This window comes from Chelonia mydas, chromosome 20 (genome assembly GCF_015237465.2).
Source record: "Chelonia mydas isolate rCheMyd1 chromosome 20, rCheMyd1.pri.v2, whole genome shotgun sequence".
Lineage (NCBI taxonomy): Eukaryota > Metazoa > Chordata > Testudines > Cheloniidae > Chelonia > Chelonia mydas.
In genome coordinates, this window is record NC_051260.2 from 2,958,289 (window position 1) to 3,021,665 (window position 63,377).

The 63,377-nt window shown below is 62.6% G+C and overlaps 2 protein-coding genes across 5 annotated transcripts; both read right to left on the reverse strand.

Annotated features, from left to right (window-relative positions):
- Positions 1-9,540: 9,540 nt before the first annotated feature.
- Positions 9,541-34,142, reverse strand: MYO1A (myosin IA). Of its 2 annotated transcripts, XM_037883686.2 has the most exons (29): positions 33,988-34,142; positions 30,177-30,328; positions 29,721-29,836; positions 28,197-28,291; positions 27,896-28,000; positions 27,266-27,312; positions 26,823-26,886; positions 26,155-26,253; positions 25,827-25,930; positions 24,869-25,016; positions 24,518-24,636; positions 23,938-24,024; positions 22,644-22,709; positions 21,469-21,573; positions 20,439-20,501; positions 18,545-18,745; positions 18,006-18,232; positions 16,848-17,048; positions 16,330-16,423; positions 15,708-15,857; positions 15,069-15,137; positions 14,426-14,512; positions 13,796-13,870; positions 12,910-13,044; positions 12,092-12,198; positions 11,779-11,911; positions 10,971-11,123; positions 10,472-10,599; positions 9,541-9,978 (listed from the first exon to the last, which is right to left on the reverse strand). In XM_037883686.2, the coding sequence occupies exons 2-29, from the start codon at positions 30,297-30,299 to the stop codon at positions 9,855-9,857; spliced, it is 3,225 nt and encodes a 1,074-aa protein (XP_037739614.1). In that variant the 5' UTR covers positions 30,300-30,328; positions 33,988-34,142; the 3' UTR covers positions 9,541-9,854. The 2 variants fall into 2 exon arrangements, with proteins under 2 accessions (XP_037739614.1, XP_043388557.1); XM_043532622.1 differs by lacking the exon at positions 14,426-14,512 and having other exon boundaries at positions 9,550-9,978; positions 33,988-34,116.
- Positions 34,143-36,198: 2,056 nt separating this feature from the next.
- NEMP1 (nuclear envelope integral membrane protein 1) lies at positions 36,199-54,001 on the reverse strand. 3 transcript variants are annotated; one of them, XR_006286658.1, is made up of 10 exons: positions 53,817-53,946; positions 47,584-47,705; positions 44,940-45,159; positions 43,907-43,979; positions 43,273-43,366; positions 42,441-42,555; positions 41,599-41,824; positions 40,610-40,783; positions 37,365-40,013; positions 36,199-37,163 (listed from the first exon to the last, which is right to left on the reverse strand). XR_006286658.1 is itself a non-coding variant. In XM_037883703.2 (9 exons), the coding sequence occupies exons 1-9, from the start codon at positions 53,938-53,940 to the stop codon at positions 39,827-39,829; spliced, it is 1,335 nt and encodes a 444-aa protein (XP_037739631.2). In that variant the 5' UTR covers positions 53,941-54,001; the 3' UTR covers positions 36,199-39,826. The 3 variants fall into 3 exon arrangements, 2 of the variants coding, with proteins under 2 accessions (XP_037739631.2, XP_043388558.1); XM_037883703.2 differs by having other exon boundaries at positions 36,199-40,013; positions 53,817-54,001; XM_043532623.1 differs by having other exon boundaries at positions 36,199-40,013; positions 42,441-42,550; positions 53,817-53,985.
- Between the last annotated feature and the right edge of the window lie 9,376 nt (positions 54,002-63,377).

Sequence of the window (63,377 nt, forward strand, 5' to 3'; positions counted from 1 at the left end):
AACTGAGTCACTGAGGCAAATGGACTTGACCAAGGGCACGCAGCGAATCTGTGGCAGAAGCAGAAATGAAACCCACCTCCTGCAATGCTCAGCTCTGTCTCCGTGGCCCGTTTGCTGCCTCAGCCAAGGCAGGAAGCCCAGTTAGCACCGGACTGAGACCCAGCGGGCTCATTCTGTGAAGGATACAACTAACAGCTTTGGACAGCACTCCAATTCAGCCCATGGCCCAAAGGCTCCGTTTCCCAGGGCCCCCCCAGACCCCCCCCTTTCCCACTTCTCCAAGTCCTGTGCTGCAAGGGGCGCGCTCCCAGCCAGCGTCTGGGCTGCACTGTGGCCCCGTTTTCAGCCATGTGCAGCGCCCTCCCCCGGAGCCGCCTCTCTGGCACTGGGGGAAGGTGGATTTAATGTGTTACTAAAATAAGCACCAGGTTTGCAAATATAGCTCCCTTTCCAGAGTGTTTACAGACTGTCTGCTGCTGCAGCACCCCACACGCTGTCTTGGAGATTAATCAGAGAATATCAGGGTTGGAAGGGCCCTCAGGAGGTCATCTAGTCCAACCCCCTGCTCAAAGCAGGACCAATCCCCAGTTTTTGACCCAGATCCCTAAATGGCCCCCTCAAGGATTGAACTCACAACCCTGGGTTTAGCAGGGCAATGCTCAAACCACTGAGCTACCCCTCCCACAGATTAGTGCTCTGAGGTGGGGGGGAAGCAGGAGGGTGGGGACAAGGAAACTCCAGCATTGGCAGAAGGAAGCCAGCTACCCTGAGCTCTTGGCAGATGCTTTTCGCCATCACGATCCCTGGCGAGAGGTCATCCTACAGGAGTGTTCTATGGACTTTACGCCCATCACCACAGCATCTGGGCAGCTCCCGATCAGCGATTTATACTGCAGGGGCACCTAGGAGCCCTACCCATGAACACAGTGCAGGGCAGAGCACGCCCCAGAGAGCTTCCAGTGAATCCATCAACCCCCCCATGAGGCAGGGAAGGAGTGCGATCGCTGGGGCTATGCTGCTTTAGATGGGGAAACTGAGGCACAGAGCGATTCTGGGGGCAGATTTCCCCCCTCAAGCATGCCACTCCCATTTACGTACCAAGATTAAACAAATATAATCCCACCTCTTGAGGTCTGGTGGATAAAGCATTGGATAAGGGGATTCACGAGACCTGGGTTCAGTTCCTGGCTCCGTCACTGGCCTGATGGGCAAATCACCTCCCCATGCCTCAGTTTCCCCATCTATAGACTGGGGAGAACTCTACCGACCTCCCTTGCCAAGTACTCTGAGATCTGCTGATGACAAGAACGAAGACGATTGGCTTGCTGCTGACCCCAGGGGGTTCAGAGTCATGAGTCTGGCCTCCAAAAATGGAAGTTTTCTCTAAAAAGAAGTTCGAGGTTCTATTTAGGGGCCTTCTACCAGCAGAGCATTCGGGGCTTGCATTTGAGCTTTTCCCCACAGCCACAGGAGCAGGAAAAGGATAACGAAAGCAGAGCGTCTCGAGTAATAACAGGAGTCCAGGAGCTGGGTCTTTATTGCGAGAAAACCAGGAGAGAGGGTCTCGCTGAAGAGGGGCTCTTAGCCCAGCCAGCTGGGAGGTGGCATGATGCACAATAGCTGGGGGGGTCTTGACCAGATGGCAAGGGGGGGAGCCCGGATTTGCCAACCAGGCACTAGCCCCCGGGAAACGAGAGACACTGGAGTGGCTGGGGCGACATAGACAGGGTTGTTATAGCCACAGTGTTCATAGGGGGACACCTGAAAGGGATGGGAGGAATCGAGATAGCAGCCCCCACCCGCTGAGTGTCAGGCCTCCAGAATCAGCCCCACTCTGGGGGATGCTGGTCTCTCGCCTAGCGCAGCAGGGTCCTGGTCTGATGTGACCCACCAGGCCCCTTGGTCGATGCTCTCAGCTAAAGTCAGGTCCCCACCTCCCCGTGCCTCAGTTTCTCCATCTGTAGCCTGGGGAGAACGCTACCGACCTCCCTTGCCAAGTGCTCTGAGATATGTTTGCTGCCCTGCTCCCCACCCCAGTGAGGCTGGGCAGGGCCCCCTCTTCACACCCTCCCTTCGCCCAGGATGCATCTATATCTTTACCCCCTCGCTCCCCTTCCAGCGGCCCGTGAAACCAATTGGGTGGGGCTCAGCCGAGCCGCCCCCTCTGCAGCTGTCGATGGCAGATCTCAGCTCTCCCCCGAGGGGCTCGGCTCGAAAGGGGAGACCCTCACCCCAGGGGTGGGCCTGCTGGCTCCGGGGCAGAGGGACAATGTGGGGGGAGGGGGGGAGGAAGCAGGGGTGTGCCCCCCGAAAATTCTGTGCCCTTGCAAAGCCCCTAAGAGACACTTGACTTAGCACCAGGGGAGGACCAAGCTGCCCCCATGCCAGCATGGGCGCGGATCTGGCTGTTCTTTGGTCCACACCGGGAGCCGGAGAATGGAGACGCCTGGTCTCTCCCCACCGTGCTGGGCAGGGGGTTTCTTGCTGTCAGGGGCAGGGTGGGGGCCGTTTGAGAAGCCGGAGCTGGGGTGGAAGCGCTCCGTAACCGAGCCTCGCCGGCAGCTGGCTGCAATCTCCCAGAAATTGCTTTGGCAAAAGACCCGGCACTTCACTGGGAAAGGGCCAGTGTTTCGGGGCCCTTCTCAGCAGCGTGGAGATGAGATTTCTGCCAACAATCAGGCTGCGGGAAATGAGAAAGAGAAGGGAGAGGCGAGGTCCTGGCCTCGCATGACACAGACCGTGGGGACGGCAGCAACTCGGGGAGCCGGCTGCAGGACGGTTTCACCCTGCCGGGCATAGCGGTGGGGGGCGGGGGTAAGGTGGGCAACAGTACCTGTCGCTAACCAGCTGTCGATCATCTTCCACCAGCTACTGTTTGGAGGCTCCAGGGCCCAGGCCGGCACACAGAGCGACGGGCTGGGGAGAGAGGCGGGCTAGCCGTGTGGCTAAGGCACCAGACAGAGGACGGCTGGGTTCTAATCCTGACTCTGCCACGGGCACCCTGGCCAACATCACTTTCCGTGTCCTGCTCCGCTTTAGCCCTCAGGGTTAGCCTGTGGAACTCATTGCCACAAGATCAATGAACTCAGAATCCCAAAGCTGGGGCTCCTGCTGGCATGACCTTGGCTGTGGGGCTGGAACAGTGCAGGGGCGGGGGGAAATGTTTTCAGACTCAGACTGGGAGAACGCATCTGGAGGGGGATTATGGGAAGAAAGGCCCAAACCCCTTCCCCACTCCCCAGATCCCAGCGGTGCCATCCCATAATCCTCTGGGGTGGTTGATGGCAGAAGCCGCTCGCCACATCCGGCCGAGGACGGCGCCCGACGGCGGGAGCTGGGTGCGTGGGGACGGGGGCGACCTTGACGCATCCCCAGCCCAGGGCCTCCGCCACTAAGATCCGCAGCGTTACCCGGAGGGGCCAGCAAAGAATTAATTAGCTCTCCCGAGCCGTTAGCAGCTCCTCATTAGCGTCTCCGGCCTTCGCAACACCTCCTGGGGGTGCGGTGGTGGCGCCGGAGTGGGTCAATCTGACCAGCCGGCCACGTTTTCCTGTCACGGCTCCCCCCCGGCACCGGCTGGGGAGCGGAAGACGTGTCCCCCACCCATCTTTTCGCACCAGTGCGAGTGGCGGCTCTTGAGGAGTTCGCACGTTCGCACCTTCCCGGCCTGGTGACATTTCCCCACACAAAGAGCCGCCCGCGGAAAAACACCGAGACAGATGATGATTCCCCGCCCTGCTGCTCACCCAGTCATTTGCTCTCCAGAGCGATGAGCGTTCCCCTCCCGCCAGGCCACGGCAAGGGAATGACTCACCAGCCCCCTCCACCGGGGTCTGCCATCGCTCGCTGCGTGTCCATTGGAGCCGCACGGCATCCCACGGCCGGCGCTCCTCGACCGGCGCAGCCGAGCTCCGTCCAGCGAGCGCAGGGACTCGCCCCCGCGGCTGGGTCTCGCTCATCCGCTCCCCAGCCGGATCAAGAGGGATTCGAACCCACGCCCGCTCGCGGACAAAGCATGGCTCCGGATTTCTCAGGGCCTGGCAGATCAATGTCCCCCTTGGGAGCAGGAACGGGTGGCCCGGCCCCAGGGATTGTGTCAGCGCGGTTTATTTCCTGACGAGCCGTCCAAACGCCCCGCTTCCTCGAACGGGGACGGCCACCGATTTCACACCAAGACTGGCCTCGGATCAGAGACCCTGTCCCCAGAAGCCGCTGCCTGGCCTCAGTCTCTCTCCGGAGCCCGGCACACAAACTGACCGCGTCACGCTGGGCCGAGGGACCCCTTCCCCGCAGAGCCGTGCGTCTATTTCGTGCAGACGCTTCGCAATTCACCCACCAGTGACCTTCTCGTTGCAAGCCACTAGCTCCTCTGGGCATAACTCCTTCCCCCCACACACCACCATTGTATGGAGGGGGAAACTGAGGCAGGGGGATTTTGGGGTGAGATTTCCCCTCCTCCAGGTGACCAGCTGAATTCAAGGGGGACAGCACAGTTAGAGAAGGAGCCCCGCTACAGGGGGACTTGCCCAAGGTCAGCGATGGAGCTAGGGCTAGAATCCAGGTCTCCCGACACCCTCGCCGTGCCCAGGGATTTTTAGAGCCCCCACATACCAGCTCATCCAGATACCCACAGCCCTGGCAGTGCCAGGCTGGCAGGGAACGGGGCCTGGGACACGAGCAGTAACAGCTTTCTGCCCTGCAGTAGCGACCGCCAGTGGGCCTAGAAGAGCGGGGAAAAGCCAAGCGGGACCCGGGCAGCGCAGGAGGGGTTAACATGGGTCTTTGCAGCCCCCCAGCCCCGGGAGGACAGGAAAGGCAGATCTGGGGAACGCTGTCCTTTGAGCAATCATGCGACTGGCTATTACCAGACACACGCCCCCACACGCCAACCACAATAGACACCCACCCCCCCTCCCCACCGAGGCCCTGCTGGATAAGGCTGCTCTGGGGTGGAAGTGAACTGCCCCCCCCCCCCGGTGCACCAGCCCCACTCCCAGCATGGCGGCCCAGGGGCCATAGGAAGCTGAGAGGGAGCCCAAAGGTGGGGAGAGGATAAACGGGGCTCCAAGCTGGGACGGGAGAACGGACAAATCACCCCAAACGGCTTTTCCTTGCAGCCCCCGAGGGGGGGTTCGTGACATTAACAGCCTGTTACAAAGCTCGTCGTCCCAGAGCACCCCCCCCCGGCAGCATGACCCGGTGTTACAGTGCCCTGCCTCAGTTTCCCCACCACATTCTTCAGCCTTTGCCTGCCATCGCAGTGGGCGGGGCCTCCCCCCACGCCACGTTAAAGCCTTCAGCCGAGGCCCTTCACCCCAGTCCCACGACGCCCAAACAAACATGCCAGAGGCCCTACTGGGCTCCGCCTTCAGCCCCCTTCCTTGGACCCTGGCTCCCGGCCGAGCCAGCAGGCCAGGCCACTGACCAGCCAGGCCAGGCCAGGGCTTCAGCCACCTGGCTGAGGGCCAGCCCCCAGGAACAGTCTGTCCGCTCCCCTCTGCAGCCGCTTCCCAGCTGTCCCCCCCGCCCCCAGCCTTAAATCCTGCACCTTGCACAGGTGTAGCGAATTGGCCCTCAAAGGGCCAGGCTGGGGGGAAAATGCCACCGGCTCACCGCCCAGCCTCGTTGCAGCGCCCAGGCTCTCGCTGGCTCGTTGCACAGAGGGAAGCCGGTGCCGCTCGAGGTCATTTTCTTCGGGGGCCAGGCCCAGGGATTGCCAAGGCGCCAGCCTGCCCGTGGGTGGCTGATCGCGCCAGGACGTCGGCGCGGCAAAATCCAGCGGCGCCGGAGGGGATTGTGCCCCCCCGGCATTTCCATCCCGTGAGGAATTTCGACGTCTCCTTTCGACGGGGAACGAAACCACATCGTGACGCGTGGGGGGGGTTGCAGAAGGGACGTTCCCTGCACGGCCCCGCCCCGGCACCCCACAAGGGGGGGGCACTGTCACTTTTCCCTCTTGAGATGGGGAGGGACAGATTAGCCCTATTGGCTCCCTGTTCCTCTCCCAAACGTGCCGGGCAGGCAGAGGACACGAAGGCAACATACAAGGGGCCACCCCATCATCAGTTCCGCAGGGGACACCCCCACATATCCCGCTCCCCCCGAGCCTCAGCTGCTCTGCAGTCCAGAGAGACACCCCTCCCCCCCATACAGCTCCAGCCTGATTGGGTGCCAGGGGCATGGCCAAGCCGGCTCCCCGGCCCTGCGTTTCAGGCGGAAGCTGGCTCCAGGCAGGGCACAACTCGGGGGGAGCCTGGTGCTGTTCATGGGGGGGGAGGGGGGGCTGGGACCCTCGCTGGCAAGCGAGGCCGGCCCCAGCAGATAGCTGCGCCCCGCTGCCCAGCTCCCCCATTGGTTGGCCGTGCCGCAGCGGGCAGGTGCCAGCGCCAGGGCTCCAGCTGCTGGCCTGTAATTACAGAGCCTAATTACACTGGCATTTGCGTCTGCACGGGGCTTTGGCTCGGGGGGCGAGGGGCGGGGAGGGGGCGCAGCTGTGCCAGAGCCCCGGGCAGAACTCCAGGTCCTGGCTTGGAAGCCGGGCGCCGGAGCCGCCTGCGAGCGCCCCGGGGCCCGTCACCCAGGCTGCAGCAGCCCCTGCTGGTCAGAGAGGGCGTGCAGGGCGCTCTGGCAACAACCTCGCACCGCGGCTGGGACACGAGAGGTGGGCCCGGATGGCACGGGAGAGACCAGGTGCCTTTGTTAAGAGACCCTGGAGACCCTGACCACCTAGGGGAACAGCCTCTACCCCCAAGATCCCCCACTTGTGGGAGACGGCACCGCCCAATGCCCCCTCCTCCTTCCCAGGGCCGGGCAACGCAGCCCCCCAGCCTGGCCCCAGGACCCAGGCGGCGTGGGGAGGTTGCAGCCAGAGCCACCCGCGGCTGTGGTTTGGACCAGGGCTTTTCAGTCCAAGGTCTCGGGGCTGGAAGGTCTGGCACATGCCACCTGCAATGCCCCTTACCAGGCTGGCACCCAGCCCACCCCTGCACCCGGCGGGGCAGCCACCTGGAGAGGGCTGAAGTCTGGCTGTCGGCGCCGGGTGCTGCGGTGACAGAGGGATCCCCGAGGGAGGGAACCGCCCGGTGAGAGGGGAGCCTGGTGCTGTGGCCCCCGCATTCCCATGGCCGGGGGGTCTCCTGGCAGAACTGATGCTGGCACAGGGGTGGCAGAGACAGGGCCTGTAACGAAGTGGGACTGTTCTTAATGTTTCCTCTGAATAGTGTGGGGGTGCCTCAGTTTCCCCTAGTCAGTTCTTCAGTATCTAGGGGGTGGGATAAGGGTGCATGATCATTGCAGAGCCCTGGAGGGCAGGTGTGTGCAGGGGTCTGGACACAGAGAATGGCCGACACCCTGTTTCCTGGCGACTGATGGCCTGGGCCCTTCCCCCCTGCAGGGTGAGAGCTGAAGGGTTGGAGAACAAAGGAATCCGGTGACCTCCTGGCCGGGGAAAGGGGCAAAGCCCAGAGGAGGGGGGCTGGAGAGGGTTTCAGTTTGGGGCTGGCTGGAGACATGGAGTGAAGGGCACATGTGGTTGTCTGGCTCACTGCCCCCCAAAATGGACCCAGCTGAGGGGTCCTGTTCTCTGCACCTACAAGCTCTGTGTTAGACCATGTTCCTGTCGTCTAATAAACCTTCTGTTTTACTGACTGGCTGAGAGTCCCGTCTGACTGCGGAGTTGGGGGGCAGGACCCTCTGGCCCCCCCCCCCGGACCCCGCCTGGGCGGACTCGCTGTGGGAAGCGCAGGGAGGGGCAGAGGAGGCTGAATGCTCCGAGGTCAGACCCAGGAAGGTGGAGCCGGGGGAGCTGTGTGTCCTGCAGACAGGCTGCTCCCAGAGAGGAGACTCCCCAGAGTCCGGCCTGGCTTCGTAGGGAGCCGTCCCAGAGCATCGCCCGGGGACCCCGTGACAGGGCCGTTCACCACCCAGGAGAGGCAGGCAGAGAACCAAGGGAAGAGGAAGGACTGAGGGAGAGGCTGAGCGGGCGCAAAAGCTGCTGCCCCCCCTCCCGCCTAGCCCCACGGCACTCAGCCCTGCACTTGCCCATAGGCTGGCGCTCGACGCGCCGGGGACTCAGCCCTGCCACGCTGGAGCCGGGACCCTCCCCGCGCCCACCCTGAGAAACCCGCCCTCGAATTATCTCCGCGGGTGGCTGCAGCGTCCCCCGCCCCAGCCCTCACAACCCATCCACGCGTTGTCACCTAACTCGGCCTGACAGCCCAGCGGCCCCCGGCACCCCCCAGCCCCGGCTCGCGAACCACGCGACCAACCACGGGCCTGGTTCTCTGGGACTCCGGGCCTGAGGCCGGGCAGGGATATGGGGCAGGGGGAGGCTTGTATAGGATATGGGGGGACACCAGACATCTGGCTTCAAGTCCCAGCTGCACTACTGCCCTGTGGCGAGACGGTGGCCACTTCCTGCCCCACGCCATGCCTCAGTTTCCCCTCCCAGCCCTTCCCTATGAAGCTCCTATGTGCTTTGAGACTAGGCCCTGTACAGCACCTGGCGCAGCATGACCCAGGTCTCCTGAACGCTACTGTAATTATCAGAGCTAGAAAACGCCTCGAATGCAGCCTTCCCCGCAGAGACGCCCCGCGCTCAACCTCCCCGGCTGGATGGGGCCAGCTACAGCTGGGTAAACCAAGCCCCTCAGTAGTTGTGATAGGGACACACTGGCCATCACGGGATGATCACTCACCCTTTGGGGTCTTCTCTGCTGGTTGCAACACCCAGGGGTGCCTGTGCCCCCCAGACCCCACACGTCAAAATCTCACAGCACCGTGCAAAGTTTCATTCCCTCCCCCACGTGGTAGGATTATCATCCCTGGTATGCAGAGGGGGAAACTGAGGCAGAGAGTGGATGAGGTTTGATCAAAGAGTCTCCGTTCCCAAGTCTCCCCCCTCAGAACCACTAACCCCGCCTCCCCTCACTCCTCTCCTAGAGCTGGGAATAGAACCCAGGAGTTCTGGCACCCAGCCCCATCCCTGCACTAACCCACTAGACCCCTGCACCCAGAGCCAGGAATGAAACCCGAGCTCCCGGCCTGACGAGCCCCCAGCTCCTAAGTGGGGTGTCTACGCCCCATGGCACAGCTGGAGATGGGCTGTGCCAACTGCTCCACCTGCTGGCTTGGAAAAAGAAAGCCAGGGTGGCAGAGAAGAGCCAGCAGCTGGGATGGTGCCGGGGCCCCTCAGCTTGCCCAAGGTACCCGAAGCAGCAGCAAAAATGCCACTATTCTCGGAGCTGGTCCGGCCCCACCGCTGGCCTCTCTGCTCCTCAGCCAAGGCCGGTGGCATCTGTGCCCTGTCACCCTGGCGTCTGATTAATGGCACCTGACTCAGGATGCCAGGGTTCAATCCCCCGCTTTGCCACGAGCTTCCCAAGTGACCTAGCCTAGGGCAAGTCCCGTGGGCTGCAAAATGGGGATATTTCCAGGATCCCCTCAGGGCCAGGGTGGCTCTCCCTGGGGGTCTGAGCAGCGCCTGGCACAGCGGGGCCCGTGGTGCGACCATAACACACATAACGGTGGCAGAACCCGTCCGACTTGCTCCGATATTTAATGTTATTTGCGCCGATCCCCACCAGAGAGCAGGGAGCCGGCCTCGAGTGAAGATGATTCCCCCGCAGCCCCACTCCGCGGCCTGGACAGGGAAGGGCTCTCACCAGCCGGGTATGACCCTGGCCTCGGGCTGCCTGGGTTTGCCGAGAGACTGGCAGAGATCAGAGCGGAAGGAGAAGGGTCCGTGTCCCCAGCTGGGCGGGATCTCGCCCTGTCATGGGTCCTCGAGCATCAGGTTCTCATCTGCTGGCATCGCAGCTTCCCAGCCGTCCCTGCCCCGTAGGCCTCCTGGCGCTTCAGTGGACCAGGACCTCCATCTTGTGGCTGCCTTTCTTTTTGCAGACGGGCGCCGCCCCGTTCTTCTCGGCCGTCTCCACGATCCGGATGGCGATGCTGCCCTTGCTGAACTGCGTGGAGAACCTGCACGGACCCCCGGGCGCTCTGAGATCAGCGGCGGGATCCTGCCCCGGTCCCTGGCGTGGTCCCACCCCTCCCTTCCCCCCAGCACACCGCCCAACACACCGCCCCCTGCTGGGGAAAAAGCCAGAGCTGCAAGCAGTGCCGGGCTGCCACATCTGCGGCTCAGAGCCCAGCCTGCCCAGGCCATCGCAGATCTGGGCTGAGGCCCTGGCCGTGACCCTCTGGGGCTGACAGCAGGATTTGAATCCACGCCCAGATCGCGCTAGAAGCACGAGCCTCCAAACCACTGGAGCTAGAGGATTGGGTCCCTCAGCCAGCAGCGGTAATAGACTCTTATCCCCTTCCAGGCAAGCCACCAGAGGGCGACAGAGACCATCACGCGCCTAGGGTAGGTGACAGTCATGCCCATCAGCCCAATCAGAAGCCTCCTTTTCCCCTGCCCGCCCCGCTCAGGCTCCACCCCCCCACTGTTCTGGCCAATCCCTGCCCGTACTCATCAGCCACTTGGAGGTTGAGCGTCTTGGCGGTGGTCTCCAGCAGCGTCTGGTGGAGCTTGGTGACGAGCTCGATCAGGTGGTCGCTGACGAGGAGGAAGTCCCCCTTGGTTCCCACTGTGGAGGTCTAAGGGGGGGGAGCAAACAGAGGGACGGCCCCCCCCACATTTTAGCTCGCTGGTACGGGGAGGCGGGGGTCTCCGGCCACCTCCCACCCGAGCCGCAATGCCTTCTGGGAATGCATCACAGAGTTTTCCAGCACTGCTCCACACAACCTTGGGGGCACCCAGGGGGACTGGTGGGAAAGGGGGGGTCACGCACAGCCCCGCCCCGGAAAATCCTCTCCCAAGATCCCCTGGGGGAAGCTGGTTACACTTTCCCAGCATGCCCCAGCTGGGAGCATGTGTGGATTTGAAAGGGTCCCGGGCAGCCGCGAGCGCTGGCCCTTCACCCACAGGGCCCCTTGTGCCCCGTCTGCCCCCGGCCCCGGGGCCGTACCTCATTGAGGTGCAAGACGAAGAAGCCGTCGGAGAAGCGGGTGACTGAGACGCTCCGGATGTCGCTCAGGCTGACCACGGTTTTGGGCTGAGCGGCCTTGGGGTCGGCCAGGATGATGTGATTCTTGGTGAGCAGGAAAAGCCGGGGAACTGTCTGCAAAGGAGCCGGCAGGAGGGTGAGGGCAAGTAGGGGCTGCCAGACACTTGGGGGGGAGGGCCGTCACCCCCCCAATCTGCACCTCGGTAAACCCCAAAGGGGCCAGGACACCAAGTCCCGGGAGGCCTCAACACAGGGCGAGCTCCTGGCGCTCGGCTCGGGTGCACTGCACGGCCCGTCGGGGCCCGATCCCAAGCAGCGTGGCCTAGAGAGGAGCGCCCAGGATGGGCACACAGGTGACCTGGGCTCTGTTCCCAGCTCTGGCCGGGGTAACCTCGAGCAAGTCACTGCCCCGCTCAGTGCCTCAGTGTCCCCCCTATAAAAGAGGGACGACTATACTGACCTCCTTTGGGGCACGTTTGGAGATCTCTGGATGAAAAGCGCTAGCTAAGAGCGAGGATTTATTATCCCCTGCCCAGAGAAGGGGATGGGGACCAGCCGGGCCTGGGGACACCGGGACAACCCACAGAACAGGTTGGGGGGCAGCAGAGAGCCGTGCCGGGGAGACCTCGCTGCAGCTGGCCGGCGGAGGAGACAGCAGGAAGCCAGGGGCTTGGGGCAAGCTCCTAGCAGAGACCAGGGGGAGGCTGGTTCCCCCAAGGAGGCTCTGTGCATGGGCCCTTCGGCCCAGGGCGGGGAGGGGCCGCCCTACCTTGCCGTTGGCCCGGTTGACTTTTCGCACGGTGTCGGCCAGAACCAGTTTGCCCTCGGCCGCGGTGTGGAGCGCCCGGTACTTGGGGTTCTTCCGGAGACCCAGGTACTCGCCCTGGAATGACTGCTGGACGCTGGAAGAGACCAAGCGGGACCCATGAGCCGCCCGGCTGCCCCCCCCACCCCAACCCCTCGCTTTAAATCACGAGCTGGGGTCCTGCTGCCCCACCCCGACTCTGGGATTGGGAGCCCCGCACTGGAGGACCGAACCCCCCCCCCCCCGGAGGACTGACCCCCCCCCGCCCCATGCTAACCTCTTGGCATACAGGGTCTTCTTGTCTTTGAAGAGCTCGCTGGCACACAGCTTGTCCTGCAGGAGAGCTTTCCTCTGCGGAGTCAGCTGGTCCCGGTACTTCTTGCCCTGCCGAGGGGAGGAGGAAGCCGGGTCAGGACCGGAACCCGGATCCCGCCTGCAGAGAGGGCAAAGCGTGGGGGCGCCCACCAGGACTCTAGGGGAGGTGAATAACGAGCATGACGCAGGCAGGGAGACAGCTGCGGGGAATCACAGCGGGCAGCTCCCCGGCCAGGAGCAGCGAGGGGCTGACGGGCCGTTGTTATTTATGACGCACTGGGCAGGTGCACCAAGAAAACCCAGAGGGAGGCAGGGCGGAGAGTGGAACTACAGAGGTCGCTTCGCCTGCCACCAAAATGCAGCCACCTCTGGAATTGGGACATGGCAGCTGAGGGACAGGCATGCAGCCAGCTCTGGAGCGGGAGGGGGAACTTTGCTGAACGGGGACTGGTCATCCAGCACTGCAATGCAGCCATCTCTAGGATGGGACACGCTAGCTATTGGTACCAGCTACTGCACAGGATTCACTTCCCCAGCACTGAGATGCAGCCACCTCTGGGGTGGACATGGCAGCTGATGAACAGCTGCCTAATGGTTAGGAGGGGACGGTCAGAAAAGTGCCTCCCGCTGAAGTGCAAGGAGGGAATTGAGGGAGGCAGGACATAGCTCTGCTGGGGAATCAGGGGGTCAGACCCTCTCCCCATGGTGACAGCCATGGGATAAGCAGCCGGGACCAGGGTTTGGCCTCTCCTCTGACAGGAGCCGTGCGTAGCCTCAGACCTTCCAGAGGTAGAATATTTTCTTTAGTTCCTCGTTGGTGTTTGCCAGGAACTTGTAGGGGGCGGCGGGCCAGCTGCGATCCGTCACGACCATGGGGGGAAGGTTGGTCCGCAGCCCCAGGAAAAACTTTTGCACCTTTGGGCGACGGGGAGCAGAAAACACAGGGGGTGAAAATGCAGAACCGTCTAGACGGAAACCGACGAGGTCCTAGAGCGGGGCTGCTTTCAAATGGGTTAGATTCAAACCTGGGAGCTGGATCGCCTCAGAGGGCCTGCTCTAGAGGTTTGAAAATGGTTCTGGAGGCTTTGATTTTAGACAATTCGACATTTTAAAAACCCAACTGGGAAAGTCCCCGGGTCCCATTCCCGCCCCCACCCCCCGGAGCGATCCAGTCCCCGTCCTAGGGCCAGATAGGAGCTGACGCCCCCTAGAGGGGACAGACCCCGTGCCCCATTTCCCACCCCCTGGAACCATCCAGTCCCCTGCCCTCGGGCCGGATTGGAGCTGGCACCCCCTAGAGGGGACAGACCCCGTGCCCCATTCCCCGCCCCCTGGAGCCATCCAGTGCCCTGCTCTGGGGCCAGATCGGAGCCGGCCCCTAGAGGGGAAAGGGCCCATGTCCCAGTCCCCACCCCCCGGAGCCATCCAGTCCCCTGCCCTGGGGCCAGATCGGAGCTGGCGCCCCCTAGAGGGGACAGACCCCGTGCCCCATTCCCCGCCCCCCGGAGCCATCCAGTTCCCTGCCCTGGGGCCGGATTGGAGCCGGCGCCCCCTAGAGGGGAAAGGGCCCATGTCCCAGTCCCAATCCCTTAAGCGGTTCAGCGCCCCCTTTGAAGATTTGCAGCCCGTTGTCCATTCCCTCAGCCCTGGACAAGCCCCGACTCACCAGTCTCCTGTAGATGAAATTGGCCAGGGTGGTGGACGCCCCAGAGCGGAAATATTTCTTGTATTCCTTCCGTGTCTGCAAAGGGAGACGCCGCCGTGAGCAGCCCCGTGGTGGGCCGGGGCGTGAGACGGGCCAGGCGACGGAGGGAACCCGCCTCTCTCCTGGCTAACCCCACTTGCTTTTCTCCTGGACTAGCCCGCTGGGCAACCATCCCACCGCGCTCCCTCCCTGGCTGCCCCAGACCCCGGGCTGGGCCGGCCATCGCCGGAGAGCCCCGTTCCCAGCCGTGACCGGGCTCTGGAGCGGGGCAGGAGCAGAGAAGACGAGCTGCCCCCAACCCGACAGAGGGCCAGGGCGGAAAGACAGGACAGTCCCGGGACAGCGCGAGAGAGGCAGGTGCAGGAGGACCAGCCGGCAGGGAAAGTGGCTGGCATTCGGCCCTGGATCAAATCACGGGCCAAGCACGCGTTAGACTGGGCACTGGGTGCCCAACGGCTCCCCGGCCACCGGCAGCACCCCCGAGCGGGCAGCTGGGGCACGGCAGCGGGGTGGACGTGGGCAAAGGCTGACCGGAAGCCATGGCGCAGAGGCCCCACGGGGGCGCCGGGCCGGCACCTGGGCTGCGGTTACCTTGTACCCTTTCCAGTAGGCGGAAATGGTGGCCGAGGCCTGACTGCAGCGTTTCTGGTGCTTCAGCTCCCGCAGGAGCCTGCGAGACTGCAGAGAGGAAAGGGCGAGAGATCACAGCCCCGCCGGAGCCCTGAGGAGGAGGAGGAGGAGGAAGGACAGACGGACACGGAGAGACAGACCAAGAGACTCCAATGCACCAGAGCCCGGCCCCGGGAGGAACGACTCGGGCGGGGCACAGGCCAGGGTCCTGTAGGGGGCGATGTGCTCCAGCGAGGCGGTGCCCCCCGGAATCACAGCTCCCCTGGAGTCCAGCCGGCCTCTTACCGGGACTCTGGGACCAATCTGCCGCCCCCCTCCCTCGGGCCTGCACCCCCCACCCTAGGCTCCCCAGCAGCGCCAAGCACCCCGTCCCACTCGGCCCGCCTAGCCGTCCTGCAAAGATCTCCGGCGAAGGTTTCCACCACGCTGGGCCAAATATCGGTGCCTCCCTCGCGCCGGCCAGATGCCCGCTGCCCGCTGGGCTCATCCCGACGGCTCATCCCCCATGTGCGTCTGCAGGCCCGGTGCGGGCTGCCGGCCCGGAGAGATGCTGGCTGGGGGGGGGGGGGGGGGGGGGCCTCTCCAAGCGGCACTGCCCCCTCACCTTCCATCCCCGGACGTAGGCCTGGATCAGCAGCGCCGAACTCTTCATCTGCCCGTACCGCTTCTTTTGCTGCAAAGGGGAAAGTCCGGGTGTGCAACGGGCGACGGCGGGCGGGGCGGGGAACTTGGCTGAGATGCCAGCGAGGGCCGGGCACGGCTTCTCGCAGCCGGGCACTGGGGGCCCTGAAGACCTTTCCCCCGGGTCCCGTCCTGGTGGGTTTGCACACACCTCGGTGCCAGCCCAGAGCAGCCCTGCGTCCGAACGGAGGATTTAAGGGGCAGGACGGCCTTGCGGCTCAGGTGGGGATCCCGGACACCTGGGTCCTCTTCTTGGCTCAGCGCAGACTTTGGGCAAGGGGACGATCCTCCGTCCCTTGTCTGTGTAGGCCGAGCGCTGTGGGGCAGGGCCTGGCTCGCGACCCTCCCTCGGTACAGCAATGGGGCCCCGATCCCGGCCAGGTAACACACCTGAGAAAGGCCCCGCGGTTTCACTCGGGAAGTCGCGTTAGCCTGAGCAAAGTCCCGCCCGGGTCGGGGAGGGGCCCCGATCCAGAGCGGGTGGGAGAGCAGCCAAACTGAGGGCCCCCCCCCCGGGGCTGAGGAGAAGCGGGAGGGGCCGGGGGGCGGGGGGGGGGGTTACCGCTTGTCCCCGGAACCAGGCCGAGATGACGATCTGGCTCTTGCGCATCTGCCGGTAGCGAGTGCGGCACTTCCAGCCGCGGAAGGTGGCCTGGATCAGCGAGGCCAGTTCAGCCACGCGCAGCCGGCGCCTGTCCTCCAGGTCGAACAGCTGGGGGGGGACAGCAGCAGGGTCAAAGCCAGGCTGGGGAGCCAGGACGGCCCCCCCCAAAGCACGTCAACCCTGCAGGAGCTGCCTGCGGCAGGAGGCCGCGCACGGACACCCCAGCGACGAACGGGGTCGGCAGGGACCTTTCCCCGGCGTCTGATCTCAGCGGGGCTGGAACTCAGGGTCCGCCCCCCCCGCCCCCGGCTCCAGCCCTAGACGCCCCACAGCTCAGCCCCCAGGCCGGTCGCCCCCGGCAGCCCAGGACCGGCGCCCTCTCTCTCGGGACTCCAGCTGGAAGGGCCAGGGATGCCCCACAGCTTCCCGGGCAAGGGGGCAGGACTCGGCATTGGCAGCTGGACCCGCCCCCCTCCCCCACTGCCCCCCCACCCACCGGGGGTGTTCCCAAGCAAACCTCCCCCCTCCGCCTCGGATTAGCCCGTTCTCCTACCCCCACCCCAGCCCGGCAGGGACTCACGGTGCGTGGGGTGCGGATGAAGATCTTGGTGTGCCCGTAGGCCAGCTCCGCCGGGGGGACGCGCAGGTCGGTCAGCAGGGCCTGGACGCCGTCCCTGCGCCAAAGACCGGGCTCAGGTTCCTGCTCCGCGCCGGGGGCCGCTGGAGCTCCAGGCCCCCCACCCCCTACAGAAAACTCCCAGGGGGAAGAGGTGGCCCCCAGGAAGCCACCCCACTTCAGGAGCAGGGGCGGGGCAGGCAGGGGGGGCCAGGGCCAGGGTGGTGACCAGCAAGAGGGGGGCAGCGCCATGGGGCTCAGCCAGCTGGTGCTACAGCCTCCCCCCCGGGCACTGCCAGCACCTCTGATACCTCCAGCCCCCCCAACCCTCCCTGCGTGGGGCTGACATCTCCCCCCCCCACAGCGCTCCCCTTCTCAGCATCCCCCCAGGGGGCACATCCAGCTCCCCTCCCAGGCTGCTCCCCACCCAGCAGGGTGCTCCCAGCCCCCACAATCCCCCCCCGAGCTCCTCACCCCCCTACCTGGCACCGCCCTTCCACTTGGGCCAGGTCTGCTTGCAGAGCATCTTGTACCGCTCCAGGCATGGCTCATAGCCCTGCCGGTAGGCGTAGCCGGCCCGCCGCACCCGCACGTTCTCCAGTAGCCCCAGGTACCGGACCTGCATCTGCACCAGCCCGTCCGTGAACACGCCGGGCTCTTTGTTGTCATTGGGTTTGATGCACCTGGGCCGGAGAGGGGATGAGGTTAGAGAGGGCTCCACTGTGTGTCAAAGCCCCTGCACTGCTCACAGCCCAGGGAGATTCTGCCCTCACTCCACTGTGTGTCAAATCCCCTACACAGCCAGGAGAGAGTCTCCTCTTGAGCTGCTGTATTTCATAGCCCCTGCACTGCTCACAGCCCAGGGAGAATCTCCCCACATGCCAGTGTATGTCAAAGCCCCATCACTGCTGAGAGCCAGGGAATTTCTCCCCTCTTTCTGCTGTGTGTCAAAGCCCCTATACTGCTCAGAGCTGGGGAGTTTCTCCCCTCACTCCACTGTATGTCAGAGCCCCTAAGCTGCTCATAGCTGGGGAGTTTCTCCCCTCGCTCCACTGTGTGTCAAAGCCCCTATACTGCTCATAGCTGGGGAGTTTCTCCCCTCACTTCCTACTTTATGTCAGAGCCCCTATAGCTGCTCATAGCTGGGGAGTTTCTCCCCTTGCCTCCGCTGTGTGTCAGAGCCCCTACACTGCTCATAGCTGGGGAAGTTTCTCCCCTTGCTCCACTTTATGTCAAAGCCCCTACACTGCTCATAGCTGGGGAGTTTCTCCCCTCACTCCGCTGTGTGTCAGAGCCCCTACGCTGCTCATAGCTGGGGAATTTCTCCCTTTGCTCCGCTGTGTGTCAGAGCCCCTACGCTGCTCATAGCTGGGGAATTTCTCCCCTCGCTCCGCTGTGTGTCAGAGCCCCTACGCTGCTCATAGCTGGGGAATTTCTTCCCTCGCTCCTCTGTGTGTCAAAGCCCCTACACTGCTCATAGCTGGCGAGTTTCTTCCTCACTCCACTGTGTGTCAGAGCCCCTACACTGCTCACAGCCAGGGAGATTCTCCCATAGTGCCTGGGTTTGAAAGCGGCAGGCGCTGAGCTGTAGCTGTAGCCCTGCTCCCACCCTTTCCTGTGGGAGCCCCGTCCCTGGCCACCTGATGTAGTTGGGGTTCTTGGAGTAGAGGTTCTTCATGAGCGTGGCGACCGAGGCCTTGAACTGGGAGCCCGCGGTGGGGGGGCGCCGGAGGGAGGCTTTCTGGGGGTCCCCCTCAGGGAAGAGGGAGCGCAACAGCTCGTGCTGAGCTTTCCACATGGCCTGTGAGAGGTCGCGGAACAGCAGGTCGTTGTTCTTCTCCACGAACCCCGACACGTTGTAGGTCACCTGCGGGGGGATGGACCCACAGCATCACTGAAAGGGGCGCCCCTGACTCCCCAGGGCTGGGAGGTGGAAGGGACCCCGAGGTAGAGAGTCCTGGCTCCCAGCCTGCCCCCACCACCCCTGCTCTAACCACTAGACCCCACTCCCCTCCCTGAGCCAGGGACAGAACCCAGGAGTCCTGGCTCCCAGTCCCCCCTGCTCTAACCCCTGGACCCCACTCCCCTCCCAGAGCTCCCTTGTCTAACCACTGGAGCCCACAAAGGCCCCCCCACGCCGGGCAGTGCATGCTGGGAGTTTGAGGGTGCCCCCCCTCACCTTGCCAGCGTAGTGGTGCACGCGGAAGCGGGGCCCCGCCAGGCTGGCGTCCGTGACGTGCCGGGCGTTCTGCGTGGCTCTGCTCTCGTAGTGCTTGTGGCTGGCAAACACCTGGCTCAGCTTGGCCAGGAAGGTCTCCTCGGTCACCAGGCCGGGACGCAGGCACTCCTCGTCCAGCATGGCCAGGATCCCGACCTTGCTCTGCGCAGAGCCGGCGGGTCACGGACCTGGGGCCAGCCGGGTCCGCAGCGCCCCGCACTCCCGACCCGCAGCCCCCTGCTAGCCCAGCCCTGGGCTCCCCACCCAGCTCCATGGTGCCCCTCACTCCCGACCCGCAGCCCCCTGCTAGCCCAGCCCTGGGCTCCCCCACCCAGCTCCGCAGCGCCCCGCACTCCTGACCCGCAGCCCCCTGCGCTCCCAGCCCTGGGCTCCCCCCAGCTCCGCGGTGCCCCTCACTCCCGACCCACAGCCCCCTTCGCTCCCAGCCCTGGGCTCCCCCCACCCAGCTCCGCGGTGCCCCTCACTCCCGACCCGCAGCCCCCAGCTAGCCCAGCCCTGGGCTCCCCCCAGCTCCGCGGTGCCCCGCACTCCCGACCCGCAGCCCCCTGCTAGCCCAGCCCTGGGCTCCCCACCCAGCTCCACGGTGCCCCTCACTCCCGACCCGCAGCCCCCTGCTAGCCCAGCCCTGGGCTCCCCAGCCAGCTCCACGGTGCCCCTCACTCCCGACCCGCAGCCCCCAGCTAGCCCAGCCCTGGGCTCCCCACCCAGCTCCACGGTGCCCCTCGCTCCTGACCCGCAGCCCCCTGCTAGCCCAGCCCTGGGCTCCCCCACCCAGCTCCGCGGTGCCCCTCGCTCCCGACCCGCAGCCCCCTGCTAGCTCAGCCCTGGGCTCCCCAGCCAGGTCCGCGGTGCCCCTCACTCCCGACCCGCAGCCCCCTGCTAGCCCAGCCCTGGGCTCCCCCACCCAGCTCCGCAGCGCCCCGCACTCCCGACCCACAGCCCCCTGCTAGCCCAGCCCTGGGCTCCCCCCAGCTCCGTGGTGCCCTGCACTCCCGACCCGCAGCCCCCTGCTAGCCCAGCCCTGGGCTCCCCCACCCAGCTCCGCGGTGCCCCTCACTCCCGACCCACAGCCCCCTTCGCTCCCAGCCCTGGGCTCCCCCCACCCAGCTCCGCGGTGCCCCTCACTCCCGACCCGCAGCCCCCAGCTAGCCCAGCCCTGGGCTCCCCCACCCAGCTCCGCGGTGCCCCTCACTCCCGACCCACAGCCCCCTTCACTCCCAGCCCTGGCCTACCCCACCCAGCTCCGCGGTGCCCTGCACTCCCGACCCACAGCCCCCTGCTAGCCCAGCCCTGGCCTACCCCACCCAGCTCCGCGGTGCCCTGCACTCCCGACCCACAGCCCCCTTCGCTCCCAGCCCTGGGCTCCCCCCACCCAGCTCCGCGGTGCCCCTCACTCCCGACCCGCAGCCCCCAGCTAGCCCAGCCCTGGGCTCCCCGGCCAGCTCCGCGGTGCCCTGCACTCCCGACCCACAGCCCCCTGCGCTCCCAGCCCTGGGCTCCCCCACCCCCCCCAGCTCTGCCGGTGCCCCTCGCTCCCGACCCGCAGCCCCCTGCTATTTCTTTCCAGTACAGAAAAGGTCAATCGTGCCAAACCAGCCCCTGGTCCAGGTCGCCCACGTGTGCGGGGGCAGGTGCCAGCGATACAGGGAAAGGGCTGAGGGGGCGAAATGCCCCCTTGGCAGGGACTGGGCCTGGCCCCTGCTTAGGGCCGGTAAGTGGTGCCCATCTTTTCTCCTGGCTCCTCTGGCCAGGGGTGGGGAGCCCCCGCCTGCAGGCCCCCTCCCTCCAAGAACTGGTCCCATCCCCACCGGCCGGCGCTCAACCAGCAACTCACGTCCTCAATCAAGCTGCAGATGATGCTGTTGTCAAAAAAGTCCACCGGAGTCCACTGGATGCCCTGGGGAGGAGAGCGGCCGTCGGACCTGACCCGGCTGGCAGCGGCACCAGCTGGGAAGACCAGCAAAGGCCTGTCCAGCTGACGGGGGACGGCCCGGGGCGCCCACGGGATTTCACTGGCTAAACCCCCCCACTTCCAGTCCAGGCTGCAAAGCCCAGCTGGATTTGGGCGTGGGGGCTGGGGTGCACGGGCGAGGGCCTGGGAGCCTCACACCAGAGGCCGGGGGGTGGGGGAACTGGAGTCCATGCCCCCGGCCCAGTCTGGAGAAAGTCGAGGGGCCGAGCCAAGAGAGGCCCGAGCGGGATTTTTAAACCCCCAGCAGGCGGAGTTGACGCCAGGAGCAGGAAGCAGGACAGGGCCGGTTCGCAGGGATGCCACGGGGTGGCCCTGGGCCAGGAACTGAACCCAACAAAGCAGCCGCGGCTGCGTCTGTCTGACCCATTGCTCCGGCCCCGTGACCGCGCCGGGGCCCCGCGGTCACCACGCGCCGCCTGCCTCTGCCCATCGCCCCGCCGGCCGCAGTTCTCACTCGGGGCTTCCCGCCCCGCCCCCGGCTTCGGGCTCCGGCGGGATCTGGGGACCAGGACGTCCGGAGCCCCAGGGCTTTGTGCGTGTTTATTCCCAACCTTCCTGTTAGGGTGCAGCCAAATCCGGCCGCGGGGGCCGGGGGGCCGGGCGGCCGGCAGCTGCTGGGTGGGGTGGCTGGAGCAGCTTGTGGACTCCTGGGGCGCCGGGGGGGGGGCGGGGGGGGGAGGAAATAAGTCATTTCCAACCCCCCCTCTCCTGACAGCTGAGGCTGTTTACTGCCCTGGCTAAAGGCCTGTAACTTCGGTGCCAACAGTCGCCCGTCGGCCGCGTGCCGTTCGCTGGGGGGCCGTCGGGGCGCTGCGCTGGGCGGGGGGGCCGTATCGGCAGGGGAATTAGAGGCAATGGGGCCCCCCCGGCGGGTTCCCAGGGCCCCCGATACCTCCCGCACGTATTCCTCCTGCTCCTCCTTCAGCGTCAGTAGGATGAAGGCCTGCTGCAGCTTCTCGTTGCAGTAGTTGATGATGAACTGTTCGAAGCTGTTGTTCTGGGCGAGAAGGAGAAGGCAGAAGGGCCCGTGGGACGAGGGTTCGGGGCCACGTGCCCTGCTCCCCCCGGGGCTGCTGCTCTCGGCAGGAGGGTGTCGCACCCAGGAAGCCGGGAGTATGGCAAGTTTACCACCCCGCCCCCAGCTCTGCAGGGCCCCTCAGTCCCAATCTGCAGCCCCCCGCTAGCCCAGCCCTGGGCTTTCCCCCCAGCTCTACGGTGCCCCTCGCTCCCGACCCACAGCCCCCCTCAGCCCTGGGCTTTCCCCCCAGCTCTGCGGTGCCCCTCGCTCCCGACCCGCAGCCCCCCTCAGCCCCCCACTAGCCCAGCCCTGGGCTTTCCCCCCAGCTCTGCGGTGCCCCTCGCTCCCGACCGCAACCCCCCTCAGTCCCCCACTAGTCCAGCCCTGGGCTTTCCCCCCAGCTCTGCGGTGCCCCTCACTCCCGACCCACAGCCCCCCTCAGCCCACTGCTAGCACAGCCCTGGGCTTTCCCCCCAGCTCTGCGGTGCCCCTCACTCCTGACCCACAGCCCCCCTCAGCCCCCCCGCTAGCCCAGCCCTGGGCTTTCCCCCCAACTCTGCGGTGCCCCTCGCTCCCGACCCACAGCCCCCCTCAGCCCTCCGCTAGCCCAGCCCTGGGCTTTCCCCCCAGCTCTGCGGTGCCCCTCACTCCTGACCCACAGCCCCCTCAGCCCCCCGCTAGCCCAGCCCTGGGCTTTTCCCCCAGCTCTGCGGTGCCCCTCACTCCCGACCCGCAGCCCCCCTCAACCCCCCACTAGCCCAGCCCTGGGCTTTGCCCCCAGCTCTGCGGTGCCCCTCGCTCCCGACCCGCAACCCCCCTCGGCCCCCCACTAGCCCAGCCCTGGGCTTTCCCCCCAGCTCTGCGGTGCCCCTTGCTCCCGACCCACAGCCCCCCTCAGCCCCCCACTAGCCCAGCCCTGGGCTTTCCCCCCAGCTCTGCGGTGCCCCTCACTCCCGACCCGCAGCCCCTGCTATCCCCACCCTAGGCTCCCCAGTTGCCCGCTGCCCCGCACAGGGGAAGCCGAGCGGCCTGCCATACCCAGCACTAACCTGGAAAATCTCGAAGCCGTAAATGTCCAGAACTCCCATCACCTTCCTCCGCTCGCTCGAGTCCACCTGGGCAAACAGGGGGGCTTGTTACCCATGGACTTGCCACGTCCCGAGGGCCCAGCCTGGGCTCCAGGGAGGGGGCAGGGATCGTGGGGGGGGAGGGGAGGGGCCACCGTTGGATGGTTCAGCACAAGAGCTCCAGCAAAGCCCAGGGAGGGGGGCAGGACTCAGGGTGAGGGCAAGGTGGGGGGAGAAGCCGGCAGATGGGAGGACAGGGAGGTGGAAGGGGGGGGCACTGGGAGACAGCGGGGATGAGAGCAGGGGATTCAATAGCCTCTGTCCAGCGGTGCAGGGAGCCCCCCAGCCCCCCGCTGGCCAGGCTACACACAGCAGCTCCCGCGCCTTGGCCAGGGGGGCTCCCGCTCCGAGGGTGTGACCAAGTGAGAATGTTCTTAATGTTTTCTCTGAATACTGTGCGGGTGCCTCAGTTTCCCCTATGCATTTCTTAAGTATCTAGGTGGGGGGGATGTGACGAACTGGGACTGTTCTTAATGTTTCCCCTGAATAGTGTGGGAGTGCCTCAGTTTCCCCTATGCAGTTCTTAAGTATCTAGGTGATGGGATAAGGGTGTATGATCATTGCAGCGCCCTAGAGGGCAGGTGTATGCAGGGGTCTGGACACAGAGAATGGCCGATACCCTGTTTCCTGGCAACTGATGGCCTGGGCCCTTCCCCCCTGCAACGTGAGAGCTAATGGGATGGAGAACAAAGGAATCCGGTGACCTCCTGGCCCGGGAAAGGAACAAAGCCCAGAGGAGGAGGGGCTGGAGGGAGTTTCAGTTTGGGGCTGGCTGGGACATGGAGTGAAGTGCAGACGTGGTTGTCTGGCTCACTGCCCCCCAAAATGGACCCGGCTGAGGGGTCCTGTTCTCTGCACCTGCAAGCTCTGGTTTAGACCATGTCCCTGTCATCTAATAAACCTTCTGTTTTACTGGCTGGTGAGAGTCCCGTCTGACTGCGGAGTTGGGGGGCAGGACCCTCTGGCTGCCCCAGGACCCCGCCTGGGCGGACTCGCTGTGGGAAGCGCACGGAGGGGCAGAGGAGGCTGAATGCTCCGGGGTCAGACCCAGGAAGAGGGAAGCCGTGTGAGCTTCTTGCCCTGGAGACAGGAGGCTTCCCCTGGGGAGAGGAGGCTCCCCCAGAGTCCTGCCTGGCTTCGTAGGGAGCATCGCCCGGGGACTCCGTGACAGAGGGGTTCGAGCCCCACCTGGGGCTGGCGTCTCCAGCGCACCCACCTTGATGCTCTCATTGATGCGGGTCACCAGCCAGTTGAAGAGCCGGTTGTAGATGTTCTTCGCCAGGGCATCCCGCCCACAGCAGCCCTAGGAGCAGAGGCAAAGGGGCTGGAGGCTGGCGGCTACGCAGGGCGGCTCAGAGGGACCCTGGGGCTGGGCCCACGTGGGCCAGCCCCGCTCAGGGGGGGAAGAACCTGCTCCTGACCTGGTGATTTCAGCCCCAAGCCAGGAAGCTGAGCAAGGGAGGCTCAGACAAGAAACTTCACGTCTCGGCACTGGCCCCATCCAGGCCTTGCTGGGCACCAGGGAGCTCCCGCGGCCGTGGGACTGAGCCAGAAAAGCCCCGAGCCTGGGACAGCCCTGGCAAGAGGAGGCTGGTCGCTGGGGGGGGAGAGGGAGGGGGCACGAACGCGGCTCAGCCCCACCGCTAACGGGGTGCGACGCCTGTTGGGACCTGGGGGCGCTGGGAGGAGATGCAGGGGTGCAGGGTTCAGGGGGCTGACGGAGATGTCTGCACACACCGGGCGCGGCAAAGGGAAGGGGTCTGGCTCTGGGCCTCCAGCCCCGTCCCCCTGCTCACCTGGGCCACGCTCAGAGCCGTCACCACCTTCTCCTGCTTGGCCTCCACGGTGCGGGAGCACAGGGCCTGCTCCAGGACGTGCTCCGGCAGGCGGATCAGCTCGCAGATCTCCCGCACAGCTGCATGGGGAGAGGCCTGGTTAGCTCCATGGGGAATGCCGCCGGGGGGGCAGCTGGGCTGCTGGGGGCGGGCAGGAGGCGAGACCGTCACGGGATCAGGGAGGGGGTGGGTGAAACCCAGGGGAGGGGGCCTCGGGAGGGGCGACTGGGGAGCCAATCCTGGGCTGACGGTGCCAACAGGGTGCCTGGGCCAAGGGCAGGGGTCCCGTCCCACCGCGGGCCCCCGCCTGACCTCGTGTGTCCTGGATGCTGCAGGACTCCATCCCGCTGGCCTGGAACTGGCTGTCCAGCTGCACGTTCCCCAGCTTGAGCACCACGGCCGTCACCTCCAGCAGCGCCCGCACCTCGGCGGGTGAGAAGCCGATGACTTTCATGGCTTCCTGCCAGGGAGACAGAGGAGTGCAGAGTTTGGGGGTCTGAGTGTGGGGTGCAGGTTTGGGGGTGCAGAGTTTGGGGTGCAGGTTTGGGGGCTGTGATGAAGTGGGAATGTTCTTAATGTTTTGTCTGAATACTGTGTGTGTGCCTCAGTTTCCCCTCTGTGTTACTCAAGTATCTAGGTGGTGTAGGATAAGGGCGTGTCCTCGCAGTGACCCCTAGGGGGCAGGTGTGACGGCCAACGGGCTGCAGAGAATGGCCGACACTCTGTAGCCTGGCAAGGGTGGCAAGTGGCAGCCAGGCCCCTCCTCTGTGAGGATCAGCTGGAGACCAGGTGACCTGCTGGCCCGGGAAAGAGACAAAGCCCAGAGTGGGGGGGTGGGGGGAAGTGGGGGACACTGTGGCTGGGCAGCTGGAAGGGGTCCTTCTCCGGGGTTGGGACTCGGGGGAGAGTCCCTGGTGGGTGCTAACCAGCTCCGTCCTACGCTGGGTCCCCGGCAACTAGCAACCCGTCGGTCACCCACTGGCTGGGAGTCACTGCCGGCTGCGGGTGGGGGGCAGGGCCCTTTGGGGGGGTGTCAGGCTCCCCCGGGGGGAGACCCGCTGCAGGGAGCACATGGGGTGACCGAGCTGGTTCCTTGCCCCGGGGGAGACCCCGCCCCAGAGTCCTGGGCAGCTTCATCCGGAGCAGGTGCCGAGCACCGGGCCTGGGGCCCCGTGACAGGGGTGCAGTGTAAGGATTTGGGGGGCAAGTTCAGGGGGTCCCATTTTACCCAGACAGACTGATTCACCCGCCCCCCGCCCCGAGGCTGGACCTGAATAGCTCGGAAGTTGGCCGCGTCGTCCACGCCCGGCAGGCTGCGGTCCTCCTGGCCCAGGTATCCATAGCGTCTGCAGTCCCGCTCCAGCTTCAGCTCCCCTGCGAGAGGGGACAGGCTGCGGCTTAGCCAGGAGCAGCCTGCCGCCCGGGTCCCCCACACCTGGCACTCGCCTGGGTCCCCCCGGCCCTGCCCGGGCTGCAGCGATGGGCCCCAAACCCTGCCTCTGGCCCCCAGCCCAGTGGGGGCACTGCCCAAACCCCATCCCCCGACACAGCCCCAAAACCCCATCCCCGTCCCCCAGCCCAGGGGGCCCCAGCCGTACTCAGGAGCTGGTCAGATCCCCCGGCCAGGAGCTGGTAGAAGATGTGGAAATTCCTCTCCCCTTTGACGTGTCTCACGACGCGGGATTTTTCCAGCAGGTCTGCAGCAGGGAGAGCGGAGGGGAGACACGGGGGAGCCCCGGCTCAGCGTTGGGGTCACCCACAACACCGCCGAGGGGATCAGTCCCCAGGAGGCTGCTGGGGTCGGGGGGGGAGAATCGGTGCCCCGGGGGTCACTGGGGGGGGGCAGACTCTGTGCCCAGCGGCAGCCGCTGGGCGCGGGAACATCTGGGGCCCAGTTGGTGCTGGAGGGGGTGGGGAGCCGGGTGCTCGGGGAGGGGTACTGGGCGGGGGTCCAGCCCCTATTGTTCCATTGTGCCGCGCTGGGAACGGATCTGTGGCCCTGCTCCCCGCAGGAAGCCGAAGCTCCGGCTAAGGGGTGGAAGCAGCTGGGAGCCTCGGCCAGGTGCCCCCCCCCCCACGAGGCCCCACGGTCCTGCTCCGGCCTTAACCCAGTCCCTGCCGGGTCCCGGCGCGCTGCGCTGCCCTGGCACAGGCTGGAGGGCACGGTGCCCGCACACTCCTCTCCAGCCGGGCCTGCACGGAGCTGCTGGCCCCGGTCCCGGCCCGGCCCCTGCCCACGGGCCCGCGGGGGGCTCGGGGCACTTACAGTTGCTGATGACACCGCCCAGGGGCTCGCCCTTGAAGTCAAACTCCACGTCCATGTACTTGCCCTGGGAGAGGCAGAGATGGACGAGTCAGGGGGCAGGACAGGATGGGGGGTCGCGAGGGTGGGGGAGGGGAACGTTGGGGGGATGGGAGTCGCAGGGCAGGGTGGCACTGGGGGGACATGAGTCACGAAGGTAGGGGAGGGGGAAGCTGGGGGGACAGGAGTTGTGCGGAGGGGGACAGGAGTCGGGAGGGCAGGGGAGGGGAAAGCTGGGGGGACAGGAGTCGTGGGAAGGGGGACAGGAGTTGGGAGGGCAGGGGAGGGGGAAGCGGGGGGGACGTTAGTCGTGGGGGATGGGGACAGGAGTCGTGAGGGTGGGGGAGGGAGACTCTGGGGGGACAGGAGTCGAGGGGGAGTGGGGGGCTGGAGGCAGAACCACTCACGAATCTGGAGGAGTTGTCATTGCGGATGGTCTTGGCGTTGCCGAAGGCTGCAACGAGAACGGGGGGGTGGGGCGGGATCATTATTTGTACCTTTCGTAGGATTCCCCCCACCCCTCACCTGCGGTAGGGCAGCCCCTCTAGGGTGGAGCAGGTGTGGGGGACGTGCCACGGGCAGAGCGTGGGGGGCTCCCCGTTGTGGGGCGCGGCCAGGGTTCGAGGCTGGTGTGGAGGGAGGGTCAGACGAACTTGGGGCAGAGCCAGCTCGGGTCAGGCTCCCGGCGGGGAGAACACCTGGGAGCCCCGAGGCCTCTGACACCCCCCGGGCCGGGGGCGAGGGCACGAACCGGCCAGGCCCTGGCAGGGGGAACACCTGGGAGCCCCGTGGCCTCTAAAACCCCCCGGGCCGGGGCATGAACCGGCCAGGCCCCAGCAGGGGGATCACCTGGGAGCCCCGTGGCCTCTGACACCCCCCGGGCCGGGGGCCGGGGCACGAACCGACCAGGCCCTGGCAGGGAGAATACCTGGGAGCCCTGTGGCCTCTGACACCCCCCGGGCTGGGGGCCGGGGCACGAACCGACCAGGCCCCGGCGGGGGAACTAGGGGCTCTTCTCAGGGCCAGGGGGCACCCACCTTCCAGCACCGGGTTGGACTGCAGCAGCTGCTCCTTCACCTGGTTCACCTCCTCACCCTTGCCACACACGGCGGCCACGTAGGACATCACCTGCTTGCTGGCCTCTGCGGGGACAAGCAACGGCCCGGCCATTGGGGCCCGTCAGGCTCCTGGCTGCACAGAACGGGGGGTGACTCCGTCACGGACCCCCGCATGACCTCCCCCACGGGAATGACTCGGCTGACGACCCCGCGGGGTTCGCCCGCCATCCCTAGCCCCCACAAGCCCAGGCTCGGCCGGGGGCGGGCGTCCCCGCCTCACCTGTCTTGCCCGCGCCGCTCTCGCCCGTGATCAGGATGCACTGGTCCTTGTCGCGGTCCCGCAGGGAGTGATAGGCATCGTCAGCGATCGCGTAGCTATAAGGAGGGGGTAAAGGGAGAGGGGTTAGCAGGGGACAGATCCCACCCCCCGGCCAGGGCTTCCCACGCCCCAGCCCAGAAGCCTGGCTGGAGGCCCGGCCTCGGGGGTCTCGGCTGGCTAGCAGGGGGCTGTGGGTCAGGAATGAGGGGCACCATATCACACAATGCTTGTTCCTACCCCCTGCCCCCCAAGCAAACACTCCTGCGAGCTGCGCTGAAGCGGTGTCAGGGACCCTGCGCACCCCCAGGTTTGACTCAGTTATACATAAGCCCTTTATGGACTCGTCGTCCCTCCTGGGACAGGACGGGCCGGGAACCCGCCCTTGCCACCAGCTCCGGGAAACGGCTTAAGACTCTGATTCGCGCCACACCAGCCACCACGGCTTGTAGGGCTTTGAGTCACTGCCAACCTGGGGCCAGATCTGAGCCGGTGCCCCCTAGAGGGGACAGACCCCGTGCCCCATTCCCCCCCTTCCTGAGCCAGCCAGTCCCCGCACTGGGGCTAGATCAGAGCTGGTGCCCCCTGTGACGAAGTGGGACTGTTCTTAATGTTTCCTCTGAATACTGTAGGGGTGCCTCAGTTTCCCCTCGGCATTTCTTAAGTCTCTAGGTGGTGGGATAAGGGGGTGTGATTGTTGCAGAGCAAAGGGCCAGGGTCCATAAATGGCGACACTCTGTCTCCTGGCAACTGATGGCCTGGGCCCTTCCCCCCTGCAAGGCGAGAGCTGAAGGGTTGGAGAACAAAGGAATCCGGTGACCTCCTGGCCCGGGAAAGGGACAAAGCCCAGAGGAGGGGGGGCTGGAGAGAGTTTCAGTTGGGGGCTGGCTGGGGACGAGGAATGAAGTGCAGACGGGGTTGTCTGGCTCACTGCCCCCCAAGACGGACCTGACTGAGGGGTCCTGGTCTCTGTATCTACAAGCTCTGTGTTAGACCATGTCCCTGTCGTCTAATAAACCTTCTGTTCTCCTGGCTGGCTGAGAGTCCCGTCTGACTGTGGAGTTGGGGGGCAGGACCCTCTGGCTTCCCCAGGACCCCGCCTGGGCGGACTCGCTGTGGGAAGCGCAGGGAGGGGCAGAGGAGGCTGAATGCTCCGAGGTCAGACCCAGGAAGGTGGAGCCGGGTGAGCTGTGTGTCCTGCAGACAGGCTGCTCCCAGAGAGGAGACTCCCCAGAGTCCTGCCTGGTTTCGTAGGGAGCCGTCCCAGAGCATCGCCCGGGGACCCCGTGACACCCCCTAGAGGGGAAAGGCCCCATGCCCCCTTCCCCGCCCCCTGAGCCAGCCAGTCCCCGCACTGGGGCTGGATCAGAGCTGGCGCCCCGTAGAGGGGAATGACCCCGAGCCCCATTCCCTGACTCCCCAGTTCGCCCCCACCAGGGGGGGCTCGCTTAGCGATGGCCCCCGCCAGCCTCCGCCCGGCCCACTCACATGTGCGGCTTGACGGCGAAGAAGTTGCAGTTGCGGTACTCCTCCACCGTCTGCGGGGAGTAGATGGGCAGGGGCTGGTACGGGTTCACGGAGATCACCACGTTCCCGATGTACGTCTGGGGAGGGAACGCAGAGGCCGTGAGCGTGCGGGGCAGAGCGCGAAGCGTGCGGGGCGTGGGCTGAGCACACCAGGGAGGAAAAGAAGGGACGATCCAGCGTGCGGGAGCGTGCCGGGGAGCGAGCCGGGGGCCCGGCAGTCTGCCACGGGCCGCGCCCCCACCTGTATCGAGTCCCCCTCACCCACCCCTGCCGTACGGGACCGGACCCGGGCCAGGCGGGCACCAATCCTTCCCCGCGGGGCGGTATCCCAAGAGCTCCGTCTCCAGGCTCCTGGGGCGGGGAGGAGCCCCGATTGGCCCCATTGCTCCCCCCCCCCGCGCAGCCCCCGACACCTACGTAAATCTCCTGGTGCCCGAACCGCTCCTTGAGGTTCTGCAGCAGTGACTCCTCCGACAGGGGGTCCAGCAGCACCAGGTCCCCCACCCCGGTGGTGTCCAGCAGGGGCAGATTGGCTTCCATGGCCCCAGCGGGCGGAGGGGAGGCAGCCGCTGGAGGGGAAGACGGGCGGAGGGGAGAGCAGTGAGCGGAGGGATCCCTGCTGCCCAGGGACTTAGCCCTGCAAAGGGGGTGCAGTGCGCCCCACGGATTGAACAGGGGGACACGCCCCCCCCACCCCCGACTTAAGGATCAGCCGCGGCTCACATCATAGTTAGCGAGTGGCAGCCTCTGCCCCCGTCTGAATCCACATAGGAAAGCCCAGGTCCCTGGGTCTAGTGGTTAGAGCAGGGGGGGCGGGGAGCCAGGACTCCTGGGTTCTATCCCGGGCTCGGGGAAGGGAGTGGGTCTAGTGGTTAGAGTAGGGGGGGCTGAGAGCCAGAACTCCTGGGTTCTATCCCTGGCTCTGGGACAGGAGTGGGGTCTAGTGGTTAGAGTGGGGGGGGGGGGCTGAGAGCCAGGATTCCTGGGTTCTATCCCGGGCTCTGGGACAGGAGTGGGGTCTAGTGGTTAGGGCTGAGAGCCAGGACTTCTGGGTTCTATCCCGGGCTCTGGGACAGGAGTGGGGTCTGGTGGTTAAAGTAGGGGGGCTGAGAGCCAGAACTCCTGGGTTCTATCCTGGGCTCTGGGACAGGAGTGGAGTCTAGTGGTTAGAGCAGGGGAGTAGGGAGCCAGGACTCCTGGGTTCTATCCCTGGCTCAGGGAAGGGAGTGGGGGTTTAGTGGTTAGAGCACAGGGGGCAGAGAGGACTGGTACCTGCTGATAGTTGCGGGGGGGGCACAATTTAAAAGTTTGTCCCCTTCCCCCCCAAACAGCTTGAGTCACACTCCCCCCAGGCACATCCCCCCTCACCCTCAGCAGCTCCTCCTTGCAGCTCCCAGCTGTTTGCTGCTGCCCAGGGAGGGGGCCCAGCCGGCAAACCCCGGCAGAAATCTGGGGTGGGGCATGTGACCCCCCCCTCCCCACACACACACGTTGCCTCTGGCAGGGGGGCCTGGGAGCCAGGACTCCTGGGTTCTTCCCCTGGCTCTGGGAAGGGAGTTGGGCTTAGTGGGTTAGAGCACGGGGGGGGAGGGGAGGCAGGACTCCTGGGTTCTATCCCTGGCTCTGGGAAGGGATGGGGGCCTGGTGGGTTAGAATAGGGTACGGAGGCCTGGGAGCCAGACAGCCTAGATCCTATTCCCACTCTGCAGCTGAGAGGAGAAGAGAGTCTTGTGTTTGTGTAGCTGGCTCGTTTATGCCGGCTGGGCTTGGCCGGGCAGCCAGGTGCCCCTTCCCCAGCAGCAGGTCCTGAACGATGGGCCTCTTGCTGAGCTGCCTCCAGGGGCTCCCAGGGGAGCAGCAGTGTGAGGGTCTGGGCATCACTAGACCCCCCAATCTAGCACAGCCAGACGGAAAGGGGAGGGGGGAGGGCCCAGTGGTTAGAACAGGGGTGCTGGGTGGCAGGACCCAGGGGTGTGCCTAGAACTGGGTATTTCGAGCAAGGGCCTGGGAGTCAGGACACCTGGGTTCCCTGCTTGGCATGGGGAGGTGAGTGGGTCAAGCAGGGGATTAGGATGCAGGACACCTGGGTTCTCTGTGTCATCCCCCCTGCCCCTTGGTACCCCACATTCCCCAGCTGTTGATTGTGCAGCGGCCAGATGTGGAACTGGTTTGTTCTTCGAGCGTGAGAAGACAAGCTGGGATCTCAGGGGCTTACAGGGCTGGGGACCCAGGAAAAGCCGCAGCAGGAGCAGGAGGAGGCCGGTGGGTGCGGGGACAAACCCCAAGGGCTCAGAAACAAGCGAGGTCCCCATGGAAGGGCGAGATCCCGCCGCAGCAGGTGGGCCCGTGCCGGAGGGGTTAATGCCGGAGCCAGGAAAGGAGTGAGTCAAGACAGGAAGCCAGCTGGAGCAGGATGCCAGCTGGGGAGAGGGAGGAACTGGCTGGACCATCTCCTGGCTTGCACAGGCCCTGTTCTCCCCTCCCCTCCGGTGCCCCCCCGACACGCTCTGTCCCCGGCTCTGCTCCCTGCCCCCACCCTATCCCTCCAAAGCAGCCCCCAGAGCCGCCCTGCCAGGAGCCGCGTGCCCCGGGGATCTGTCGGCCCAGCCTTATGGCTGTAAGGGGAGGGGCAGGTTGGGGGTGCCCCACAGCTGCCAGCCCCCCCGCCTTAAGGCCAAGGGGACAAAGTCAGTCCCATGTGAACAGAACCCAGGGGTCCTGATTCTTCCACCCCCCACCTGGGTACGGCCATGGCATAGCCATTGAGCGAGGGGAGACTCCTCCCTTAGAAGGGAAGCCCCAGCCCCCCTCGGCCAGCGCTGGCTGGTCCCAGCTCATGGGGGACGATCTAAGGCTTCGCCCCCCGCCGGCCGAGCTGCACTCCCCGGCCCTGCTAGCCCTTCTCTGGGCCCAGCGCTGTGCCCGCTCAGGGCCTGGGCTGCAGGGTGTCCCAGCCCCACCGCTTGGAGGGGGAAGGTTACAGGGCGCTCTGCTCCCAGCTGGGCACCCCAGCTCTCAGCAGCTCCCGCTGCCAGCCACACGGGGTCGGCCCTGAACCCCGCTGGCCCAGCTGGGCCCCCTGCGGTGAAGTGGCAAAGAGGGGAGAGGCAACCAAGCGGCCCCCGGTTTCTGCCTCCACAACCCCCGGCAACCCCCAGAGCCTCCCGCTTGTCCCGTGGAAGTTAGAAGCGTAAATGTTTTGAGGATGGGGGCCCACAGCCAGTCACGCGAGCCAGGCTCCACCCCAGCGGGGCCGCGGAGGGATCCCTGCTTTGACCAGGGGGCAAACGCAGCCCTGGGGGCTGGGGCGGAGGTCAGGAGCGATGGCAAATATTATTAGCAGCAGGATCCTGGCGCAGCTCCATGCCCGTGACCCTGGGCTCCACCTGACGGCCCCGGGCCTGCAGCAGCAGCTGTCACAGCTCCTGCCTCACCTGCTCCTATTTTAAACCCTTCCTTCCTTTTATAGAGGGGCTTGTTTTTTAAATACAAGCCAACCTTCACCTTCGATTTACAGCCTGCCCCGGACTCTGCCCCGGAGCCATAAACCGCAGGGGCTCTTATCAGGCCTGCTGGAGAAAGTTCATCTCGGCCCCCAGGGAGCGAAGAAAGCGGTTTCAAAGCCGGGGGTGGGGGGGAGGCCGTTTCCGAGGCCTGCGTGTGTTTGGGGGGGGTACAGGGGAAGGGAGGGGGCTCAGAAGCCAGACCCATCTTCCCTTTGTCTGTTTTCACGCTCAGCCAAGGGTTTTAGGAGGAAGTTCAGTCTCAATGCAAATAACCAAGGACAGCCTCCGGTTCTTCCCCGAGCAGGACCCCTCTGGCATCACAGTGGGGTCCCCCCGTTAGGACAGAATGGGGCACAATGCCTCCGCACCACGACACCATCAGCCTCATGCCTCTGACCCCCACCAGCCCCTGCTCTGCCCCACTTGGGCCCCTGGCTCCCAGAGCAGAACTGCGCCTACCCCGCCGGCCGGGCCCCCCTCCGTTTCCCCAGGAAGCCTGGGGAGGAAAAGAAGGTTTGTCGCCGCCCTTGGAAGCTGTGGCCAGCGAGGGCAGGGGGATTTCCTGCAGCCAGGGGGAGGGATGCAGAGAGGACGCCCTCCCAGAAGCCGCCCTGTGGCTGGGGCTTTGCCACCCGCCAGGGGCCAGCGGGCCGCCAGGCAGGCTGGCAGAGGGTGGGGAAGGGACGGAGGCGCTGGGCAAAGCCAGCCGGAGCTGTACTCACCTCCCTGCTGACACCGCGTGGCTGGCACCTCGGCAAGTCGGGCCGGTTCTGCGGGTTGCTTGGCAGAATAGAGCCAGCTGTGCCACCCAGCCCAGCCCTGGCTCAGAGGGAGCTGTCCATGGTATGTTGAGCTCTGAGGCAGGGCCACCCTGCCTCCACCCCCCTCGCCGTCCTCACCCCACCCACTTCCTCCCCCAGGCTGCGAGGCGGGGCAGCCTCCAGCACAGCTGGACTCTCCTGTTCTTTATTAGGTGCATTACGGAAGCACCTCCGCCAAGCTCACTGCCCCAGCGCGCAAGGAGCTGTACAAATGCACAGTGAGACACAGCGCCTGCCCCAAAATGCTCGCAGCCTAGCTAGACCAAGGCAGGGCGAGTCTTCCCATCTCATAGCTGGGGAAACCAAGGCAAGTTTTACAGCTGGGGAAACCGAGGCAGAGAGAGTCAGTGACTTGGTCAAGGTCACCCAGGGAGGCAGTGGCAAAGCTAGGAATCGAAGCCAGGTCTCCCCCCGCTCCCAGCCCTGTGCCCAACCCCCCACACTACCCCCCCGCTGCGTCTCCAGCACTGCCCCGCACCCTGTAATGCAGCAGGCGTGCATGTGGCTCGTTCCCCCAGCCTGGGCACGCGTGGACACGCTCCAGAGAACAGCCCCTGGGGGTGGGCCGCGCGGAAAGACGCCCCGTGCGTCACAGAGATGTAGGGATGGGAGGGACCTACGAGGGGGACCCACGAGAAGCCACCGAGTCCGTCCCCCCCGCGCTGAGGCAGGATTCAGTGTACCCAGGCCAGCAGAACAGCTGCATGGGGCAGGAGGCACTGGGCTAGCCCCAGAAGGGGGGCTGGACCCATTTCACCACCAAGCCGGCCTGTTAATTCTTCTGCCACCCTCCAGCACGAGCCACCAGGGTGTACGACGCATGCCGCGAGATCAGACCGGGGCGCCTTGCACCGCCCACGGCGCCGGGGGAGATCCACCACCCACGGGCCTGGCCACAGGTAGAGAGCATGAGATGCACCAGGGCGTTTAGGGCCCAGCCACCGCCCCAGCCATAAACCCCGAGAGCTGCCACAGAAGGTCAGTTCCTCCTTAGCGGCCCGGTGAGATGAGGTTTTACGAGCCCTGCTTTACAGCTGGGGAAACGGGGCCAAAAACCCATTGCATGACCCGGCCAAGGTCGCCAGGGGAATCAGCCCCAGGAAAAGCCAGCAAACCCCGGGCTATTGCTCTGCTGAGTGGCTAGTTTGATGCCAGTACAAGAGGGGTTTGTTTGAGCTGGCAAGACGAGCTGGCTGCAAGGAGCCCACTGCAAGCTCTGCTGGGAGAGAAGCCCAGGGGACAAAGCCTTTTCCTCCCTGGTGCTAACCGCCCAGGCTCCGAGCCCCGGGACGCTAGCTTGCACCCCGAAAACCCCGGAGATTTAGAGCAGGGAGCGTTGCCCATAATGTTCCCTTGCAGTAACTGAGCTTTGCTCCGGAGCGCCCACGAGCAGGGTGCAGACTGGGAGCCGGGCTAGTACGAGGTACACGGCGTTACTGATCCCCCAGGAACGCCTAAGGCTGGCCACAGGCAGGCTCCCCCTAGCCCTGCAGCTGCCGGCGCTGGGGCGGCTCTTTCTTACCCCCGCTCCTTCCCCTCGCAGGGGGCCCTGAAACGTGTGTTAACCCCGTGCGCTAAACCGGGGGTCTGGATCTTGCGTGGAGCAGGGAAGGGGAGCCAGCGTCACAGCCCTGAAGAACAGCTCGGTGGGGGCTCGAAAGCTCGTCTCGCTCACACCCAGAAGTCGGTCCAATAAAAGCTTGGACCTCCCCCACCGTGTGCGAGGCCGGTAATGATTTCGTGGCAGATGGGAACAGAAGTCAGGCCAGGAGGAAAAAAAATCACTTCACTCGTGTTGAGCCGCATCTGGGATTTGTCCTTCCAGCACCTCTTAACCCATCTGGAGCCCCCCTTCTTCCAGCCCAGGCCTGCCCCCCACCCCTCCCCGCCGTGACCTACACTGGGTGCAGAACCCTAGTAGCCAGAGCATTAACCCACGGGGCCCCTAATGCTTCGGGCAGGATAGGAGAGCCAGGGGCTGTTAGGGGATGGAAGGAATCCGAAGACGAGCCTTGTTTGTGCGATAGACCGACCGACGAGGGCTTTGTCCAGCCTCTCAGCTGCTTCGAGCCGAACCGCCGCTTTCACACCCTTGTTTAACACACACATGGCTACAAAAACAAACTTTATTAAAATTCTGAACTGGCATTAACAACAGCAAGAAAACTAAACTCTGGGCTCCATGGCCGCTTGCGGCGGCTAACACTGAGAGCTGGCTTTCCGCAACAGCAGGGAGCAGGAAATAAAAGGGGCGCAGCAACAACAACAAAAAAATATTTAAAATTAAACTGGGAATTACCCAGCGTGGCCATAACCTCCAGCAGTTACACGGCTTATAGGCAGTGCCAAGCCGGATTGCATTGCACGGGCTGCTCCTGCAGACCACGCGTGCCCCCCCAGTCTGATTATTTTGCAGCGGTGCCTGGCACAATGAACGAAAGCTCGCTGCTCTGACATTACTTCATGGGGAGCGAGCAGGATCCGGGCCCTGCGGGGAGCACTTTCCCCAGAGGCGCCACTCAAGGGCAGTTATTGCTCAGATAGTTGCATAGAGATTGAGGGGCACCCTCCCCCCGCCCCCCCATTTGTGCTTAAGGGAAGGCCTGTCACCCAGGCCATGCCAGCCAGGCCCACACGCCTCCCATGACGGAGGCAGAGGCTGGGACGCAGTTTGCTCTGAGTTCAGAGCTAGAAGTGGTGGAGGGGACGGGCAATCCAGGCCAGCTGCAGCCTACCCCACCTAGGGCAGGCGAGCAGCCAGCCTTGCCCACTGACGCCAGCGCCAAAGGGTTAACTGAGCCCTGGGGCACGTTGCAGCCCTCGAGCAGGAAACGCCCGGCTCTCCTCTACGTGCCAAGTTCCACACAGGCCTGGTCCCCTTCCATTTTCACTCTGGCTCACAACCAGACACTGTGCGTAGTCACACAAGCCCCACACGGGGCCACTGTCATGAAATGAACGCACATCAGATGAGACAGGACAGTCCTGCCCGGCGGCTCTACACCTCAGCTGCTTTCTGCACTGGCTCAGTGCTAAGGCACAAGCAACCTCCAGGCTTTCGGGGTTCAGTGGGGACGCTGGGGGCCAGCTGGAGGCAACTTAAAGGGGCCTGATTTGCAAAAAGAGAGTCTGGGAGTCAGACTCCTTTGAGGGTGGCAGGTTGGACTCCCCCTGCCCATCGCTAGTGGTTTTGACCATTTAGCTCACCCCTAGTTTAGCGGATCTCTCCCCCAGCCCCAAGCGGACCCTCGAGCGCATCACTGCAAGAGACGACAGACTCGGGGGCCAGGAGCTCGTTTCGCTACATTTACCGAGAGAAGCTTCTTGGAAATAAAGAGAACTCTGCAACGGGGCGGGTTTCAAAGCAGCGATCCTGGGGAGACTTTCAGAAGCACCCAATTGACTTAGGAGCACGAGCCCTGCTGGAATCAATGGGATTTGTGCTCCTAAATCACTCTGGTAACTTCAGAATCCCACCCTTCGCCCCACAGCTCCCATTAACTACAATGCATCTGAATAGGCTACGCAGCATGGAAAGCCTCAGGCACAGCCAAGTCCCTGGCCCCCGTGGTTCAGAACTAGCTGCTCCAAAAACCCCTTTGCTCCGGCAAAGAACCTGCGGCGTGAACGAGACCATGCCAGGCCGAGGGCTCGGCTGCAGCCCCTCACCTGCCGCCACGTTCACCCCCCACAGCCGGATCTGGAGAGAGTTGTGCCAGCATCTCCCTCTGCTCCCTGCTCTTCAGGTCTGAGTTCAGGGACTTGCCCTTTCCCAGTGCAGCCAAGCCCCCGCAGGCTCCCCCCTGCACGCAGGGAACCCAGGCTAGCAGCACTAGCTCCCCAGCTCAGGGGACTGGACTCCTCCAGGGAGCAGCAAAGATGGAAGCAGGTCAGGCAGGAGCATCCCAGGATGTGCCAGGCCACCCAGCCGCTTACAGACAGGTTAGAGGCGATGTGGAGCCGAACCGGAGGCTGTGGGGGGACAGGGACACCTCACCGTGCACCGCATTAGCACGGGACTCCCTAGGCAGAGACAGCTGAAATGGTCGGGCCTAGAATAGGGGCTCAGGGAGCCCCGTGACTAATGCTGACAGGGTAGAGATGGGGGCACCCGCTCAGGCACTAAGCAGGGAAAGCGTCTCTGGCTGTGGAGTACTGTGGACGTAAGTAAATGAAACACAAACAAAGCAGGTGAGAAGGACGCATTCAGACACAAATCCTGAAGCCAGGGTTTTCCCCATGTCCACAGGGAGACGCTCAAGAGTGCTGGGCCTAAGTGGGGCCGTTAGCGGTCCCAATCCTGGGCCGCACCGACAGGGAAGCCAGCCTGGCGCTCCAGTCACTGGCTGCAGGGGCACAGCCCAGATCAAATAAAGATCTGCACCAGGAGACGGTGGGGAGGGGTTGGCAGCGCAGGCCCAGCAGCCTCGCCTGTAGCCATGCGGTCAGCCCTCGAAGCCCCCCTGGTTCCCCAAAGGGGCTGAGCAAAGGTGCTGACCACCCGGAGGCCATGGTGATCGTATGAACGGATGCCGTTCCTGCCCCCGTACCCGTTACTGGGCGGGGAGCTGGCAGCCTTTCCTCACAGGAGAACAGGAAGTCAGCTGCCCTGCACGCACCTGTCACTACAGCAAGTCTAAAGTTCTCCTCTTGTGCAAACAAAGCTGGCTCCCAGTGGGAGGAGGAAGAGATCAAGTTGCTCTCCCCACAGGCAGCCGGCCTCTTCCCACCACCCCCACGCCGGCCTGCAAACCAGCTAATGCCCCAGCCCGCTGACAGCCAGCAGTGGGCAGCAGTCCAGGAGCCGTAGCCACAGGACAGTGAGGTGGGGGCAGGGGCCAGTGGAAAGTGGGGTTATTTTTCCTGCTGGGGGCAGGACGCACAGAGAAAAGGGGCTGAGTTCTTCAGTTGGGCTCAGCTCAGCACCTGAGGCAGGGGACCCCTGCGCCCCAGGAAAGCCACCCTGCTACGGGCAGCGGGCCGAGCGCTCTTGCAGCCTGTAGGCATGCCAGCTGCTTTTCACCACCGCCCTGCCATCACCCGGGTGCTGCCCGCCTCCCGCACAGCTGAGACCCAGGGGAGCAGGAGAATGAAATTGTCTCTGTGGCAGAACAAGGCCCAGAGCGCTGCAAGCAGGAGACGTGGGGGATTCACCCCACGTTATGGGCGGTACGAGTCCCATTTGGACGCTGTGCCCTACAGACAACACAGGACTGTGCAGAACCCTCCTGCCCCACAGAGACCCTGCTCGGGTTTGGGAAGGCTGGAGGGGGGGGCTTTCCCAGTCCAACTGAAGTCAGGCTGGGGGCGACTCAGACAAGCAGCCCCTATTCCTCTCTGCCCCAGACAGGGCTGGGGGAAGCTCTGCTGGCAAGTTGCAAAGCAACGTGTGGATTCCCCAGAAGGGAAGTGCCCCCAGAACACCCCTTCTCCGCCCCTCCTTCGGTATCTTCCCCGCTGGGGAAAGCCGGGAAAAGGACAAGTGCCGTGCAGCAGGAGAGGGACCAGGTCTGGTGCCAGCCAGAGGGCAAAGTGCTGCCAGGTTAGATGGGTGGAGTTCAATCCCCTGATTGCCCATGTCACTGGCTCCAGCAGGAGGCGCTGCCAGCCTGGCTGGCTCTGGTGCACTCACACGGACAGACTGGGCTTTATACACACACGCACGCGCACTCATGGGGGCGCTCAGAGAGCGGGGATTGTATCCTGCAGCTCCACCACCAAATCCATCCGCACGGCTCCCTCACTCAGAGCCCAGGTGGTTCTGGGACACAGAGAACCCTGCATGACCCTCCCCTTCGAAGGAGTCGTCTTCGTCTTCCTCAAAGAGCTGGTCCTCCACGAACAAGCCCCCCAGCCCATACTCCTGCTCGTGCATGGAGACCTCGTTGGGGGTCAGGTGGGAGGCACCGCCCACAAAGTCGGCAAACCTGGAAGTGAACGAGGATGGGGAGCAATTAACTTCCACTGTGGGAAGACAGGATACAGGGCTAGATGGACCACTGGCCTGACCCAGTATGGCCATTATGTCCCTTAAAGGTCCTAGACACCATTAAGCCTCAAACCCACAGAAGAATTAGTAACCCCATGGGGAAACTGAGGCACAGGGGTGCGGGAGCAATTGGCCCGAGGTCACATAGAACTGGACTAGAACTGGCAAGTCCTGCCTTGCTGTCCCAGCCACCAGTCCAGCCCAGCCCACTAGGGTCGCTTAGGCATGAGGCCAGGCCAGTATGAGGAGCCAGCCACCCAGCCAATGAAAGGCTCAGCTGCTCCGGGCCCTGCTAACGCATGCCCGAACGATGCTAGCTGCTGATAGCACAGTCAGGACATAGACTGCACCTGGCACCCCTGGGAGTTTTTACAGCCCTGGCAGGTACGGAGTTTAGCTGCAGGCTGCCCTGCTGGAAGAGTACAGATTGCCCCAGTGAGAGCGCAGCCAGCCCTCGCCTGGACGTGCGCAGAGCCGCAGCCCCCTGGCAGGGGGCACCGTAAGGGGGTTGCCGGCACCCCCAGGGCATTTTACCTCTTCGGAGACTGGATGCGGGAAACCACAGTCCAGGCGGAGAACTCTGGGCTGCTGCAGTATCCGCGCAGCTCCTCCAGGGCCCTGCGCGTCTCCAGCTCCCCCTGGAGCCGGTACTCCTCCTCGGTCAGCAGGCGAGTGGGGCTCGGCTTCGCTGTGGCTTTCTGCACCTTCCTGCCAGCAGAGCGGTGGCGTTAGCAGCAGTTCCCTGCCTCCAGGCTGCGCTCAGTCCCTACGGAGAGCTGCTGGAGCCTCTACCGGGTCAGCGCTCAGGGCTGGGGGTGCACCTGAGGAGCTAGGAGCCTGAAGCAGAAGTTACCGGCTGGAATCTGCTGGCCTGGGCTAGAGGCTCTGAATGGATCTATGAAGCTTTCTGCCCACCTGTTTAACTCTGCCGAGCCCTGCTTGGAAGCCGGCTTCCCCACCAGCACCAGAGGCGGAGAGCTGGTCACCGCTCCCCTAAGAGGGGTGACCCCATCATGCCCCAGAATACAGAGACACCCCCAGACAGCAGCAAGGACACAGGAGAAAATTCAGTTCTTAAAGACCAGCATCCACCACCAAGCAGGGGTTGGCGCCACACAGTGGCCAGGTTGGGTTGGACAGTTTAGTCGAGCCATAAAGTCTAACCGGGCTCCTGACCCTTGGCCAGAGACCCCTCTGGTAAACGATGAACGTCCAAGCATGAGCAACTGGCTCCCGGGCTCAGGTTTCATGCAGCCGATCCCTCCCTCCCCATCCTGTGTCGGCCAAAACCAGGCCACGTCTCTGGCTTGGGAACTCCCTTTTTAGCCCAATGCACCCAGGGCCCCGCATCCCCTACTCTCATTCAGCCACACTACGGCGCAGCCGTCCTGTTAACAGAGCCAGTCGGCTCCTCAGCCTGGACCAGACGACTCCTGCTTGGCCGTTCGCTGCCTCCCCGCCAGCAGTGGCTGGCCTAGACCCCGTGGCTGGAGCAGCTGGCGCGCCCGGAGCTGTGGAATCACCTGTAGGTGGCGTAGAGCCACTGGACGGGGTACTCCAGGTTCTTGGTGCAGACGGCAATGGCGATCAGCGCCAGGGCAATGGGCCGGATTTGGATGCCCGAGTACATGAGCAGCAGGCCCAGGAGCTGCAAGCTCCAGGTCAGCAGGTTGATGTTGCGCTCGTTCTCCAGCGGGCCATACCGGTAGCAGACGGCGAAGCTGGCAAAGCCCACCAGCAGCACGTAGCCTGGGCGAGGGAAGTCAACGGAGGCCGCTATGAACAGGACGGACACCCAGCACCTCCGCCTCCTTTCGGGCCCAGGGTCCCTCACAGACTCATCAGCAAGTTCACGGCCAGACCCCCTGTGAAATCAGCCAGGAATTCCACGCCTGCCCCACAGAACGAGGACTGCACGGAGCAGCCAGGGCAGGAAGCATCCTGACCGTTGGTGCAGCCCGCTCCGGGAAGCGCCGAGCACAGCCACGCTGGCTGTGCTCAGTGCAGCAGGCACCACATAACCGCTCCTTCCCCGTCCCCGTCCCCCTGGCGTCACTGCTCCTACAGTCCCGGGTCCCTTCCTGGTCAAATGACTCTAAATCCTATTTGGACAGGGGCTGCTGAGCTCGGCTCAGGTGGCTAAGCTGGGCAGACCTGCAGCAGTAAAATCCAAGGTGCTGCTCAGACAGGCCGCCTCCCCCTCCTCCCACCACGCTTTCCTGGAAGTGGCTGCCGGCAGCTGACCAACAGCCTCGTTTGTAGCTGCGTAGAAGGCAGATGGGCGTGGAAGTCCCAGCATCTCCCATGTCACCGTCATACAAACAGCCTTTGCGTAAGGCAGCGGTAGGCGCCGAGACGCACTCACCCAGGAGATATTGCCAGTAGGACTTGCAGATCTCTCGTAAGTTTCTGAAGACCAGCTGGATGAGGTAGAGGGAGAAGGACCAACCTCCCACTAGGATGAAGTAGATGGGACTTTTCTAGGGCAGATGGAAAGACGTGAGAACAAGACAGGTGCTTCCACGTGCCTACCAGAGCCAAACTGCCGCTGTTTGATGTTCACCCCAGGGAAAGACTGTTTGCTAGACAGGCCCTATGTCAAAGGGCAGTGTAGCCTAGCAGGCCAAGTACCAAACCTGGGTTCTGTTCCCAGGTCTGTGGGGCTCTGGTCCTTGGCTGCTTTCCCCTCCCACCCCTTGCCTCCTTCGACTGCAGACTCTGCCCATCATTCACTGTGCAGCCTCAAGTGGGCCCTGAACTCAGCAGTGTGCTACCGTACACGAGCCAGACCGGGTGGGTGTCCTTCCCTCCTCTCTCCTGACACCCAGAGCACCTCCACACTGGGGCGGCGGGTTTTTAGCACTAGCGCGTGCCGCTGCATAGCTGCTACCACCTGTGTGAGCTACAGCCGAGTGTGATGGTTTAACCACCGACTACCTTGCTCAGAGCAGGTGTTAGACACCGGAACCACCATACCCCAGCATTCCTGCCTCTGGGGCCTGGGCCCTGAAAGGCTCTTTCGAGTTTTCCCCCAGCACAGACCGGACCCGAGAGCCTCAGAGGGCGGGAGTTTGTAACCAGATTCCCAAGTTACAGCAGTTTGGCGCGGTCCTTGAACCAGCCAGTCGCCGAGTGGTCAGTTCCAGCTCCATCGCACTCAGCAGCACCCGATTCCCAGACCTGGACCGCAGCCTCACCTTGGGCATCACCTTGGCCATCACGTAGATGAGGATCAGCAGCGAGGCCAGCATGCCGATGCTTATCCCAGCTGAGTAGTGGAAGAGCTGACTCCTGCGGAGATCACGCACAGCGGGTGAGTTTGAGAGATGTCCACCCGCACACAAACACGCCGAACAGAGCTTCAAGCAGACACACCCAGGAGAGCAGGAAGCCAACGCGCCTTCCGCCTCGGGATCATTAAAAGGGAGCTAGGGTGGCGTTCGCTGTGTCTTGGTAAGAGCGGCCTGCATAAAGCCAAGCTCCATGGAGCTACAGGCCTGAGCCAAGGGGATTTGCAGTGTTGGGAGATGATCCCCCTGATTTAACTGCCGGGACACCAGGCCACAGCCTGAGAGCTGGTAGGCGGCCTCCCAGCTGTGGATGTTAGCAGCCCTTGGTTTACATAGCTATTGAGGGACAGAGGCTAGGCTGGGGCAGGCACTGCTCCGAGGTGCCCCGCTGCACCTGGCCGCAGCGGCATCCCTGAGGTCACGTTTCCTCCGTGTGGCCCTGACCATTAACACAGAGATTGGGGGGGGGGGGGGGTTGAGCACACAGGACAGCAGGTATGGTACACGCAGTGGTCTGGTCTTCCAGCAAGGGGCGACCCACCTGCTCAGCAAATCCCCGCAGAAAAACAGGACCAGGCCCAGGAAGGAAACCAGGCAGAGCTTGGTGTCAAACCCTAAAAGAGACAAGACAGCATCAGAGAAGCCCCCAGCCTGGTTACTTTGTGCTGGAGCCCACGTGACAACATGACACGGTCCCAGTAGTCCAAGGGGAGCAGCTGGGACATACCCAGCACAACATACAGAGGCAGACCCCTGAACTGGATATGCCTGGATAGCTCAGTGGTTTAAGCATTGGCCTGCTAAACCCAGGGTTGTGAGTTCAATCCCTGAAGGGACCATTTAGGGATCTGGGGCAAAAATTGGGGATTGGTCTTGCTTTGAGCAGGGGGTTGGACGAGATGACCTCCTGAGGTCCCTTCCAGCCCTGATATTCTATGATCCCGTCTCAGTATAAACGGCCCCAAGGCCCAGACTCTGGATAAACCTGGTGAATCTCAGACCAAGGATTCAAACACGGCTTTGCTGTGGGTGGCACCAAACTGACCTGGGGCTGGAGGAAACGGATGGATGCATCCTGCTTCTCTTCCAGAGGCGTACACAGCCCATGTTGGGTGAGTGCTTCTCTCCCACCCACAGCCCTCACCCACACCCCTCCCAAGCAAAGAAGGAAATGATTCAGTCATTAGACCTAGGGCTAACACGTGCTATAACGCCCTATAACAGATACCTGGTACCGCCAGGAGCCCGTTCTAGGCCCAAAGCAGCTGGACCAAGCTCCCTGCAGAGTTGGGTGCCACCACCTGCCTGTTTTTAACCTTCTCCTCAGATCTCCTCCATTTCCCCCATCAGCCCAAAGGGCAGTTTCAGGGTGCTCACCCTGACACCCCCGTGTAAGACTAGCTGGGTTCTTCCAAACAACGTGGCATCCAGCAGTAGCCAGGTAACCCTAACTCTGGCCTGCTGGATGGAGCAGGTGGAGCACATCCTCAGCGAAGTGGCAGGAATTGCACCGCCTTCCCCGAGCAGGCCTACAAAGCCCCGAGAGGGGCAGCCCGACCCCCAGCATGGCTTACACCGGAAGAGGACGACGCTGTAGTTGGTGTTTGCCTCTAGTAACTCCACTTTCAGGCAGGTTTTCTCGCTGTAGAGATCCACAGGGATGTAGGTGTCGTTCAGCTTCTCTTTCAAGAAGGAGAAGAAGAAGTTCCACATGTTGAACTCCTCCAGCTCTTTCAGCTTCTCCTCATTTTCCACCTGGGTGACACGGATCATCTTGTTGCTGACAACTCGGATCTGCAGACGGGAGAGGAGAGGTACTCGCACACCCACGCTGCACTGCAGGGGTGGACATAACGGGGTCTTCGACGAAGCCAGCGCGCGAGGGAGACAAAGCTAGATGGGGATCGGAGCTGTGCAGCTAACGGCTAAATATTGCTTAGCACTTTGTGAGGGGCTTCCCATATGTCAGCTCGCGGTACATGGGGCAGGTTTGTTCTCTTCCCTGATCAGTGGTCTCAGGACAACGAAATCACTGCTAATCTGGTGAGACTGCCAGAAGAGGCGGCCTTGGAAACGCTATTAGAGATACAGGGTAACATTTCCAAACTCACCAAAGTGACAGTCAAAAGTTCACTTTGGTGAGTTTGGAAATGTACCTATAGCTAGTTTACCAAAGCAGTTAGACCAGTGGCTCTCAACCTTTCCAGACTACCGTATCCCTTTCAGGAGTGGGATTTGTCTTGTGTACCCCCCAAGTTTCACCTCACTTAAAAACTACTTTGCTTACAAAATCAGTCATAAAAAACAAAAGTATCACAGCCACACTGTTACTGAAAAACTGCTTCCTTTCTCATTTTCACCATAATTACAAAATAAACCAATTGGAATATAAATATTGCACTAACATTTCAGTGTACAGTGTACAGAGCAGTATAATGAAGTCATTGCCTGGATGAAATTTTAGTTTGTACTGACTTTGCTTGTGCTTTTTAGGAGCCTGTTGTAAAGACAGGCAAATCTCTAGACCAGGTGCCATACCCTTTGGAAGAGGTCTGCGAACCCCCAGTTGCCAATAACTGACTTCTCAGGAAGTGTATCCACATCCTGCACCTGCATGCCTACAGTCGCCTTCACGTCTCAGCTGCAGACTCTCTCAATGCCTCCTTTTCTCATCAGCAAGAACCCTGGCCATGAGCATCTAAAAATGTGAGTTGCAAGAAGACCTGGTCTCAGACATTTTCAGGGGACCAGTTGAAGGATGAGGGAGGATTTCAAGGCACAGGACCAGCAGCGAGAAAGTCTAGAGTGTTCCTACCTTTGCCGCTTGCTTCCTGCATGCACTTGCAAGTCACTTCCCCTCCCATTGCCTCAGTTTCCCCATCTGTAACTGGGGGATAATGCTCCCATCCGGGGTCTGAATTGAAGCATCCTTGTTAAAATTGCTGAGTCTCTCAGACGGAAGGAGCTTAAGCGCTGATTGTACAAACTTCTCTCAATGGGCTTGTTTTAGTCATTCCCTCACATGCTCATCAGGCAGTTTCGCCTTTGATAGCTTTATGGAATAAGTTACAAAACCCATGGTTCTCTGGTGCGATTCCTTCCCCCCACCTCCGGCCAGAAGAGGCGGATGTGAAGAACAGGGCCGCAGATCTCGACAGACCGAGAAACCGTGACACGAAGCGTCCTGACAGACACTTGCCACTTCTGCCAACATTAGATGCAGCCTCAGGGCAGCCGCCATGAGAAACAAGGACAGCGTCTGCCCGCTGTGGCGGGGGAGATCAGGGTGACAAGAGGCGTCAGGGGGAGGAACAGCCCTGCACTGATGTCTGACGAAGCCTCGAGTATCACTATGAACACTGGCCCTTTGATAGCCCCCGCATGCCAGCTGCCAAACAGCAGTTCCTCTCGTTTTTCCTACTCTGAGTAGCCCCCGGGGCTCCTTTGCCTGACGAGCAGCAGGGCGACACTACTTTGAGCCTACGTCTGACACTGCTGGAAACAGGAGCCTTACGGCTGACAACAGTGTCTCCTTCAGCCAGCGACATGGAGGGCTTCCCCACCAGAAAACGCTCATCTGCAGCAGGCCTTATCCCCGGTTTCCAGCTGACACCCAGAGAGCTTAAGTGACTTGCTCAAGGCCACAAGAGTGAGTGGCAGGGTGCGGGGGGAAGAGAACTCTGAACTCCCGACGCTCAGTCCATTGTTCTAACCACACCATGACACTTTTGCCCAACACTGGGAATAGAACCCAGGAGTCCTGAAACCAAGCCTGCTCGTTCTAACCACTACAATGCGTTCCTAGGACACCTGTGGTTGTCTTTTGGCCTTATTGTGCTCTCTCCTGCCTGTACAGCCCCTAGCACATTCTGGCTGCTAACCTCATATAAACCACAGGACGAGAAGGGCAAGGAACAAAGGCTGGGAACACATCTGGGACTGGCCAGCAGCAGGAGCACTCAGACACAGGTAGGGGTCCAAGCAAGAAGTTTCTCTCCAGGGACCAGCCCTTACCTTGTTGCTACCGCCCCCGCCCCAAGGAGAGGAGATAAAGAGATAAGGGGGTTTGGTCTGAGAGGTTCTTTCGCTGGTTCACACAAACCCGACAAAGCCTCTTTCATTCAGACTCTTGGCTTGAATGCAAATAATGGGGGTGGGGCAGCAGAGAGACGCAGACCTGGTTTTGCAGCAGCAGGCAAAGCGGGCGCTGGTTCCTACCTGCATCCGGGTCCAGATGTCGTGCCATTTTGGGGTCACCGCGTTGGTGTAGCAGAACTGCTGCGGGAACGTCTGATGGCTCACATGCCATTCTTCAAGTTGGATCACCGACTTCTCAGCACCTTCATTAGACAGGGGAGAGGGATAAGAAAGATTTAGTAACAAACTAGACCTGATGCAGCTATTCCCATCCGTGTCTGGGAGCGAGCCTGTCCTGTGTCCGGCACAAGACACGGGGGGGGGGGGAAGTTCTCCTTAATTTCATTTAAAAGAACTGTGTTTGTTTTGATATCAATTCAATTGATTTCACAGGGCCCCTTCCCCAACTTTCGGCGCACCCTGACGAGGGGAAGCTGGAAGTTTTGGCATTTATAACAGGTGGCCCCTGGGGAAAGGGTCCGAGATCAGGAGATGGGCACTTGAACTGGGTGTTTGGGCTCAAAGGTCCTGAGCTACAGTTTCAGGCTTTCTGCAGACTCAGGAAGGCATCCCAACAGCACTTCACCCTCGGCTCGTGTTGCTACAGGTTTTCTTCACACTCACCAGGGACAGAAACAATCGTGGGTGGCTTGTTTTTAAGGGAAAGGAGTACTTGTGGCACCTTAGAGACTAACCAATTTATTTGAGCATAAGCTTTCGTGAGCTACAGCTCACTTCATCGGATGCATACTGTGGAAAGCGTAGAAGATCTTTTATACACACAAAGCATGAAAAAATACCTCCCCCTACCCCACTCTCCTGCTGGTAATAGCTTATCTTAGATAAGCTATTACCAGCAGGAGAGTGGGGTGGGGGGGGAGGTATTTTTTCATGCTTTGTGTGTATAAAAGATCTTCTACGCTTTCCACAGTATGCATCCGATGAAGTGAGCTGTAGCTCACGAAAGCTTATGCTCAAATAAATTGGTTAGTCTCTAAGGTGCCACAAGTACTCCTTTTCTTTTTGCGAATACAGACTAACACGGCTGTTACTCTGAAACTTGTTTTCAAGGGGAGACTTAGAACCTAGAGAACATTCCTGCAAGCAACAGGTGGATTTCATGGCTAGTTCCACAGCCCCAGGACTCATGGGACTCTGGCAGTGAGTTCTCTGGGAGCGATTCTGTTTAAAGCAAGAGCAAACACTTCCCCCGAAACTAGGGATCGGGCACTCGGTGATAGCACCAGCACCAAACAAGCTGTCCTGGGAAGGCCGAGGTCAAGGGAAACACCAGCCAGAGACTAATTGCATGGAGCCTTCCTAAAACATGAATTTGATTCTAAGCTCACTTGTGCAGTTCCACTGACTTCTGTGCAATTTCTCCTGATTTACACCAACAGGACAGGAGGATCAGGGCCCAATGTGCATCCCACATAGACCTCATTAGAGTTTACATAAGAACGGCCATACTGGGCGAGATCAGTGGTCCACTTAGCCCAGTATCCTGCCTGACAGTGGCCATCTGAACAGGGTTGGGATTTGGGAGTCACCCGACATTTTTCCCCAGTGATCTCCTCCCCAAGAAGCTCTGAGCCTGACGTTCTTTGGCCCTCCACGTGTGTTGCAAGCACACCCACTCTGCGAGAGACAGCCCTGGGGGAATTTATTCAGCAACCACATCGGTGAGAGAAATTCACCGAGTTTAAGGCCAGAAGGGACCAATGTGGCATCTCCTGAATAACACAGGTCCTAACCTCCCTGTATTAGTTCCTGCTTCAGGTCCAATGTCTGTGACTGAAGGAGAATGGGGGGGGGGGAGGAAATCCCCCATTTCTGCCAGTACGGAGTCCTATAACTTGTGAGGTTAACTAAGGACCATTTTCACTCAGCAGGGAGAAGGAAACACTCATCAACTTCAGCTTCACTCCTGGAACAAGGCCAGATGTAGCTTTACAGTCAACTACAGCCTTAGACCATGCCTCAGTTTACCTTCTCTGTCATAATACAGCACCGCTGTAGGTAGAGGATGGCAGTAGAAAGGGGAAGCATACTGGAGTTCTGATCAGCTAGGAGGGTGGCCATTATTTTTGGTCACTATAAGTAACTTTGTTCATTTAAAAGATATTCCATTGAACTCCTCCTGTTTTATAACCGGCTTGGCATCTGTAAGTGCCTTTGCAAGGAGTTAGTCCTCTTCTCTAGCCTCCTTTGGAAAAAGCCAAACCCCAGGCTTTCATCGATGCATGCGTGTGTTGTGAAGAGGCTCCCGAGAGTCTTTTCTCAACAGGCGCACATATCTCCCACGGAGATGGCTCAGGCGTATAGATTCGCTGCAGAGAGTGGGTGTTTGAGTAATGCTGTGTGACTTTAAACTATTTACCAACGTGCTCAAGTTCATAGAAAAGTGTTATTCCCCAAGAGGGGAGACATTAGATAGCTTAATGTTGTTTTTTTTTTTTTTACTCTACCTACATCTTTAGTAGGGAAAGAACGTGACTTACATTAAAAATCGCCATGCTACAGTCACTACGTTGTGTGCCCAGACAGCATGTGCTGCTCACACGGATTAATGGATGTTTGTTAATCCTTTGTGCTAGGCACAGCTCTGTTCACACCGAACAAGGCACCTTTTACACATAGCCCAATTTTTAGCAGAGGACCAGTACGTGCCTAGATGGAGGGCAGTCATGATAATACATGATTTAGTTGGGGATTGGTCCTGCTTTGAGCAGGGGGTTGGACTAGATGACGCCCTGAGTCCCTTCCAAGCCTGATATTCTACGATTCTATGATCCTTAGTGGTTAATAATAATACCACGCTCGCCTATAACACTTTTCATCCATAGATCTCAAAGCACTTTACTTTTATAGATGGGGAAAATGAGGCACAGAGCAGCGACGTGACTTGCCTGAGGTCACCCAGCAGGCCAGTGGCAGAAACAGGTTTCCAAGGCCCAGTCAGTGCCCTACCCACTAGGCCACACTGCCTCCCGAGCGACATTTTTGGGGTTTCCAATCAGATACCCTACTCCCTTCTCCACCAAAGCAAACAGACTGGCAAGCCTGCTAACCCCATGACAGAGGTCATTGCCATTCAATCCATTCTCTGCTCCCCAGAGAAACTAACAGTCACACAAATAGAGAAACACACTCTCACAGAAGCTAACAGCACCTTCGGGGCATCCTCAGGCACTTAGAGAGGCACAAACATAGCCACGAAGTGAGATTATCACAAGAAGGAATTGGCACTTTGTTTATAACTCACAGTTCAAAGAGTGTGGCTCAGAAGCAGAGATTTCAATGCACAAATTAACATGCTTTTGGGCACACCACCATCCCCACACACACCCACCACCCCAAACTTCTCAGTTAACACAACACAATAGATTTAACTTTTCCTTTTCTCTAGCTTTGAAGTGGGAATTTTCTGGAGTCTTCTAAACAGATCAAAAGCCTTGGCTTGTTTTCCTCTAGCTTCGGCATGTGTAGGAAGCGCACACAGAAAGGCATCCTCCTCCCAACCAATGAAAGTAGTTTTGCCCCTCTGACACTTCCATGAGGCGAGGGCCTAGAGGTCGTAACTAAGACTGAGGTCCCATTGTGCTGGGCACTGCACAAGCAGCGTCTGGCCCAAAGAGTTCACGGTCTCAACTAGAGAAGGAGTGGGAGACAAAGAATCATCATTTTACCGCTGCAGAACTGGGGCGTAGAAAGATCAAGTGACTTAAAAGGAAATCTGGGGCAGAGCCAGGAGCTGCACCCAAGTGCCAGTTCAGTGCCTCCCCCACCAGCCCACGCTTCCTCCGATCTCTGCCCACCCTGCGCAAAGACGAATCAATCAGTTTGTATGGAGAGGGAACAGAGCCAACTAGAAAGGATTATCGGATACTTGCATTATGGTGGCACCTCAAGGGGACCTGGTCGGGATTATGGTTTGATAGCACAAGGTGCCCCCTGTCTCCCCACCAGTGCCAACATGTCCCCCATCCTCTGCCAACATCCTCTTTTATCCTGCATCATTCCCATCCCTCGAGGCCCTCTACTGAGGGGCTCACAAGATTGACTTGGAATGGAGGCATTTAAAACGGTGCATCATAAGGCACTTCAGGTGATTCCCCAGACTGTGCGGTGATCCTGCCCCACCCAGCCCCATGCCGCCTGCCAGCACCCTCCTGCCCTGTCTCAACCCCCACCCTACACCGCCTGCCAGTGCCCGCCTGTCCCACCAATCTCCCGCCCCAACTCCCCAGGGGTTCACAGTCTCACTGATTTGGGTCCACTGCCCATAAGTCTCTCCCCACCCACAAGTCACTGCACGTGAGCCCCAAAGAACAGCCTGGATCTGCTGGCAAGGTGGGGTGGGGCGGGGCGGGGCAGCGAGTGCTAGGATTTTGGGCGGGGGGGGGGGGGGAGGTGGCAATTTAACAGAGCAGCAGGCAGCGCTGATGAGATTACAAGGAGCTCCCATGGATGGGGTGACAGAAGGGGACAGAGCAGGGTGATGGGGATTTAGCTGCTGCCTCCCTGCACAGGGGCAGCCAGTGGAGTCAGGGCAGGGGGAGGAGAGAGAGAGATTCGGAAAAAATCACCGTTCCCCATGGGCCTATAGTCAGCATCCCCCCGGCTCACCAACACCCCATGCCGGGTGCCATCAGGAAAGGGCCCCCCCACCTGCCCCACTCCCAGCTCCCCAATATGTGCCACTCCCACACCCAGACTCTGGGCCTCCCTGGGTTCCCATCCATCCCCCCCCCCCGTACCTGCCTCCCCTCTCTTCCTCGCGCCCCAAGTCCCAGCCCCACAGTGCCTGCACCAACACCCCAGGTCCCCCAGCCTGTCTCCCCCAGCCCCCCCCCAATTCCCCCACTCCCCATCTCTGTCCTACCCCAGTCCCTGCCCCCTCCCGGGTCCCAGTGCCCCACACCCCAGGTCCCCCAGCCTGTCTCCCCCAGCCCCCGCCCAATTCCCCCACTCCCCATCTCTGTCCCACCCCAGTCCCTGCCCCCTCCCGGGTCCCAGCCCCCCAGTGCCTGCGCCCCACACCCCAGGTCCCTCAGCCTGTTTCCCCCGGCCCCCAGTCCCTGCCCCCGCAATTCCCCATCCCTGTCCCACCCCAGTCCCTGCCCCCCCAGTGCCTGCGCCCCACACCCCAGATCCCTGCCCCCATCTCTACCCCAGTCCCTGCCCCACCCGGGTCCCTGCCCCCCAGTGCCTGCGCCCCACACCCCAGGTCCCCCAGCCTGTCTCCCCCGGCCCCCAGTCCCAGCTCCCCCAATTCCCCCACTCCCCATCTCTGTCCCACCCCAGTCCCTGCCCCCACCCGTTCCCAGCCCTCCAGTGCCTGCGCCCCACACCCCAGGTCCCTGCCCCCATCTCTACCCCAGTCCCTGCCCCCTCCCGGGTCCCAGCCCCCCAGTGCCTGCGCCCCACACCCCAGGTCCCTCAGCCTGTCTCCCTCGGCCCCCAGTCCCTGCCCCCGCAATTCCCCATCCCTGTCCCACCCCAGTCCCTGCCCCCAGTGCCTGCGCCCCACACCCCAGGTCCCTGCCCCCATCTCTACCCCAGTCCCTGCCCCCTCCCGGGTCCCAGCCCCCCAGTGCCTGCGCCCCACACCCCAGGTCCCTCAGCCTGTCTCCCCCGGCCCCCAGTCCAATTCCCCATCCCTGTCCCACCCCAGTCCCTGCCCCCCCAGTGCCTGCGCCCCACACCCCAGATCCCTGCCCCCATCTCTACCCCAGTCCCTGCCCCCTCCCGGGTCCCAGCCCCCCAGTGCCTGCGCCCCACACCCCAGGTCCCTCAGCCTGTCTCCCTCGGCCCCAGTCCCTGCCCCCGCAATTCCCCATCCCTGTCCCACCCCAGTCCCTGCCCCCAGTGCCTGCGCCCCACACCCCAGGTCCCTGCCCCCATCTTTACCCCAGTCCCTGCCCCCTCCCGGGTCCCAGCCCCCCAGTGCCTGCGCCCCACACCCCAGGTCCCTCAGCCTGTCTCCCTCGGCCCCCAGTCCCTGCCCCCACAATTCCCCATCCCTGTCCCACCCCAGTCCCTGCCCCCACCCGGGTCCCTGCCCCCCAGTGCCTGCGCCCCACACCCCAGGTCCCTGCCCCCATCTCTACCCCAGTCCCTGCCCCACCCGGGTCCCTGCCCCCCAGTGCCTGCGCCCCACACCCCAGGTCCCTGCCCCCATCTCTACCCCAGTCCCTGCCCCACCCGGGTCCCTGCCCCCAGTGCCTGCGCCCCATACCCCAGGTCCCTGCCCAGTCCCAGCCCCCAGTGCCTGCGCCCCCCGCCCCGGTCCCTTGGGGCCCCCCCGGTACCTGCTGCGCCTGCGCCCCCCGCCAGCGCCAGCAGCACCAGGGTCCCCAGGAGCCGCCGCCGCCCCGGGGCTGGTTTCATCCCTCCCGCCATGGCCGCGCCACGCACTTCCGCCCGCACCGTCATCAGCCCGCCCTAGCAACCAGGAGGACGGGCGGGCCGCGGGCCTATGGGCACCCAAGTCTGGAGTGACGTAAATTCCCACCTCCTACCAACCGCGCTGGCCGACAGCCCCCCTCAGCCTATCAGAGAGCCGTTCAGGTCACGGCCACGCCCAGCTTCCGCCTACCGCTTGTCACGCTGACTGACACGTTAGACAACCTATCACAGGACAGCTCAGCCCCATAGTAACCCTTAGACCGGCCCTCAGTAACCAATCAGTCCCATCGTAACTCTTGCACCCTCCCCCTAGCAACTACGGTGACTGACAGCTTCCCCAGTCTATCAGAACCCAATACAGCCCGAACACTAACAACCAGGCTGATTGACAGGCCTCTCCACCTATCACGAGACGACTTTCCCCCTTGGCAACGTTTGACTCATGGCTGTACCAACCGATTGTAGGGTCCCTGGTGCGGGGAGGGGCTGGGTTGTTATTGTAGGGTCCCTCGTGTGGGGGCTGGATTGTTATTGTAGGGTCCTTCGTGGGGGGAGGGGCTGGGTTGTTATTGTAGGGTCCTTCGTGGGGGGGCTGGATTGTTATTGTAGGGTCCCTCGTGGGGGGAGGGGCTGGGTTGTTATTGTGGGGTCCCTCGTGTGGGGGCTGGGTTGTTATTGTGGGGTCCCTCGTGCAGGGAGGGGCTGGGTTGTTATTGTAGGGGTCCCTTGTGCAGGGAGGGGCTGGGTTGTTATTGTGGGGTCCCTCGTGGAGGGGCTGGGTTGTTATTGTGGGGTCCCTCGTGGGGGGGCTGGGTAGTTATTGTAGGGTCCCTCGTGCAGGGAGGGGCTGGGTTGTTATTGTAGGGTCCCTCGTGGAGGGGCTGGGTTGTTATTGTAGGGTCCCTCGTGGAGGGAGGGGCTCGGTTGTTATTGTGGGGTCCCTCGTGGAGGGAGGGGCTGGGTTGTTATTGTAGGGTCCCTCGTGGAGGGGCTGGATTGTTATTGTAGGGTCCCTCGTGGAGGGAGGGGCTGGGTTGTTATTGCAGGGTCCCTCGTGTGGGGGCTGGATTGTTATTGCAGGGTCCCTCGTGCAGGGAGGGGCTGGGTTGTTATTGCAGGGTCCCTCGTGTGGGGGCTGGATTGTTATTGCAGGGTCCCTCGTGCAGGGAGGGGCTGGGTTGTTATTGTAGGGTCCCTCGTGGGGGGGGGCTGGATTGTTATTGCAGGGTCCCTCGTGCAGGGAGGGGCTGGGTTGTTATTGCAGGGTCCCTCGTGGGGGGGCTGGATTGTTTTTGCAGGGTCCCTCGTGCAGGGAGGTTGCTGGGTTGTTATTGTACGGTCCCTCGTGAGGGGACTGGGTTGTTATTGTAGGGTCCCTCGTGCAGGGAGGAGCTGGATTGTTATTGCAGGGTCCCTCGTGCAGGGAGGGGCTGGGTTGTTATTGTAGGGTCCCTCGTGGGGGGAGGGGCTGGGTTGTTATTGTAGGGTCCCTCATGCAGGGAGGGGCTGGGTTGTTTTTGTAGGGGCTCTTGCATCAGCCATCTGACCACAACGCCCCCTATTCCAAGTCCTTCCACCTCCTGCCTGTGCTTCACTGCACTGGGGGCAAGCGACTCCCCCCCCCACCCCGGCCCTCTCCTCAGAGCCCTGCCCCTCCCTGTCCACCCTGCTCTGCCGGCGGGCCCAGCCTTGTCCCCCTGCCCGCTGCTCACACAACCCTCCCCATGCCATCTCCCACGCTGCCCCCCAGGCATGGAGCGCCCGCCTTGAAACCGTCCCCCTGCACCGCTGTGAGGGTCCCTCCCCCCCCCGCACGGGCTGTGACGCCTGCAAGAAATCAGCCAGCCAGTGCTGGCGCAAGTGGGTTCTTCCTCCATCTCTTTGTGAGTCGATATATATAGCGTGACAATTGTAGCTATTAATACAGCCATCGCATCCGATTGAATGCCCCCCTTCCTCCCATGTGCCCGGCACAGCCCACTTACTCCTGCAGCCCCCGGCCCGGCAAGCTCACGCGTGCCTAGCTCCCTGCACGGGAGTAGTCACGTGTCTGTAGGATCAGGGCCTAAGCTAATCAGCGCAGGCACCTTGGATAGGACACTTGAGTTCTATGCCTGTGACCTTGGGCAGGTCCTTTCCCCCCTCTGTGCCTCAGTTTCCCCTTTTTTCTGGTCTCTTAAAGTGTGTCTTCCTCCGTGCTCAGACAGTGCCTAACCTACTAGGGCTCTGTCCCTGACGGAGGCCTCTGGACACTGCAGACCGCTGCCAAATAATAAAGAGATCACCCCAGTAGATCAAAGCGGGGGCCAACGTGTCCCCAGTCCCTCTCCCTTTTGCTCTGGCTCATGGGTCTCTCCCAGCCTTGAATGGAGTCCCAGAGGCCAGGAGCTTCTCTGACCACCTCCCCAGCTCACAATGCTGCGTGTGGGTGGGCGGATGTGACGCTGAACAGAGAGCCTCGGGCTGCATTCGCTCCCAGCCGCAAACGCCACTGAGGTCATTGGACTTAGACCGAGGGGGTGGGGTGGTCTTAGGCCCCTTCAGTGCAGCAAAGGTGGCCCCTGAAAAGCGGCGAGGAAGCCAGCGTCTCTATACCCCCAAAGTGGAGCAGCCGGCTATATTTCCGGCATGACCTGTGACGTCCCCTGCATTCAGGAGGCTCCTGCTTTCTGCAAAAGGGGCTTTAAAAAAAGAAAGTTAATCTGGGTTCAGAAGGATCATTTCTAGCATGGCAGTGACTCAATTACTCGCTTTAAAGGGGGAAATACAGATGGTTTGGGCTAAAATGTAGAACCCGAGCCGCTGGATTTTGTGGGAGTGTGTGCGCAATGCTCTTCCTGTGACTTTTCCAGTTTTCTGGCTCTGGGAGCTTTTATTCTGCACTGTATCTCAAGCTAGGCTCTGATTAGACATAGCTGCTGGGTAGAACAAGGTGCAACAGTGTGCCACAAACTACAATAAGGTGGAGCAATGGAACCCGGGGCTACAGGATGGCAACTAATGCAGGCAGGGGCTCAGGTGGAGAAATGCACCAGTGTTCAGGTGTGGGGGTGGGGGAGGATTTTAGTCTGGGGGGCTATCATGCCTAGTGGTTAGATGGCGACAGGCAGGCTGCTGGGATGGACCGATGATTTGACAAATCCTGAATTTGCCCCATCCCTGCCTTCCCCACAAATCTCATCCCAATTGTAGTGAATGAATTAAAGTCCCAACTGGTTTCACAGGCCCCTGTTCTGGTCATAATGGGGTGACCCCGCATCACCCACCGGAGGTGACAGAGTCAAACCGACCGGCTGACGCGCTGGGGTTCGGGTCAGCCCGTGCCAGGGGCTGTGCCCTCCTGCTGTGCCCTCCTCCCTGCCCATTGGACTCGTGATGCGCCAGGGCTTGGAAAAACACAGGGCACGCCAGCAAACAGCAGCCGGTGCGGCCATGAATCATACTCTCCCCGCAGCCTCCCCCAGCCCATGATGCTGCAGGCAACGTCAATCCGGGGCTGCAGTCCTGCCGCCTGGCGCAGGGCCCTGGGGTTTGTGACCCGCCGTAATAAGGGCCGGGCAGTGCTTAATTTTTGCCAGGCCTGAGCCCCGGCACCTCTAGGCTTGGCTGTTCAGAGCCCCAGCACCTCTGCTCGAAGCCGCTTGCTGCATCAGTTACGGATGTAAAAAATGGCTTGAGCCCCAGCACCTCTTTCAATGCAAACTGAGCACAAGGCGCAATTCACAAACCTTTTCCCTGCCTGCAATTTAAACCCAGGGGCTTTTCGCGGAGGGTAATTCCCCTAGGTAAAGGTGGGTGGTGAGGATTGCACATCTTTCTCTCCCTCCCACTCTCTGCTCCGTTTGTCGCTACACTTTGGGCTCCCTGCTCTGTTACTCAGCGTCCCCTGCCAGGGGAGGAGGGCTGAGCGGGTGCCAAACGCACACAGGCCTTTGCCGTGGGGGTTTGAAATTAGCGAGAGGGGCCCCCGCCAAGCCCTCGCAGGGGCATCCCCAGGAGAACGACGTTGCTGAGCGTGAGGCAGATTGGTGTTATCTCTGGCCACACCCATTCAAGATCAGGGAGAGAGAGTCGCTGCCCCAAAGCGCTTACCACTGAGAAAGGATTGGAGGGGAAACTGAGTCACAGTGGTGCGGGGAAGGTCACCCAGCAGGTCTGTGGCGGAGCAAGGAACAGAAGCCAGGTCTTAGGAGTCTGAGGCCAGCAGCCTTTCCGTTAGACCGTGCGGCCTGTCCCTTAGATCAGACATATGTTTATTGGCCTTTATTTTATTCTGAACCAGGGTGAAATTATTAATACAGTCATTAAATTCTCCTAGTTCATCCCCCCCAATGCCCACACAGCCCTCCAAGTAAACTCCCACCTTTTGTCCCAGAATCGCTGTCTCTGCCGGTGCAATGCGCCGCCTCTGGAAAGTGGGACAGCAGCAGTGGGCCCAGGGATCGCTCCCCCGGCACTGAGATGCAGCCACTTCTGGAGTGTGGCATGGTACCTACTTACACGGGGATCCCTCCCCCAGCACTGAGATGCAGCCCCCTCTGGCTCGCAGCGTGGCAGCTGTTTGTCAGGGGACCCCTCGCCCAGGGCTGAAATGCAGCTGCCTCTAAGGTGGCACGCAGCAGCTGGCTGACGGTGAACATACGGCAGCGGAGAACGGGCTGGGGACAGCAGTGGAATGGCAGGGGAAAGTGGGCCCCCAGGGAGGGGGAGTTCAACCAGAAGCATGGGCAGGGTGGGGTTCACAGACGCCCCCCTTGTCCCCCTTTTTCTCATGTTCCATTTGGAGTGCGGGGGGCATACAAGGGAAGTGGGGGAGCAGAGGGGGAGGGGGGCTGAGAGGAGGGGGTACAGGGGAGGGGAGCCCCCCTGTGGCTCCGCCAGGGGGGGAGGGGGCGCAGGCAGATTCTTGGCGATCCTGCTGTTCCCAGCCCCCGCCTTGCACTTTCATGCCAAATATATTCTCGCTCAGGGAGCTGGCAGGGCCGTGCCCACGCGCTGCCCACGGTGCCCGGCTCTCACTGGGCGCCAGGGTGGGCCTTCGCCTGCTCCCTGAGCTGTCCGTGAGTTCGCCCCCCCTGGGTAGCAGGCTGGGAGATGGGGGGCTCCCTGCTCACCCGCCCCCCTTCCACGCCAGCTCCGTGTTCAGTGTGAACCCCGCTGGCCTGGGTCATGCGGGGGCGTAGAGTCTAGGGGTCTCGCTGGTCCCCGGCCAGGCTGCCCCCATCATCCCACTGTGGGGCTCATGGCCCAGGAAACTTGCCTGCCAGGAATAGAACCCAGGAGTCCTGGCTCCCCCTCCCAGAGCTGGGAACTGAACCCAGGAGTCCAGACACCTGTTTCCTGCTCTAACCAGTAGCCCCCACTCCCCTCCCAGAGCCAGGACTCCTGGGTTCCATCCCGGGCTGCAGGAGGGGCGTGCGGCTCAGTGGTTGGAGCGGGGGGGGGGCTGCCCGGAGCGGGGGGAGGGGGGGCGCCGCTGCTCGCGGGCTGCAGGTCACCCTCCCCCCGCCCAGCTGGGCCCGGCCCGTGGGCGGCTGGTGCCGGGCTCGAGGAGCCAGCTCCGGCCGCGTGGGCGGGGGATGTGCGTCAGCGAGGGGGCGAGCTGCACGTGGGAACGGGCCAGTGAATTCCAGCCCGGCCGGCCCCGACTGGCTCCCGAGGCGGGGGGCAGGGCCAGGCCTCCAGGGACCCTGATCCCCACATCCCGCTGCGGGCCTAGAGCCCCCATCCCTGAGAGGGGATAGAACCCCAGATCCCTCTGGGGACCCCAATCCCATGGGGGGGGCCAGAGCCCCCATCTCTATGGGGGGATAGAACCCCAGATCCCTCTGGGGACCCCAATCCCACAGTGGGGGCTAGAACCCTCATCCCTCTGGGGCCCTTCATCCCCCATCCCTATGGGGGGATAGAACCCCAGATCCCTCTGGGGCCCCCAATCCCATGGGGGGGGCCAGAGCCCCCATCTCTATGGGGGGATAGAACCCCAGATCCCTCTGGGGCCTGAACCCACATCCCCGTGGATCTTGCAAACCTCCATTCCCAGGGAGGACTAGCACCCCTCAGCCCTACGCAGCTGCCCTGATCCCCACAGCCCAGGGGAGGGGAGTAGAGATGGGCTGGATTCACATGGTGGACTAGATCCCCACCTCGATCTCTTCAGCCCTCTGGGGGCCACCCCAATCCCCACATCCTCAGAAGGGCCTAGAGCAGCTCAGAGCCCACCGCCCAGGACCCCTGGGTTCCATCTCCTGCTGTGAGAGGGGTATGGGATCTAGTGGGTTAGGGCAGGAGAGACTGCTGGGTTTTATCCCCAGGGCTGCCATTGACTGGTCCTGTGCCCATGAGGGGGAGGGGAGTCCCCTGCCTCAGTTTCCCTCTCCGTAACACAAGGACAGTAATGATAATGCAACTTGGGGGAGGGGGTTGTGAGGATTCACAAACCTTTGCAAACTGCCGTAGACCGTTATCAATGATGAGGGGGCGAAGCCACATGGGGCATCATCTCGTCTGACTTCTTGAGTCAGCCCTGGCCTCTGCCCAACTGCACGGTCCTCACGTGAGAGCTGTGACTTCCGCCCCGCCCAAGTGTAGGGTGGGGTCTGCCCCACAGAACAACTGCTGCTCAGAACTGAGGGGCACCAGCAGGGCTGCAGGGAGCCCAGGGCTGGGCTAGCAGGGGGCTGCAGGTCGGGATTGAAGGTCCCGGCAGAGCTGGGATTGGGGGGAGCCCAGGGCTGGGTAGCAGGAGGCTGTGGGTTGGGAGTGAGGGGCACTGGCAGAGCTGGGGGTGGGGAGCCCAGGGCTGGGCTAGCGGGGGTCTGCGGGGTACAGCATGTGTAAATGACGCTGCTCCGCAGAGAGTCCCACCCTTAGTCCATACATGTCCCTGTGCACACACGTTGCACGCAAACCCTCCAGGTCCCCTGCCCCCAGCTCCAGACCAGCCTGTGCTCGGCTGGGCCCTGGGGAGCTGGGACCAGGAGATGCTGCTCCTGAGGCATGACGAGGAGTGGGTGGATTTGGGCGCCCGCCAGGCAGTCCCGGCCCTGCCATTGCGGAGCCACCAGCCTGCGCCGGGGACCTGAGCGGGGCTATAAATAGCTGCCAGAGCGCGGCTGAATGAGCTGCGTGGGCGCAATGGAGCAAGGGGGCAGGCGGAGGCTGGGGGGATGGGCAGGGGGTGTGGGAGAGGGGGAATGGGGAGGCAGGGGATGTGGGGCGGGGAACAGGGGTGGGAGCATGGTTGGGGGAATGGGCAGGGGAGTGGCGGCATGGGGTGTGGGAGAGGAGGAATGGGGGGGCAGGGGGCTGGCTGAGGGGGGCGGGGAGCAGGGGCTTCCCCTCTTACAGCAGCAGGGAGAAGAGAAAAAGGCCACAGGGCATCTGCTCATCAGCCCCCCAGTGCCCATCCCTGCTCCCCATGTTGTCCCCAGCTCAGCCCTGCCCCGCAGCCTCACACAAGCTCCCTGCAGCCCCCATCCCCCGCCTGCAACGATGGGCTGGGGCTCGCAGGCAACCCTACGATAACAACCCAGCTCCAGGTGGGTGACACGATGTGTTTGGGGAAGAAAAAAGCTTATATCCGAGAGGAGAGGGGGGGGCTGGGGACCCCAAGGGGTTAACCATGAACGAGGGGCCAGATCCTCAGCTGCTGTGAAGTGGTGCAGGTTCAACATCACCGACTCCAATGGAGCAGCCTGGGTCCATGCCAGCCGGGGTGACCACATTGACCCCGATGGAGCCACTGCCCATTCACACCAGCCAGGGATCCGGCCCCATTGACCCCGATGGAGCCACGGCCCATTCACACCAGCCAGGGATCCGGCCCCATTGACCCCGATGGAGCCACGGCCCATTCACGCCAGCCGGGGATCTGGCCTCATTGACCCCGATGGAGCCACGGCCCATTCACACCAGCCAGGGATCCGGCCCCATTGACCCCGATGGAGCCACGGCCCATTCACGCCAGCTGGGGATCCGGCCTCATTGACCCCGATGGAGCCACGGCCCATTCACGTCAGCAGGGGATCTGGCCTCATTGACCCCGATGGAGCCACGGCCCATTCACGCCAGCCGGGGATCTGGCCTCATTGACCCCGATGGAGCCATGGCCATTCATGCCAGCTGGGGGGCTTTGCACTGGTGCTGAGGGTTGGCATGAACAGCAGGGTCCTGGGGAATCGGGCCCCAAGCTGCCATTCTCAGGCAGCTGCTCCCCATTTTAAGTTCACAGTTCGATGTCTAGCCACAGCCGGCGGCACCAAAAACAGCTCAGCTCGAGTCTGCAGACAGGCACTGGCCGCTCAGCTCCAGGAGATGTTGACTCTGAAACCTAATGATGGTTGTTAAACATCTTCATTACTAGCTGGTGCCTAGATGCTACCAAGACTGGCCCCAGAAGTAATACCCAGAAATTGACTGATTTCACTGCTACTCTGGGGCTTCCCCCATTTCCTCACCCCACCCCCCAAATTAGCTCCAAGCCCCGCTGCTTCCCGCCCCACCTCCCCACTCGCGGCAGCCTGCACTGGACATTCAGCTGTTGTGTCCATCCTGGGCCTTGCTGCACGTGTGGTTCCCAGGCCCGGCATGGAGCACCGCAGTAACCCTGTCAATGCCGAGATGAGGAGGAGGTGGTGGCTCAGGGTTACTATAACAAGCAGGGATGCACGTGAACCGAAGCTTCCACACGGCACCAGTCCTGCCCCCAGCCACCTTCCTCCCCCCGCCCAGCACTCCGCAGCGGGGGCAGCCGGGAAGGGATGAAGGCCTCATGCCCCTCTGCTGCGCCAGCACCATAGAGAGGCCTTAAAATAGGCGCAAATGGTTGCTTGAGCCCCCCCGTACAGGGGCCTCTCCGACCTGCAGAGAGCTGGCAGAAGGGCTCTGGAGGGCAGGCAGAAGGCATGGCCAGACCACAGTGCATTGTGGGTATTCTCTGCATCCCAGGGGCATGGGCAAAGCAGCATAAGGGAGAGCAGCCCGGAGGCTGCTCTAATCGACACCCGGGGACCCAGAATGTGGGAGCCCACAGATGGTTTAAAATCCCCCCTTCCCCTGTGCAGGGATGGAGCCATCGGGTGTCTTAATTCTCTGCTCATGCCCAAACCACTGGGGGCAGGGGGACCCTTCCTGGGCCCTTTGCTAGGCCGCCACCTCCAACCTCCCCCTCTCAACCCCTCATCACATCTCTGGATATGCCCCCAGCTGTGGGGCTCACCCCGCCCACCCCCACAGGGCAGAGGGAAGGAGGGGGCAGAGACAACCCATGCTGTGACCTCTGCTAGCAAGATGAATCACTGCTCCCTCTGCCCCAGCAAAGGCCAGAGCCCACGCAGTGCCCGTGGGCGGCACCAAGTGCTGGGCTGGGTCCCTGCCTCCCCAGCTGTCCCCCAGCCGGGCCCAATCCAGGGCCTTCTGCACGAAAGGAGCTAGAGGAGTAGTGCCCTTGGTGGGCAGCGGCA

Bases quoted from the DNA above. Each gene is read 5' to 3' on its own strand.
- NEMP1 (XM_037883703.2), bottom strand. From the start codon at position 53,940: ATGACGGTGCGGGCGGAAGTGCGTGGCGCGGCCATGGCGGGAGGGATG. The intron at 45,160-47,583 runs GTAGGAACCAGC...TCCCGTCTGCAG, and splicing joins ACATCTGGACCCGGATGCAG to ATCCGAGTTGTCAGCAACAA. The intron at 42,556-43,272 runs GTGAGGCTGCGG...CATCTGCCCTAG, and splicing joins TGGCCAAGGTGATGCCCAAG to AAAAGTCCCATCTACTTCAT.
- MYO1A (XM_037883686.2), bottom strand. From the start codon at position 30,299: ATGGAAGCCAATCTGCCCCTGCTGGACACCACCGGGGTGGGGGACCTG. The intron at 26,887-27,265 runs GTGAGTGGTTCT...TGCCTCTCCCAG, and splicing joins ATGACAACTCCTCCAGATTC to GGCAAGTACATGGACGTGGA. The intron at 13,871-14,425 runs GTAACCGCAGCC...CTCCCTTTGCAG, and splicing joins CCTACTGGAAAGGGTACAAG to ACACGGAAGGAATACAAGAA.